Source organism: Chlorocebus sabaeus, chromosome 21 (genome assembly GCF_047675955.1).
Source record: "Chlorocebus sabaeus isolate Y175 chromosome 21, mChlSab1.0.hap1, whole genome shotgun sequence".
In the NCBI taxonomy this organism is placed as follows: Eukaryota; Metazoa; Chordata; class Mammalia; order Primates; family Cercopithecidae; genus Chlorocebus; species Chlorocebus sabaeus.
The window spans coordinates 122,174,519-122,245,172 of record NC_132924.1 but is presented as its reverse complement, the minus strand read 5'-3'; the positions used below and the strand labels follow the sequence as shown (position 1 = coordinate 122,245,172).

At 47.9% G+C, this 70,654-nt stretch overlaps 2 protein-coding genes across 3 annotated transcripts in view; both read right to left on the bottom strand.

Moving 5' to 3' along the window:
• LOC103227188 (zinc finger protein 282) overlaps positions 1 to 28,034 on the bottom strand; it is a 30,495-nt gene extending 2,461 nt beyond the window's left edge. The window contains exons 1-7 of the mRNA XM_007983358.3: positions 27,746 to 28,034; positions 24,761 to 25,180; positions 16,643 to 16,769; positions 15,980 to 16,099; positions 13,237 to 13,356; positions 11,159 to 11,272; positions 9,821 to 9,934 (exon numbers count right to left, since the gene is read on the bottom strand). Coding sequence (XP_007981549.2) covers positions 9,821 to 9,934; positions 11,159 to 11,272; positions 13,237 to 13,356; positions 15,980 to 16,099; positions 16,643 to 16,769; positions 24,761 to 25,180; positions 27,746 to 27,910 — 1,180 coding nt within the window. The 5' untranslated portion in view covers positions 27,911 to 28,034. The remainder of the gene's footprint in view (positions 1 to 9,820; positions 9,935 to 11,158; positions 11,273 to 13,236; positions 13,357 to 15,979; positions 16,100 to 16,642; positions 16,770 to 24,760; positions 25,181 to 27,745) is intronic.
• A 2,745-nt stretch (positions 28,035 to 30,779) lies between these two features.
• Positions 30,780 to 65,545, bottom strand: ZNF398 (zinc finger protein 398). Of its 2 annotated transcripts, XM_007983357.3 has the most exons (6): positions 65,212 to 65,545; positions 58,609 to 59,004; positions 50,659 to 50,785; positions 50,013 to 50,126; positions 46,187 to 46,300; positions 30,780 to 44,116 (listed from the first exon to the last, which is right to left on the bottom strand). In XM_007983357.3, exons 1-6 carry the CDS (start codon positions 65,233 to 65,235, stop codon positions 42,963 to 42,965), a joined length of 1,929 nt encoding a protein of 642 aa, XP_007981548.1. In that variant the 5' UTR covers positions 65,236 to 65,545; the 3' UTR covers positions 30,780 to 42,962. The 2 variants fall into 2 exon arrangements, with proteins under 2 accessions (XP_007981548.1, XP_072865574.1); XM_073009473.1 differs by lacking the exon at positions 58,609 to 59,004.
• Between the last annotated feature and the right edge of the window lie 5,109 nt (positions 65,546 to 70,654).

Here is a 70,654-nt window from a genome sequence, read left to right as displayed (position 1 = left end):
GTTCCACTAACTACGAGGGATTGCACAAGGTGCTGGGCCACGATCTACATGGCCCTTCGACCTTCCTGAAGCCACCCTGCTGTGGAACCCAGAAACGGGTCAAGCAGGTGGCACACGGCAAGGACAGGAAGTCCCTCCAGAACGCTGAGGACTAAGGGGTAGGGGACCTGCTGTCCAGAAATCATTTTGGAAGATAGAATTGCTCAGAAAAAACAAGACTTACCTGCAGTCTGATGGACGATGTTTTTTGTTTGTTTTTCCAGACAGGGTCTGGCTCTGTCGCCCAGGCTGTAGTGCACTGGAGAGATCATGGCTCACTGCAGTCTTGGCCTCCTGGGCTCAAGTGATCCTCCCACCTCAGCCTCCCAAGGAGCTGGGACCATAAGCATGCGCCACCAGGTCCAGCTAATTAAAAAAACAATTTTTTCCACCAGGCGCAGTGGCTCATGCCTATAATCCCAGCATTTTGGGAGACCAAGGTGGGCAGATCACCTGAGTTTGGGAGTTGGAGACCAGCCTGACCAACATGGAGAAACCTCGTCTCTACTAAAAATACGAAATTAGCTGGGAGTGGTGGCGCATGCATGTAATCCCAGCTGAGGCTGAGGCAGGAGAAACACTTGAAGCAGGGAGGCGGAGGCTGCGGTGAGCCGAGATCTTGCCATTGCACTCCAGCCTGGGCAACAAGAGCGAAACTCCATCTCTCAAAAAAGTAAATAAAATAAAATAAAATAAAATAAAATGTTAAAAGGCCAGGCACGGTGGCTCACACCTGTAATCCCAGCACTTTGGGAGGCTGAGGGGGGTGGATCACAAGGTCAAGAAATCGAGACCATCCTGGCCAATATGGTGAAATGCCGTCTCTACTAAAAATACAAAAATTAGCTGGGTGTGGTGGTACACACCTGTAGTCCCAGCTACTTGGGAGGCTGAGGCAGGAGAATCACTTGAATCCAGGAGGCAGAGGTTGCAGTGAGCTGAGATACCACCACTGCACTCCAGCCCGGCGACAGAGCGAGACTCTGTCTCAAAAAAAATAAATAAATAAAAATAAAAAATACAAATTTTTTTTTGTGTTGAGACAGGGTCTCACTGTGTTGCCCAGGCTGGTCTCCAACTCCTGGGATCAAGCAATCCTCCCACCTTGGCCTCCCAAAGTGCTGGGATTACAGATGTGAGCCAGCACAGACACTGACAATGCTCACTTTTATCTCAGGACAATCTCTCAATGGGAAGGGAAAAATTTTATCCAAGGTGAAAACCATCTAGAGCCCACAGAATGGAATGCAGGGAGCTAGAAACATAAGCATCAGACGGGCTGGCAATCATGTTTCCACTAAGCATGTGGGGCATCTGATTTGGGCAGGTGTGGGCAGCTGGGACAGGTGAGTCCCACCCTGGCACCTGACTCACCTCGACCTTGGCAGCACAGTGACAGGTCCTCCTTGCACCCATGGCAGTGGCCACCCAGCCTACCACCCCAGGAGACGCGGTTCTTACCCCCTTTCCTCCCAGTGCACAGTTCTTGTGCCTTGGGGGGCAGTGGGAGACAAAGCCCAGGCTCTGAGCATCAGAATGGTGACGTCAGGCCCAGTCCTTCCCCCTCCCACCACCCCCCACCCTCCCCACCCAGTGGTTCTTATGTCTCACACTCTATCACCTCCCTGGTCTTCAGTTTGAATTCCTTTCTCCCTAGAGGAGCCCTGCTCCCCAATTTAGGGGACAGCTGTGGAAGATCTCTGAAGAAAGGGACTGCCTCCCACCTCTTCTCAGCATCCTTTTCTCTTCGTGCTCACACCCCTCTGCCCAGGGCCCAACTGCTCCCCGGAGGCCGCTTCTCAGGCCATATCTGCCATGTTTCCATCCAGCCCTCCTGTATTCATTGGTGTTTGACTGAGATCTGTCCTTACATGATACTCTTAAATAGACTGGGCCCGCCCTCCCTCTCTGTCTCAATCAAAATTGACCTGGCAGAGAACCATCTCTGCAGGACACTGGCCAGGTGCAGAGGCCAAAAGAATTCTCTTCACCTCAGTGCAGGATGCCTGGGAGGGGTCATCCCAGCTCCAGAGCATCCCGGGAGATCGCTGTGGCCTCTGTGGCCATGGCACTGAGGGTCTTTGCTTCTCTGTCTACCCAGTCCTGCTACTCTCACTCCTTCCCAGGTGTTATTCCTAGAGGACTTGCAAAGAAACCATATGCACATAAACTCCCAGGGGCTGTCTCCCAGGAAGCCAACCTAAGACAGTCCTACTCTGACCATTCTTCCAACCCAGTGTGAGCCTCAATCCACGTTCTCACCACCCCGCCATGCCCTCCACCTCCAGCCTTTTTCTGTCTTCCTGACCCAACTTGGCTCCCCAGGCCCAGCAGCCCAGGTACTTGCTAGGGCACCATGACTGCCTTTGCTCCTCTATTGTGCTTGCCTGGAGAACTCCAGTCCTGTGACTGCACCCAGGCAGCTGAAAAACTGCACAAGCTGGTCAGGCACAGTGGCTCATGCCTGTAATCCTGACACATTGGGAGGCCAAGGCAGGAGGATTGCTTGAGCCCAGGAGTTTGAGAGATAGCCTAGGCAACCTACGGAGACCCTATCTCTATAAAAAAACACTTAAAAATTAGGCACTGTGACACACGCCTATGGTCCCAGCTACTCAGAAGACTGATGCGAAAAGATTATTTTTTATTTATTTATTTTATTTTTTTTGACACGGAGTCTGGCTCTGTCACCCAGGCTGGAGTGCAGTGGCCAGATCTCAGCTCACTGCAAGCTCTGCCTCCTGGTTTCACACCATTCTGCTGCCTCAGCCTCCGGAGTAGCTGGGACTACAGGCGCCCGCCACCTCGCCCGGCTAGTTTTTTGTACTTTTTAGTAGAGACGGGGTTTCACCGTGTTAGCCAGGATGGTCTCGATCTCCTGACCTCGTGATCCGCCCGTCTCGGCCTCCCAAAGTGCTGGGATTACAGGCTTGAGCCACCGCGCCCGGCCGCGAAAAGATTATTTAAACCTGGGAGGTTGAGGCTGCGGTGAGCCGTGATCGCGCCACTGTACTCCAGCCTGGGTGATAGAGTGAAACCCTGTCTCAAAAAAAAAAAAAACCCTTGAGGGGCCTCCACACAGCCCAGCATCCTGGCCCACATCTCTAGTGGGTTTTACTTTTCCACTCTGAAACGATTATATCATCCTTCCTCCTCTACCCCCCCCCACCCCCACTCCCTGCCCCATGCATGGCCATGAGGGTTTTCCTTTCCAGTCACTGGCTGGTAAGTGATTCACATGAAAGCACGTAACGTAGGTATGGTCAGTGGGGTATGGGAAGTTTGCTGGGAGGCTTCTGGAAGGAGTTCCTCACTCCTTAGAGTGCGCAGATGGGCTTTCCTGTGCACTCATGTCTGGATGTGACGCTTGGGACAGCGGCAGCTGCCATGCTACCAGCCTGGGGATGAAGCCACACCGAGGATGGTCAGGCAAGGAGTTGGAAAGAACCTGGGTCCTTGAAAACATGGTGAGTCTTTGAATCAACTAAGCCTGAACCTGACCTACCTTAAGACTTCTAGTTAGGTAACAGAAGACATTTCTTTATTATTTAAGGCAGTTTGAATCAGGGTTCTAAAGTAGTTGGGAGCATCTGACCTGAGACAATGGTCTAGTTATCTCCCACCTTAAAAGAACCCCCTCCCTAGACCCGCATGGCCCCTGCCCTAGCTCCTCACATGTCATTTCCGTTCCTTTTTATAGCAAGACTCATCAAGAGTCACTGTGCTTGCCCTTACCACTTCTTCACCTCCCATTCTTTTAAATGATTCCAATCAGGCACACACCCTTGCCATTCCACTGAAAAACTTTTTCGTTTTTGAGACCAAGTCTTGTTCTGTTGCCAAGGCTGGAGTGCAGTGATACAATCTCTGCTCACTGCAACCTCCGCCTCCCAGGTTCAAGCAATTCTCCTGCCTCAGCCTCCCAAGTAGCTGGGATTACAGGTGCCTGCCACCATGCCTCGTTAATTTTTGTATTTTTAGTAGAGACAGGGTCTCTCCATGTTGGCCAGGCTGGTCTCGAACTCCTGACCTCAAATGATCCACCTGCCTCTGCCTCCCAAAGTGCTGAAATTACAGGTGTGAGCCACCACACCCAAAAACTTCTGTGACAATCACCAACAATTTCCAACCTGCCAAATCCACCAGCCTCTTCCCTGTCCTGCATATGCAGCCACTCATGGGTGTCTCACGTAGTTAACCCTCCCTGAGAGATTCTCTTCTCCCAGCCTCTGTAACACCTTGCTCCTCTGGTTTTCTGCCAGGCTCAGAGCTAAGATCTCTTTAATTCTTTGCTTACACTGTCCCTAGAACTCATACAGTCCTCAACAACCTAAGTGTAATAACTTGACTGGCCTTTGTCCCCGGTTCCTGGGAAGAAGCCTCTAAATCTTTGGGTTTCCTGAGTGACAGGGGTGTCTTTGTTATTCATGGTGCTCTCTTAGAGAGTTCAAGCTAAGGAGATGACAAAGGATGGGGCTGCCATGCCAAAAAGACCAAGCACGTGATTAAAGGGTTAGGGTTTGAGGGGAGGGAAAGGGGCTGGAGACTGAGCTGAACCTCATGGCTAATGAGTCAATCAATCATGCCTATATAAAGAAGCTCCAACAGGAACTCGGAACGCCACAGTTCAGTGAACTTCCCTGGTTGGCAATGCTCTGCATATTTTCACACATTGACATGCTGGGAGGGTGACACATCCTGACTCCACAGGGAGGGAACAATGGAAACTTCATGCTTAGGACCATCCCAGACCTTGCCTTATGGGTCTCCTTTTGGCTAGTTCTGATTTGAAACCTTTTGCTGTAATAAAACTATAATGATATATATAGCACTTTCCTGAGTTCTATGAGCCATTCTAGCAAATTATGAGGGGGTGATGGGAAACCCAGAATTTATAGCCAGTTGGTCAGAAGTGAGGGTGGCCTAGAACCCCCAAATTTATGGCTGGTATGTGAAGAGAGAACAGTCTTGTGGAGGTGTGAGCCCTCAACCTGTGAGATTTGGCCAACTCCAGGTCGCTGATGTTGGAAGTCACTGCAACCTGTAACTCCCAAATCAGTCTACCCCCAAGCTCTCTCTTAAACTTCAGACTCCTATATTCACCTACTTCATCAGCTACTTGAGTGTCGCCTCAAATTTTAATAGGTCCAAACTAGAACTCTTGACTCCAAACTAGAACCAGCAACACAGGTTCTTTTCCAGGGCTTGGCACTTGAGCAAACAGCACTACCGTTCACTCACTTCTGTAGGACCCAGACAGAGGAGTCATTCTTGATTCCGCAGCCCCCACACGCAACCCATGAGTGACACTCTCAAAGTGCATCTGAATCTGTCCTTTCTCTCCCTGTGCACTGCTGCTACCTCAGCTCTGACCACCTGCATCTCCCCACCTGGTCTGCATCAAATGCATGAGCCTCAGACATGGCTCTGCACCCCACTCCAATCCATTCCTGAAACCTATAAAAATGTAAACCAGATCATGTCCGATTTCATACCCTTTATTTAGTCTTTCTTTTTTTTTTTTTTTTTTTTGAGACAGGGTCTCGCTCTGTTGCCTAGGCTGGAGTACAGTGGCATGATGATCTCTGCTCACTGAAACCTCCGTCTGCTGGGTTCAAGGGATTCTCATGCCCCAGCCTCCCGAGCAGCTGGGATTACAGGTGCCCGCCATGACACCTGGCCTAGTCTCCTTTCTTATAAGAATAAAATCCAAACTCTAACTTGGCCCATAGGTCATACATGCTCAGGTGCCTCAGTCTACGGCTCCATCCTCCTCCCCAAAGCCTCCATGGCCTCTGCCCTCACTTCCCTCTTCTTGGTCTTCTCTTCCCCCCGCAGCCCCATGGCCGGCTCCTTCCCACTGCCAAGGGCACACTCAGTCAGGCACCGCTTCCCCTTGGAGGTCTTTCCTGACCACTCTGCCCTTGCTCTGCCTCATGTCTGCACTCCTTCCTGTTCTCCCTGCCATTGTTCTCAGAGCATTGCTGCACCCTGGCTTTACCTTGCCTGCTTGCTGGCCTGCGTATTCATCCTCTTTCCACAAAAGGTCTTTCTTCACTGCCAATTTTTTTTTTCTTTTTTTTTTGAGACAGAGCCTCACGCTGCCACCCAGGCTGCAGTGCAGGGGTGCAATCTTGCTCACTGCAACCTCCGCCTCCCGGGTTCAAGCAATTCTTCTGCCTCAGCCTCCAAGTAGCTGGGGTTACAGGCGCCCACCACCACGCCTGGCTAGTTTTTTTTTTTTTTTTGTATTTTTAGTAGAGACAGAGTTTCACCATGTTGGCCAGGCTGGTCTCAAACTCCTGACCTCAGGTGATCCACCTGCCTCGGCCTCCCAAAGTGCTGGATTACAGGCCTAAGCCACCACACCTGGCCCTTCACTGCCGATTCTAAGTGCTTACAATATTGTGTAACACATGGCAGGCACTAAGTAAATACCTGCTAAAAAAAAATAGAAACTATGAAAGGTTGGAACCACTGTTTTAACCCAATGCAGTGAATAATGTGGGAATTTCAAGAGGGTGCTTTCATGTCATATTCTATGGGTGTTGGCATCTGGGAATGGTGGCCCGGCTTCCGGATCCTAACCACCTCTCACTCCAGAAGCACCTGTTAGCCACTGGACTCCAGAGTCCTAGCTACGCTTCCTGCTTCAGTGGAGGCACTGATGCACATTAACTTTGGGCAAACTGAATCTTCTTCTTGTCTTACACTAACTGGCTGAGAGCAGTCTCAGTACACACTCATTAATAAATAAATTCAGGAGTCCCTTTTACAAGAATGTAATATCCAATTGGGTTGAGGTCTGCCTTTGAGTCAGACGGATACCAGTTCTTTCCCTCTTACATATCCCACGGCTGGAGAAGGAAGTTGGCAGGGACAGGTATCCCGTGTCTGCACCATGTTCTCTACCCCGACTCTTCTCCCCTCCATCCCCTTTCCAGAAGACTCTTCCACATAATAGCATGTCTACCATCTGGCTGTCCCTGGCAACCATAGTACTAGGTTGGTTTTAAACCTCAAAGAAACCACAGATGAGATGCCAGTGTCAAATTCCAACACTGATAAATAGGAAGCAGGCTCACTTTGGGAGAAAGAACAGAGGTTCTGGTAAGAGGCTGTCGTGACTAGGAAGGCAAGAGAACCATTTCCAGATACTCCTATCTTCCAAATTCTGTGCATTTCCTCCCAAATGCTAGGGTTCAAAGGTCTCTCAAATATAAAATAACATAGGCTGGGCCTGGTGGCTCCTGCCTGTAATCCCAGAGCTTTGGGAGGCCCAGGTGGGAGGACTGCTTGGGGCCAGAAGTTCAGACCAGCGTGGGTAATACAGCAAGACCCTATCTCTACAAAACATTTTAAAAAATTAGTGAGGCACAGTGGTGCATGCCTGTAGTCCCAGCTATTTGGGAGGCTGAGGCAGGAGCATCACTTGAGCCCAGGAGATCGAGGCTGCAGTGAGCCATGATCACACCACTGCACTCCAGCCTGAGCAGCAGAGTGAGACCCTGTCTTTAAACAAACAAAAAAAAGGTAAAACAATATGAGGCAAATCATTTTATGATATCCAAACTTAAGTAGGAAAATGGATGGGTCCTTTGCAAATCCTTGCAAATTCTCCATGGGCCTTCCTAGACTGCTTTCCCCACAGTACAGGTCCCCAAGAACAGGCTCCTCGAGGCCCACACGCTCCTAGCCAACTGGGAAGAATCAGAAGATAGCATTGAGGATAAGGAAGGGTTTGGGCAGAATTTGCTGGCCCAGGTCAGATGCACTAGTTCCTATGCCTTCAGGGCCAGAGCTAGCAATGGTAGCCTACAGCTGTGGAGGAAGCGGTGGAGCTGGCTTTCTTCCGGTGCTCAGCGCCAGTGTCCTGGCTTCCCCCATCTCATCCCACCAAGCCAGCCGTTAGAAAGAGGACCACTTTCAATGCTATTTGAAATAAGGACATCTGTTGTTCCTATCTCGTTCCTGCCAATTCCTCTAGGCCCACACTGGCTCTTCTAGAACTAAGTTTGTCTTATAGAGAGTGTGATCTGCTCGCCTGAGTTTGAAATGGCTGTTCAGAACCAGAAACAACCCATGTCCTCCGCTCTTATGTGGAGTTTAAGCTCTTTCAAGATGTCAGCTCTGGGCACAGTGGCTCATGTCTGTAATCCCAGCACTTTGAGAGGCCAAGGCAGGAGGATCACCTGAGGTCAGGAGTTCGAGACCAGCCTGGCCAACATGGTGCAACCCCATCTCTACTAAAAATACAAAAATTAGGCGGGCATGGTGGCGGGCGCCTGTAATCCCAGCTACCGGGGAGGCTGAGGTAGAAGAATTGCTTGAACCTGGTAGGCGGGGGTTGCAGTGAGCCGAGATCGCACCACTGCGCTCCAGCCTGGGCAACAGAGCGAGAGACTATCTCAAATTAAAAAAAAAAAAGATGTCAGGAATATGGACAGGGAACACACATTGAGCTATTCTGTTAACACTTCGACCAGCCAAAAGACACTAGGTCAGCCATGTTGAGGGCAAGAGGATGGTACTGGGTTTTAGCGAGGAATATTAGCCTGAGCTAAGAGTGTTCAATAATCCATAAACATATGCTTAGGGTCATAGGTCAATAAGCGGAGCTTCAGAAGGACCCAAAAGACCCAAGTCTGGTGAGACATTCGGTTCCATAACTGTTGGGGAAAACAATCGTCCCTTTCTCTTTGAGCTTCAGTGTGTTCATCAGTTACTCCGGGATGGTAGCTCAGGGATGCCTGGGGTACTTCAGCTACTGTTGTTTGGCTTTTTTGAGACAGGATCTCGCTCTCGCCCAGGCTGGAGTACAGTGGTGCAAGCATAGTTCATTGCAGCCATAACCTCCCAGGATCAAGCGATCCTCTCACCTCAGCCTCCAGAGTAGCTGGGACCACAGGCATAAGTCACCACACCTGGCTAATTTATTAATTTTTTTGTAGACTCTGTGGGTCTCACTATGTTGCCCAGGCTAGTTTCAAACTCCTGAGCTCAAGAGATCCTTCTGCCTCAGCCTCCCAAAGTGCTGGGATCTTGGGTATGAGCCGCCATGAGCAGCCTGGCTAGTGTCTTCCAGCATGTGAGCCACCTGCTGCTGTCAACTGCCTCAGGCACACTGGCTCAGCTCTCTCCATTCCTCCCCTCCCTGCCATGAAGGGTTAAATTGTGCCCTCCCCCTCACCCTGCCAAGTATGTTGAAGTCCTAACCCCCAGGACTTCAGAATGCGACCTTATTTGGAAACAGGGTCACTGCAGACGTAGTTAGTTAAGATGAGGTCATACTAGAGTAGGGTGGCCCTGATCCAATATGACTGGTATCTTTATAAGATGGCATGTGAGGACAGACACAAGGGAACGCCATGTGACAAGAGAGGCTTGGAGCAACACATCTACAAGCCATGGAGCGCCAGAGGTTGCCAGCACCCACCAGAAGCTGGGAGAGGCGAGGGAGGAATTCCCTACAGACTTCAGAGGAAGCAAGACCCAGCCCACCCCTTGATTTTGGACTTTCAACCTGTGGAACTGTGAGAGAATAAATTTCTATTGTTTAAGCTGCCCAGCCTGTGGTACCCTGTTATGACAGCCCCGGGGAACTAATACAATATCACACTCCAGAAAGAATGGGGGCGCTTTGGTGCAGAACTTTGAAAGGCTGCCATCAACAGAACATCGCCCTACGAGGGGTGAGCTGAGAAGAGCAGCAGCCTTCCTCCAGGCCTCAGCTGTACAGCTCCAGAGGAGAAACCCCAGGGCCCAGGTAGGCACTACTCACTAGGGCCAGAGTCCAATCCAAGCTCGCCGTCCATTGAGTCACGTGGTCCCCATGGGTATGGCTGCTCCTCCTGCTTGATCCATGACAAAATGTCATGTGCTGAGATGAGAGACTCTGTTGTCATGGAAAGAAGGCAGTCTTAGATTTTGTTCATTTCCACTCGGCCTCCCATCAAAGGTTTGAAAACCATCCCACACGGCGGCTGCAGCCTGCAGGGCATGTTTTGGTATCGGTGTTGCATTTCCAGGCCATCCTCCTTACCCTCGTAAGCCCCTTCCTAAAGGGACTCTCTCTGCTCACTGCATTTCAAGTTGGCCAGAAAGAGGCTTAGCCCAAGGTCTGTGCAGAGGCAGGGCCAGGATTAAAACCCAGACCTCCCAGCCCTACCGCTTAGCCCCAGAGGAACTCATGGGGCCAGGACAGGCCAGAAGAAAGCCCCAGATAATGGCCCACGGGGCCATAGCTAACGGGTATGACTTAGAAACCAGCGATGGTAGAGGCTGCAACCAGAGGTCACTGATAAGAACCACAGTGAGGCAGGAAGGCCCCGCTTTCCCTCTGCCCTGGGTCCCCTCAATTTCTGTTGTGAAGGTGACAAAGCACAAGGAATCCTAGATTCAACTTCTCATCCTCTCTCCCTGGGACGGTGGGTAGGATGAGACTTGTGTCCTAACTACCAGGCGATGACACTGGACTTAGCTCTGCAAACACACGGACACACACATAGGTCGTGGGCAGGTGGGGCTTCCATTGTTCTTTTATGCCTCCCTGAATGCCTAGACCCTCCCTACAAGTTTCTTGGGAAACTTCTAACTAGTATTCACTCAAGAGAAATTCCAGAAAATGTAAACGATTTTCTGACACAGAACTATATGCAGCTTTTAGATGCTTTTTGGTTGTTTTTATTGTTCAAAAATCAGTGCTGAATAGCTGGACGCGGTGGCTCATGCCCGTAATCCCAGCACTTTGGGAGGCTGAGGCGGGCAGATCATTTGAGGCCAGGAGTTCAAGACCAGCCTGACCAACATGGTGAAACCCCATCTCTACTAAAAATACAAAAAATGAGCCGGGTGTGGTGGCACATGCCTGTAATCTCAGCTACTTAGGAGGCTGAGGCAGGAGAATTGCTTAAACCCGGGAAACAGAGGTTGCGGTGAGCTGAGATCATACCACTGTACTCCAGCCTGAATGACAGAGCAAGAGTCCATCTCAAAAAACAAAAAATCAGTGCTGAAGTAATTTTAGTATCGGTTGCATAGACACAATAAATTATTAATTTAATGATTCCTTTGGAAAAGCGCTGGTTGCCCTCAATATTCATTCTGGCCCTGTTCTCACCTGAATTGGGATCCGTGGGAATATCTCTGTCTGCCAAATCCTGCTGATCCCACACGCACTGATGCTCTTCCTGTTTAATCCGGGACAAGAGGTCCTGGGCAGAAATTGGGGAGTCTACTCTCGGGAACAAGAGCGGCAAAGGTGTTAGAAGATGAGAAATTGCCTGCAATTTGAGTAAATCTCTGATTTCATGCAATTATCTCTTTCCCCTAAACATCAGGTACAATTACATAAGTCTCATTAACTAAAGGTTGAAGTCAACTTGGCCCCAATTAACGGAGCTTTTGCTGCAAATAAGAGGATGCTCTAGGGGAGTGACATTACAGTCTCTAAGAAAGAGTCTTTCTGTGCTGTAGGAACTTAAATCTCCTTAGAATAAGGTTCCTATTGCTGGGTGCGGTGGCTCACGCCTTTAGTCCCAGCACTTTGGGAGGCCGAGGCAGGCGGATCATAGGGTCAGGAGATCAAGACCATCCTGGCTAACACAGTGAAACCCCGTCTCTACTAAAAATACAAAAAATTAGCCGGGCGTGGTGGTGGGCACCTGTAGTCCCAGCTACTCAGGAGGCTGAGGCAGGAGAATAGCGTGAACCCGGGAGGCGGAGCTTGCAGTGAGCCAAGATTGCGCCACTGCACTCCAGCCTGGGTGACAGAGCAAGACTCTCTCTCTACAACAACAACAAAAAATTAAAAAATTTTAAAAAAAGAATAAGGTTCCTATTCTGGTGCTGAGACCACCATGGAAAGCGGTATTTCCTCTGGAAAGATGACAACTTCCAGAAAGCCTTTTTTTAAAAATTATATATTGACAAATTATAGTTGTATATATTTATAGGGTATAAAGTAATGTTACGAGAAGCCTTTAAAGCTGTTGAATGGGATTTTTCTAAGATGTAAGAAAAAGACCCTATATTTTCTTTCTTCTACAGAGTCTCAAACCTAATTTACCCTTATTGCCTTCTTATCTCTTAAAGATCTCCTTAAAGATCCTAATACTGTGATGCTTTCGAGGGTCATGCCTGATGACAAGTGAACAGGCTTTCCTCTACCCAGACACTGTGAGCACTTACCTATGGGTGTGAGGCTCTGACTAAGGGGGGGATGAGATTTGTGGAGCTCTAACCTGTGAATAAGTAAAGGGCTACAGTATGTTAATATGTCTCATGATTGTTGATTTTATGTGTCAACTTGGCTTGGTCATGGTACCCAGAGATTTGGTCAAACATTATTTAGCTGTTTCTATGAAGGTATTTCTTTAGATGAGATTTGAACATGTAAGTCAGCAGACTTGAGTCGAGCAGATTGCCCTCTATGATGTGGGCGGGCCTCATCAACCAGCTGAAGGCCTAAGGAAAACACAGACCTCCCTCAAGGAAGAGGCAATTCTGCCTGCAGGCTCGAGCAGCCACATCAGTGCTTCCTTGGGTCTCTAACCTGCTGGCCTGCCCTGTAAATTTTGGACTTGCCAGCCTCCACAATCACAAGCCAATTCCTTAAAATAAATCTCTCTTTTCCACACACACCCTTACGGGTCCTGTTTCTCTGGAGAACTCTGATTGATACATACATCTGCTCTAACAGAGTTCTCACCTACGACAGAGTCCAGCTGCAATGCCAGCTAAGAGGAGGTCCCTCACAGGACCGCAGGTATGTGGGTGCCTGGCACAGAGGCAGCAGCCCATAAACACTTGTTTAAAACAATGAAAGGCCTTCCTGGTCAGGGAACAACAGGTCTTCCTGACCTGCCTGTTCCCCCACCCATGAAGCCTTACACTTAGTACTTCTGCCAGGATATTGTTTCTAAAGGGGAAGATGGAATAGTTAAAAACAGATAATATGAGGAAGAGAGGAAACAGAACACGCTGAGCCCAGGTGTACCAGCAAATTGTCAATGCTGTTTGCCACGTCTGTGTCCCCTGGAGGAATCCTGGCTCAGCCCAGCCCTGGATGCACAGCTCTTCCATTTCGAGCTCAGCCCTCTGGCCTGGCACACGCGACAGCTAACTCTGGGGGCTGGCAGACCATGCTAACCCTGTCCCCTACCCTCTCTGGTGTGGACGGCTGCTTGGCTCACTCACCAGTAATGGATTCTGTGGGGATGGCTCTTTCCTCCAGGCCCCGCTGACCCCGGACACACAGGGCGTCCTCACGCTTCACCTGGGAAGACGCATCCTGCGCAGGCACCAGGGGCTCTGCTCCTGGGGACAGAGAATGACATTGCTTTGTGTCTTTTTTTTTTCTGCGTGCTGGTCACCAGGATATTCTGGGCTCAGAAGCATGGCTGACAGCACTTGCCAGGGGAGAAGACAGGGGTCTTGGGTTCCTGTCGGAGCCATGGGGGACCCTGAGAAGCAGAAGGTCTCAGGAGCAGAGAGGGAGTCAACATTCAAGAAAAAGGGCTAGGCAAGCAGCAAAATGAGGGGTGATGAGGCTGAAGAGAGAATTCAGAAATACCCTAGAGCTACATAACTGGCTGGGTCCTAATCAGGACTGGGCCACAAGTTGGACTTCTCTGTGGGAGTCATTAGTCCTTGTTTGTCACCCCAATCAGAAAGAGCTGGCCAGGCTGAGGCCAGATGCACACACACTGTATATATATGATTTGTAAGAAGCCGGGCTGGGCAAAAAGGCACAACTAAGCTCTATTGTTGGACAGATAGTGCACAACCTCCTTATACAGTCAGTCTCACCGTCATCAACAGGTTCTTGGAAACAGTGAGTTCAAGTGAAATGACACACAGTAGATCCTCGAATAACGTCACTTCCTCCCATGGTGTTTAGTTATAACATTGATGAGAAAGAAAAATTGGTTGTGTTATATGTCATTTTAAAGCCACAGTTTCTGAGACCCTATCAGTGACATTAAGTGAGGACTCGCTGTGCATAAAAGACAATGACATAGCGTCTACATAGAAGCCCAGCATGAAACAAACAGGGCCTTTTCTTCTGATGGCGCCCGCTGTGCAAGAGGAGGCTCAGGCACCAGGAAAGAGAGAACACAAAGAATCTGAAGACTGGGATCCTGGCTTCAACTCTGCACCAACTCAGCGGATGAGTCATTTAGCCTCTCTGGGTTCCGGTCTACGTTTTTCATCTACAAAAGGGACACAGTGATCCCTGTTCTATCTCATGCTCAGTGGTGGTTTGATAACCAACTGAAACTGTTGAGATTACAGTGCTTCAAATGTAAAAAGCTACCTCATAAGACTAGGTGCTGTTACTACCACTGCTGACCTCAAACTTCTGCAGTGCTTGATGAAGACAGGGAAGGAGTCATTTACAGGAAATGTCCAGGACAGGCAAATCCATAGACATGGACAGTCGATTAGTGGTTCCCAGGGGCTGGGGGTAAAAGGGAGCAGGGAGGGACTGCTTGTGGGTGTGAGGTTTCAGTGATTCTCCTGCCTCAGCCTCCTGAGTAGCTGGAATTACAGGTGCACGCCACTGCACTCGGCTAATTTTTTGTATTTTTTAGTAGGGACGGGGTCTCTCTTTGTTGGCCAGGATGGTCTTGAACTCCTGACCTCAGCTAATCCGCCCGCCTCGGCCTCCCAAAGTGCTAGGATTACAGGCGTGAGCCACTGTGCCCTGCCAGGTGCAGGGTTTCTTATGGTAGAAATGTTCTGGAACTCGATAATGATTTTGGTTGCATGACTTTGTGAGCCACTGAATTGCAGTCTTTAAAACAGTAAATTTTATGGTCTGTAAATCACATCTTAATAAAAAGGAAAGATTGGGAATGGGAGGAGGGGAGAGAGTGGCCTTGAGAACTGCCTTCTAAGGTGAGTTTCAGGAAAACGTTCTCCACTTAAAAACAAGGGAGGACATGGCCGGGCGCAGTGGCTCACGCCTATAATCCTAGCATTTTGGGAGGCTGAGGCGGGTGGATCATTTGAGGTCAGGAGTTCAAGACCAGCCTGGCCAACATGGCGAAACCCCGTCTCTACTAAGAATACAAAAATTAGCTGGGCGTGGTGGCGTATGCCTGTAGTCCCAGCTACTCAGGAGGCTGAGGTTGCAGTGAGCTGAGATTGCGCCACTGCATTCTAGCCTGACCCACAGAGTGAGACTCCATCTCAAAGAAACAAAAAACAAAATCACAAGAGAGGACAGAGGGCCCAGACCGGCAAAAGTTCCTCCAATGAAGTAGAGAACACAGTTTGAGCACCAGATTTCACCTAGTCCAACAATGCTCAGGAAAGCTGGCCCTGAGGAAGGATTTCCAAGGCAGAGGCAGGCCTAGAACCCTAGGCCTTCCACCCCAGCAAGAGCTCATCAAGTGTGATGTGTTCAACAGGCCCGATTTCCTCAGGCTTAAGATTCCTTCTTGAGTGAGTCAAGTGCCTTGCAGGGCAAGCCTGCAGGTAAGCCGCGTGTGTTGGCCGAAGAATGAGGTAATGACGCTGCACATTAGGCTGAGCAATAAGCGACGGGACGGGCCGGGGCGAAACCCCGCATGTGCCGCAGACTGCTTTTTCCCTCCTCTGTCAGCCTCTCTGAGCCCAGGCCTGGGGCCTCTCCCTGTAGTTCCACGTCAGGCCCGGGCAGAAGCATAAGCCTAAGCCCTTCCTCATCTCTCCACCCAGCTTACCTGTGAGTCCAGAGCTATGCAGCTTTAACAAACCAAACGGCAAATATCCAGGGTGCTATTCTGAGCCCTGAGATCTCTTCCTGTAAGGGACCGCCAAATTTCAACTGTGGCCGAACTGGCCCCTGGGAGCCACCCAAGAGCCTCGCCCCATGGTGCACACACAGTGGTGCAGGCTGCCAGCTGTCCTCTCTTGCCCTTCCCTGGACCCTGCACTCTTCTGCTGCCATCACCTGCATCAGGATCCATTGAGATTTCTCTCTCTTCGGGGTGGCGCTGCTCCCACACGCAAGGCTCTTCCCTGGGCTCAGGCTGGGCCGGAGCATCTGGCTTGGGGACTGGGCCCTCAGCGTCTGGAAGTGAGGAGGAGGGAGGGAAAGACTGAGTGAAGTTGACCAACGCATCCAGCAAGGGGACAGGAGAACTCTCCGCTACCCCATCTCCCCCTCTCCACCTGGGTGTCCCTCTTTGGCAGCAGTTATGCGAGTTAGGCAGGTAATCTCTTATGAAGAACCTTGAAAACGAGTCGATAGATTCCCAAATTTCTACTGTAGGAAGAGCTGGCCTCTGAAAGCCAACATGAGACCAGCTATGGCTCACCCCGGACTGCTGGGATGTGGGGCGTGGTGAGGCGCGAATGGTGCTGTTTTACTGTAATCCAACGTGGTAGTGTTGTAACGTTGAGTTCTATGGTAATGGGCCCTGTTACTGGGTTTTAAATTTTTATCCTATTGTAAACTGTTCTATTTTACTAGCATTATAAGCAAATGGTTTTCTGAGTTTCCATTACATAAAAACATGAAACAACCTGCCTAGGCGGTGCTAATGTGGACGAATAAGCATTTCACAACCCTCTGCAGAGATGGCTCACCAAAGAGGAGAGAAGGCGTCCTTACCCAGGGACATGAGGGTTTTGTAGTTCTCCTTCACAAGGTTGTTATAAAGCTCCTTCTGCCATTCGTCCAAGTTCTTCCACTCGTCCTCGGAGAAGTACACAGCAATGTCGACAAAAGTCACTGGAACCTGAGCCAACAAGCGGTTAATCTAGCGCCTCCTGCCTGCTCCTCCCCACCACCTCCCCTTTCCTGCGGGCCACAGGACCCACTCCCCACCAAAGCCCGGCCTTTGCTCTCCGTGGTTCCCCAGTCCCCAACGTCCATCTCTGTGGAGTCAGTCCTCTCTGTCCCGGACCTTCTCATGCTTTCAATAACACAGATGGTCAACCCTGCCTTTTTAGAAATAGCATTTAGCTACATCTATTGTTATTTCACTTTTAAGTCAACTGGATACCTGAGGGTAAAGAGCAGTCAATATGCTTCTTTTGGTATTCAGGGTGACACAGGGGTGGCAGGTTCTCAGAGTGGGTATCCGTGAGCCAAGTAGAGTAAAACCTGGTTACCAAACCTGTATTTCAGGTCAGGTCACCTCTGTGTACACAGTTACCTCTTTGTCAGCAAAGCATGTAAAATCTGAGGCCTGTGCTAAGGTTCAGAACCTTGGTCCACTTCGTTCACTACTCTATCTTGATCATCAAGGAGCATACAGTAGGGAATCAATAAATACTTGAGTGTGCTGCACAGTGGGTGCCAATACGCGGAAGCTCCACTGCAGCCCGAGTCATCGCGTGGTGTCAGTCACTTGTCAGACTGATGACAAGTATGTTCGGATCTGTTACAGAAAGCTGATTTCAGTTTGCAGTCACTCACTTCGGCCACTCACCAGCACGACCTCAGCTTGGACTGATTGTCCAAAATCGTTTCACTTCCATGACTTTGATAACTGAACTTCCTTCTCTGGACACACAGCCTTCCCTCTTACCACTTTCACATTCCGACTGAACCAGCCTTTCAGTCTGAAATCTAACCCCTCGGTCCTCCCCCATCCCGTGATTACAGTCTATTCGTCTACGTATCTCATTTACCGGGCCAAAACTGGCCTGTATGGCACCTTGGGGTGAGTTAGAAAAAGACACCAAAGTCAACAGCACAGCTACCGCTACTCAGCGTGGTGAGTGGGCAGCACCTTTATGTAAGTTAGAAATGTCAGCCCTTTTACCAGGTGCTTGTAACTCTGAGAAAGCCACGTGTAGGTGTGATGTCTACACCTCAGTGTCATGCTCCATCCCTATGGACTGACAACTCACTGTCCATCTTTACAATCAGAACTAGAACCTTTAACTCCTGGACCTTCCACCAGATGCAGGAAAAGCCCCAACCTGGGAAAATTAATACAGATCCCTTTCTTCATTTTATATTTATTTATTTATTGAGAAGGAGTCTTACTGTCACGCAGACTGGAGTGCAATGACATGATATCAGCTCACTGCAACCTCTGCTTCCCGAGCTCAAGTGATTCTCCTGTCTCAGCCTCCCGAGTAGCTGGGATTATAAGCGCTTGCCACCATGCCCGGCTAATTTTTGTATTTTTAGTAGAGACGGGGTTTCACCATACTGGCCAGGCTGGTCTCGAACTCCTGAGCTTGTGATCTGTCTGCCTCAGCCTTTCAAAATGCTGGGATTACAAGCATGAGCCACTGTACCCGGCTTCTTCGCTTTATTTTTTTATTTTTACTTATTTATTTATTTATTTATTTATTTATTGAGACGGAGTCTCGCTCTATCTCCAGGCTGGAGTGCAGTGGCACGATCTCAGCTCACTGCAAACTCCACCTCCCAGTTTCAAGCGAGTCCCCTGCCTCAGCCTCCCCAGTAGCTGAGACTACAGGCACGCACCACCACACCGGGCTAATTTTTTGTGTGTGTGTGTGTGTATTTTAGTAGAGACGGGGTTTCACCATGTTAGCCAAGATGGTCTTGATCTCCTGACCTCATAATCTGCCTGCCTTGGCCTCCCGAAGTGTTGGGATTACAGGTGTGAGCCACCGCACCCAGTCCCCTTTCTTCATTTTAATTCTCTGTTACTAGAACTCCACAGAATACATCCACCACCAATTCATACTGCTGTCTCATGGCTGCTTCAGAAGCTTCTTGTTTGTCTCTTGCTGACACCTTGCTATGTTCCCCGGGAGGCTTGTTTCAAACATTTCATTCTCCTAGACCTTTAAGTGACCTCCCACATCTGTCTGTCTTTGATCTCAGGTAGGCGCCGGCAGGCTCCTTCCTTGCCCCTCTCCTTGCCAGTCCAAGGCCACCAGCATGTGCCCTTCACCTCTTCCTCCACCTCCTGCCTGTGAAGCTTAATCCAAATAATCCTTCACATCGACATCATCAGTTTCTCCCTCTCCACTGGCTCCATCCCTTCAGGGTCATTCCAACCTCAGAAAAACCTTCCCGCAAAACGCTGCTCGCTCAGGTCACTCTGCCCTCTCCGTTCACTGGGAACTTCCCAAGAGACACATTCTGTTTTTTCCTCTTTACCATCTACGCATTCTTCACCCCCTTAGACTCTGTCTGCCTCTGTACCCTCCCTTCTCTGAAACCACACTCTGGAAGATCATCAGCGACCTTCTGTTGAAATTCTCAACATTTTTGACCTCTTTGAAAGGTCAGATCGTCTTTCTAGAATTTTATCCTGCTTGGTTCCTGTAACTATGTTGCCTCCCGTCCATCTGGCACATGTCTTCTTTACTTTTTCCTTCCTCCCCCAAGACCACGTGCCTCCCCCAAACAGCTAAGTGAGTGAGCCACGCTGGAATCAGGCCCTTCAGCCCCAGTCAAACCTTCAGATAACTGCTGCCCTATTCAACAGCTTGACCGTAACCTCATGGGACTCTGAGCCAGAACCACTCACCTACGCTGCTCCCCAGTTCCTGACCCACAGAAATGGTGAGATGATAAATAATTATTTTTTTAGGCTGCGCTGCTACGTTTCCGGGTAATCTGTTATACAGCAACAGGTAACTAACACAACAATCTACATAGTGTCGTCCCACAAATAAAGTTAATTAATCCTCACAACTCCATGAAGTAAGCATATTATCATCTTCATTTTATTGACAATAACCCTGAAACTCAGAGAAAGCAGCTGGGAATTTACTGAACTGTTTATATTTCACTTCCTTCAAAAGAGGAATTGAGGAGGCCCAGAAACAACAAAAAACACTTTTGACCAATGATAGGAAAATCAGTATAAGCAGGCCTCATGCAGGCCTCAACCTATATTCCTAACATTTTGGGAAGCCGAGGCAGGAGGACAGCTTGAGCCCAGAAGTTCAAGACCAGCCTCAGCAACATAACAAGACTCTGTCACTACAAAGAATAAAAATAAATAAAAAACTTAACTGGGTGTGGTGGCATGTGCCTGTAGTCCTAATTAATTGAGAGACTGAGGTGGAAGGATTGCTTGAGCCCAGGAGTTCAAAGTTACATGAACTATGATTGTATAACTGTACTCTAGCCTGGATGACAATGTGAGACCGTACCAGAAAAACAAAAAGCAAAACCAGTATACGGCGAAGTCAGGATTTAAACGTAAGTCCTTTGATTCCAGACCCCAAAACCATTTCATTATTCTGTAAGAGCCCTTGTCAAGTCAAGTCTATTCTAATGCCTAATCCAACGCACAGAACACATCACAGTGCCACACAAGGCTATGCGCTGAGACACACAGCACAGACAAAAGAAAAGGGCAGTGTGTACGTGGATGCTGACTGTGCTAGACAAGCGACGTATGCAAAACCATACTGAAAACCAGCCTCTGTGGGTGCAGTGCCAGGAAATGTTTTGCAGAGGAACCAGAGCCACTATTACAACTCAGTTCTGTGAAGCCTCAATGAGTAACGTCAGACAACTCCTCTGGCAAAGTCATCGGGTTGGTTGCCTCAGCAGACACGGAGACATACAAGACCCGGTCCCTGCCAGGAAGCTGTTAGCTCTCCAGCTGGAGAGAGACACTCCACAAACATTTTTTGCATACCAGCCTAAGCCAGGTACCATTCCAGGCACAGGGATACAGCAGGCAACCAAGCAGAATTTACACTCTGGTTGGGGAAAACTAACCAAGAAGACAAAAAAAGGAATATTATACTTAAGAATAATATCTTAAGGTCAGGTGCAGTGGTTCACACCTGTAATCCCAGCACTTTGGGAGGCTGAGGAGGATGAATCACTTGAGGTCAGGGGTTCGAGACCAGCCTGGACAACATGGTGAAACCCTGTCTCTACTAAAAAATACAAAAATTAGCCAGGTCTGGTGGCACGTGCCTATAATCCCAGCTACTTGGGAGACTGAGGCAGGAGAATCGCTTGAACCCGGTAGGCAGAAGTTGCAGTGAGCCAAGACTGCGCCACTGCACTCTAGCCTGGGCGACAGAGCAAGACTCTGTCTCAACAAAAAAAAAAAGAAGAAGAAGAAGAAGATCTTAAATATTTAAGACGTCAATGGCAAAAGTGCTTTGGAGAAAATTCGAGTAAGGGCAGAGAGAAGAGAGTGCTGAGGGGACGTAGTTCTTTTATACAGGATGGTTGTGGAAGGGCCTGCTAATGAAGTGGCACCTGAGCAGACCCTGATGGAAGAGGAGGCGAGGACAGTCATGCAGATATTCAGGGCAGGAGCTTCTCAGCAGAGAGTCCCTGAGCTGGGGGCGCGCGTGGTGTGCTGGCAGAACAGCACAGATGGGAGCGGGCAGGAGGGAGTGGATGGAAAGGTCAGAGAGGCAGGGAAAGAGAGCGTGGGCCATAAACAGACATGCGCTTTTATTCTAATCAGATGGGAAGCCATTTGGGAGGTGATTTTTGTTTTTTTTGAGACAGATTCTTACTTTGTCACCCAGGCTGGAGTGCAGTGGTAAGATCTCAGCTCACTGCAGCCTCTGCCTCCCAGGTTCAAGCAATTCTTCTGCCTCAGCCTCCTGAGTAGCTGGAATGACAGGCGCCTGCCACCACACCCAGCAAATTTTTGTATTTTTTAGTAGAGGTGGGGTTTCATCATGTTGGCTGGGCTGGTCTTGAACTCCTGACCTCACATGAGCCACCTGCTCGGCCTTCCAAAGTGCTGGGATTACGGGCGTGAGCTAAAAACGTGCCTGGCCATCTGGGAGGTTTAAGCAGAGGTGTGATGTGACTGCTTCACATTTTCAAAGGATCGCTCTGGCTGCTGTGTTAAGATAGACTGTATGGGTTGGGGGGACAAGGATGAAGACAATGAGACCCACCAGGAGGCCATGGCAAAAATCAGATGAAAGACCATGGGGCCTGGGACCAGACGATGCCGACGGGAGTGGAGTGGTGAGGAGTGGCCAGGTTGCGGATATATTCTGAAGAAAACTCAGGGTATTTACTAATAGACTGGAAGCAGGGTGTGAGAAAGACAGGAGACAAGTATGACTCCAAGGATTTGGCCTGAGCACTTGAAAGGATGGAACCATCCATCATCAATGGAGATAAGGACAACTGCAGGTAGAACAGGTCCCAGGCAGGTGGCCCACAGTTCACTTTGGACATGTTAAATCTAAGATTTACTGACATCCAAATGAATTAATAGGTAGGAATGTGAATCTGGCATTCCAGAAAGAAAGCTGGGCAACATATAGAAAGAAAGGGGGCAGGGGAGAGAAAGCATCTGTTTGGGAGGTGACAGCATACAGATTGCTTTTAATCCTGTGAAACTAGCTGGGCGCGGTGGCTCACGCCTGTAATCTCAGCACTTTGGGAGGCCGAGGCGGGTGGATCACCTGAGGTCAGGAGTTTAAGACCTGCCTGGCCAACATGGTGAAACCCCATCTCCACTAAAAATACAAAAAATTAGCCCGGCATGGTGGCAGGTGCCTGTAATCCCACCTACTAGGGAGGCTGAGGCAGGAGAATCACTTGAACCCCGGAGGCGGAGGTTGCAGTGAGCCGAGATCATGCCACGGCACTCCAGTCTGGGTGACAGAGTAGGGCTGTGTCTCAAACATAAATAAATAAATAATAAAGACTGTGAGACGGGATGCAGTCATGAGGGAGGAGAGTGAATAAAGAGCAAAAGGCCAAGACAGAGGTCTGGCCCACTCCATGCATTAGAAAGCTGGCCAAGGGCCGGGCGCGGTGGCTCAAGCCTGTAATCCCAGCACTTTGGGAGGCCGAGACGGGCGGATCACGAGGTCAGGAGATCGAGACCAGCCTGGCTAACACGGTGAAACCCCGTCTCTACTAAAAAGTACAAAAAACTAGCCGGGCGAGGTGGCGGGCGCCTGTAGTCCCAGCTACTCGGGAGGCTGAGGCAGGAGAATGGCGTAAACCCGGGAGGAGGAGCTTGCGGTGAGCAGAGATCCGGCCACTGCACTCCAGCCTGGGTGACAGAGCCAGACTCCGTCTCAAAAAAAAAAAAAAAAAAAAAAGAAAGCTGGCCAAAGGAGGCAAAATTAGCAAACAGTGAGACAGAGCAGCTGGTGAGGTAGGAAAAGAATCAACAGAGAGAGGTGTCCCAGAAGCCACAGCAAGGGGTTTCAAGGAGAGACTGGTCACCTACACACAATGCTGCTGACGGGGCAGGGAGGATGAAGACTGAGAAGCGACCACTGGCTGTAACACCACGGACATCATTAGTGTGCAAAAGCCTGATCAGAGTGCGTTCCAGAAAGATCCAGTTACCAATCAACTGGAATACTGAGAATAGAGGAACATGTGAAACGAGACCACAGGGGACGCAATCAGTGAAATCCAGACAATGAGATGCAAAACAGGACAGATGGCCCAATTCATTCCAGATAAACTGAAAGGAAAAATAATAGATGGAAGAGATGCCTGCAGATTAAAAAAGACTTAAGAGACATCTCAAACATAATGTGTGGACATTACTTGAATCCTAATTCAAACTAAAAAAAAAATTTTTTTTAATTGAAACAACTGAAAATCTAATCACTGACTAGATAGTGATCTAGGATGAAGCTTTTACTATGGTGGTGGTGGTAATAACATTGAGGTTATCACTTAAAAAAAAAAAAAGAGTCCTTACTTTTTGAGCTAATACTGACATATTTGCAAAGGAAATGATTGATGTCTGGGGTTTGCTTCAAAACAAAATGCAAGTGGGGAAGTCGGCAGGGATTTAGAGGAAACAAGACTGGCCAAGAGTTGGCAGCTAATGAAGCTGGAAGTTGGGTACATGGGGACCCATTATACTATTCTATCTACTTTTATTTGAATATTCTATAATAAAGAGAAGTGGAAAAGGGAGGGAAGGAGAGAAAATGGGGAAGAAAGAATTGGAGATAACAAGTATAGACAACTCTTTCAAGGGATTCTGCTCTAAAGAGGAGTGGAGAAATGAGGCACCAATGCAGGTAGATGCAGGGCCCAGGGAGGTTTTCTGTAAAAGATGGATAGCAGGACAGAACAGTCACATGCTGCTGGGAACAGCCCAGCAGAGAGGGGAGAGCTGATGACTCAGAGGAGAAAGGAGAGAGACGCCGGGGTGACCTCCTGGGTGGGCAGGGGACGTCAAGCCACAGGAACAAGGGAAAGTAGAGCCTGTGGCCACCGAGCAGCAGACAGAAGAACAAGCTGGCTGCGTGTGGACGCCTCTTCTGAGTGACTCCATTCTCTTAGTGAAAGGAAAAGCAGTGTTGAGGATCCGGGAGGAAAGCAGGAGAGGGAATGGAATAAGAAACAGAGTGTGCGTTCTGAACTTTAAGAAGGGCCCCCCTGAGGTCAGTGACCATGACTTGAAAGCAATTCCAGGCAGCCTGGTTTGAGGTGCAATTCCAGCCACATTCCGGCGAGCATATACCAAGGCAGCCAATGACACATGGTCACTGGTAGGTGTCAAGCGGGAAAACCCAGGAGTGAAGAGCTGCAGGAACTCGCAATCAGACAACTCAGAGGAGTCCAGGAACAGCGAGAGCAAAGACTCCCAGACAGAAATGCAGACTGTGGGGAATGAATGGAGTGAGCCTTGCTGGGGTAGAACGTTCAAGACCAGGTTGTTTCAGTGGAAACAGGCTTTAAGAACATTGAAATTGGAAAACAGGGAGCCAGAGAAGTGTATAAGAAGGGCTGACAAAATGAAACCAAGGATTTTATTCACCTGTGCTGTTCCTCACCTCCATCCCTGCCCCGGGGACCGCCACATACCTTGGGGGCCTCCCCCTTGCTGCCTGGGGGCAGCCGCAGGACCCAGAAGTTCCTGTTGCGCAGCAGGTTCTCCAAGTTCTCCAGCCGCCTCTGCAGCAGCCCGTACTCCTGCAGCAGGGTCCCCAGCACGGCCCACTTGCTCTCCATGTGGTTCCCAAATTCCACGGCCGTCTTTTCGCAGTCGGCCAGCTTCTTCTCGGTTGTCCCCGTGCGGCCCTCCAGGTTCAGCAGCTGGCTGGCCTGGGCATCCACCTTCCTCTCCACAGCCTGAATGGCAGCCACCACAGTCCAGAGTGAGATCTCTGCTGTGGGCAACTGGGGCTCTCGCATCATGCGGTCGGGGAAGACAGGTGCCCTATCTGGAAAGGGTGGGAACTGAAAAGGCATCGGCCGCCGGGCGTCCATGTCCCATTCTTGAGCCTGTATGTGAAGGGAGAAAGCGACAACCCAGGATGAGACCTTGTGTGAGCGGGGGAAGTCAGCTGGGAACACGGGTCAACTAATCAAATGCTACATGTTGTCTTTCTTCTGCCAAGCCCCCATAATTCAGGATACACTAATGCTCCCAGCAATAGATACCCACCCACCCACCCACCCAACTCACCACTCTCCCATCTCCTGCCAAGGTGAGTCAGGCTGGTCACTAGTTCACCCACATTGACCCTTAGCAAGTTAAGGCTGTGACCCCTGCCTAAAATGTCACAGGCCACTTTATCTGAATAGACCAACGGATTTCAAGAGCTAGGCTTAATGACGAACTTCGTATTTGCCTAGTGTTTTATGTTTCCAAGAACTTTGATGTAAGTTATCTGACGCTAATCTTCCCAGCAATCTCTCAGCAGGTTAGGGCAAGAATGATGATCTCTGCCTTAAACATGATGAAACTGAAGCACAAGGAGGCAGCTGGTCACTCCGCAGCACCTCCCTGCACTGCCAGCTGGGGCAGCTCTAGGTGCTGCAGGTAACAAAAAACACATTCCTGGCCAGGCGTAGGGGCTCACACCTTCCCAGCACTTTGGGAGGCCAAGGCAGGCAGCTCACTTGAGGTCAGGAGTTCAAGACCAGCCTGGCCAACATAGCGAAACCCTGTCTCTACTAAAAACACAAAAATTAGCCGGGCGTGGTGGTGGGCTCCTGTAATCACAGCTACTCGGGAGGCTGAGGCAGGAGAATCGCTTGAACCTGGGAAGTGGAGTGAGCCAAGATGGTGCCACTGCACTGCAGCCTGGGCGACAGAGCAAGACTCCGTCTCTGAACAAACAAATGAACAACAAAAAAACCCACCAGATTCCTACCAGGGCTGCGGTCAAGGGAAAGACCGGAGAGCCTAAGCTAGGGCAGAAAAGCAGCTTCCCCCCTCCATATACAACTATTGTTTCATAAATATTTTCCAAATTGAAAATAGGTTCGCTAAAAAAGGTCACTCATTAAAGGTGAAGAGGGGATGTCCCTCACACCCAAGAGGACCAAGAGAAAGAAAAACTCCTCCGGGACCCCTCCTTACTTCCTGGGGAAGGGGTGCCCCATGGCCTGGGGACTCCCCCTTTTATCTTCCAGCACAGAGCCCTCACCCCAGAAGGGAAGACTAATTGGTGCAGTTGAGGGTTGAGACCTATGGCTAAGAGGGGATGGTTGCGGCTGGTGACAGTTCACTGGTCATCTGGGACCTGGTGTCAGACTCAGGGCTCACTGGACCGCATGGGCTGGCAGCCGACTCTCCTTCACACCTGGGACAGGAGGAGGTGTCATTTTCTGTCCTCCTGATGGCTGCTGAAGAGGCCCTCAGGCTAGGAAAAGGGGAGGCCTGCTGCTTGGGGCGATCTGGGCAGAGCAGCCCCCCTCTCTGACTCAGAGCAGCCCCAGCTTCCTGAGACCTGCTCTGGGACAGGGCAGAGTGGAGAGCAGGGCCCTAGGATTGTCAGGCCCTGCTGATTAAGAGGTGCTGGTGTTTCCATCAAAAGCACCCATTCCTCCATCACGGAGGCTCCATCCGCCCTAGCCCACAGAAGGGGACAGAGTCCACAGTAGAAGTTAAGAAAGTCCCGGGGCCCAGTTTAGTTTTCTCAGGTTTGAAGCCCTAACTCTGAAAATGATCAAACACAGCACAGCAGCTCCTGGCTCCCTCGTTAGCACCCGGCTCTGCTCACCCGGTGGTGAGCACAGGCGCCCCTGAGGAGCCCAGCCCCAGGGTCGGCCCAGAGACTCTTCCCTGGGGAAGCTCTCAGGCCTCTCTGAGATCCACCTCCCCTGGTTTTATACCCAATTCTGGAGCACTGGTTCTGCCCACGGAGATCATCGATGAAGCCTGAAGAAATGCCTGGTGCTACTCTCACCCGGCAAAGACCCTGAGCTCTGCGAAGAGGCAAGGGTTCGGGAGTCTTAAAAGCTGCCCAGGCCATTCCAACATGCAGCCAAGTTTGTCAACCGCAGGAAAGACCCCAAAGTCACCTCTCCAAGGCCCCTTCCCTGGATCACAGCTGGTGCAGGGGGAGAGTGAATTACTCATTACATTTGGTGAAAGGTGGTAATCAAACATTTTAAAAATCTCTCCGTCAGATTGGCCACCGTGTAAACAAGAACGAGGCATTCACTCCAGCGGCCGGGCGGAAGCACTGCCCTCGAAGCCCTCCGCCGGCCGGGCGCAAAGGGAGCCCCGAGCCGGGGCTCAGCCACCGGGTCAGAGCTCCGCCAGGTCCCGGAAAGGGCTGTCCCGGCCCCCGCCCCGCGGGGCCTCCGCACTCGGGCCCGGCGATCGCTGCTCCGCGCCGCGCGGGCCAGGCCTGCCGCTCCGGGCCTGCGTCGGGCCCGCTCCGCCCTGCCCGCCGCGCAGCCCGGCCGTGCCCCGCCCGCCTCGGGCCTCGTCTGGGCGCGGGAGCTGGGAGGGCGCCGCAAGGCTCCCGGAGCACGGCGCGGCCCGGTCCCGCGGCCCAGCCCGCGCCCCGCCCCCACGGCAGCGCGGCCATGGCGCCGGCGGGGCTCTCCCACCTGCATGGGCGGCATTCCCTCGGCCATTTCCCCGCGCAACGCCGGCTCCTGGTGGCAGACCTCCTCCGGGGGCAGAGCCTGGGCCCAGCTCCAGCTCCCGCTGTCCAGCCCCAGGCCCTGGATGCCCAGCTGCTGAGGCTGCGGCCGTGTTGACACAAACTGCATCCTGGGAGTGCTGTTCCCCGCTCGGGCCGGCCAGGGAGAAGAAGAACGTTTTCCAGGCGCCTTCCCCCTCTCCGGGGCCGGACAGCTCCATCTACAGCCCGTAGGAGCAAACAGTCCCCTTCGGCGGCGCTCCCCGCCCCTCCGCAGCCCGCGCGCCAGCCAATGGCCTCGGAGCTCCTGCCCGCCTGCGGGGACCGGCCGGGGCCACTCCCGGGCTGGGGCCGCCGCCGCCCCAAAGCTGAGAGGCGGCGGCCTGGTCCAGGGGTCAGGCCCCCTCAGTCTGGGATGGCCGACCTTAAAGACCCAAACTATGCGAGGACCTGGACTGTGGGCTTGATTACTGTTAATTCTGCAAATGTATTGGGCATCCCGGGAGAAAATAGTGCCTGACCCTTTTGAAAATTTTGCAAGAGTAATTCTGTCTTCAGACACTTTCTTCTGGCCGTCTGCCTTCCCTCACTCCTTTGCAGACTTTACCTCCCACTCCCCTTCTTCCCAGTCCAGATTTACCTGGTCCCATCCCAGAGCTTTTGCACTGTTATGGATGATAGAGAAGTGATTCATGCTAAGGTGTCAAAAAAGGGCTGAGCTCTTTCTTCCAGGTAAGGTGCAGTGCATTTTAACACTGGCCTCTTCAAACACCTTGAAATTGGGTTGGGCACGGTGTCTCACACCTGTAATCTCAGCACTCTGAGAGGCTGAAGCAGGAAGATGGCTTGAACCCAGGAGTTCGAGACCCGACTGAGCAACATATTGACACCCCATCCCTACAAAAAATAAAAATCAGCCGAGCGCGGTGGCTCACATCTGTAATCCCAGCACATTGGGAAGCTGAGGCAGGCGGATCACCTGAGGTCAGGAGTTCAAGACCAGCATGGCCAACATGGTGAAACCCCGTCTGTACTAAAAATACAAAAAGATTAGCCGGGTGTGGTGGCTTGGGCCTATAATCCTAGCTACTCAGGAGGCTGAGGCAGGAGAATCGCTTCAACCTGGGAAGCAGATGTTGCAGTGAGCCAAGATCGCACCAGTGCACTCAGCCTGGGCGACAGCGCAAGACTCCATCTCAAAAAATAAATAAATAAAATAAAAAATAAAAATTAGCCGGGCATGATGGCTCATGCCTGTACTCCTAGTTACTCAGGAGGCTAAGGTTGGAGGATTGCTTGAGCCCAGGAGTTGGAGGTTGCAGTGAACTGTGATCGTGCCGTTGCACTCCAGCTTGGGCAGCATAGAAAACATCCTGTGTCAAATAAATAAATAAATAAACCTTTAAATCAGGCAGGCGTGGTGGCTCACACCTGTAATCCCAACACTTTGGAGGCCAAGGCTGAGGCCAGGAGTTTAAGACCAGCCTGGGTGACACAGCAAGACCCCTCCTCTACAAATAACACACTTTAAGGGCAGGTCAGTGTCACTTTGAAACATCAGGCCAGGTCAGAGGAGGAACCAGGGAGAGACCAGTGTAAGCTGACGAAGATGGAGGAGGGGAAAATTCAGTCATTCCAAATGTATTTATTGAACACCTACTGTGTGCCAGGTACTGTTTAGGAAGAGGGTGAGCTTTGCGGATGCATACACCCGAGTTTAAATTCCGAAATCACCACTCACTAGCTATGACTTTGAGCAACTTATTTAACTTCTCTGAGCTTCACTCCCTTCATATATAAATGAAGAAAATATTGGCAACTCTATTTTAATGTCGTAAAATTAGATGAGAATCGTGCCTAGCACATAGTGAGCATTCTGCAAAGATAGTTACCCCCTAAAGGTGTTTTTGTAATTATTCTCAAAATAGTATTTACTTTGTTTTCCTAAAGGACCAGTCCCTGTCTTATTAAGGAAGAGAACTCTAAGGCTCATCACCCTGTGTGGAGGCAGACCTGCTAGTACCTTTAAGTTCCACTGCACTTCGTAAAATAAAGGACATTGGCCTACATGAGACGTGCTTAGAGGGCCATATCCAGAAGAACAGTTATCAAGTACTTTCTCTGCTAGGCACACTTCCAGGACACAGAAATGAGTACTTTACAGACTTAAGATGATCCTCAAGGAGCTTATAGGCTAGTAAAGTCCACGCTCCCAGAAGTCAGTGATTTCCTTCCCTGCTTCCTGGCCCTGACTGTAAACATCACGTCCACTTTTATTAGAGGAACCAGGCAAGTCAAGTCTGAAAAGCTCTAGGCAAATTCATTTCCACCAGCAAGCCACATTTCAGAACACATCTTCTGCACTACTGAGTATCAACTATCTTTCCTCTTTCCTAGAGGTGATAAAGGCAGGACTAGGTTAGTCCCAAACATTTATGCTATCTTTTCAGTATAAAGCCTTTAAAATGACTTGCGTTCCTAAGCACTTAACTAGTTATAACGATGTCCCTTGTTACACAATAAGACATCACCGTAGTGTGTCTACTTCACATTTCTCCTTCACGGAGGGTGGACTTTCATGCAGCCATCAACACTTTCACCCTTTAGCCCAGAGCTAGAGGTCCCATTCATTGTTAAGATAATCACAGCACTTCAGAGGCCAAGGCGGACAAATCATGAGGTCAGGAGTTCGAGACCAGCCTGGCCAATATGGCGAAACTCCATCTCTACTAAAAATACAAAAGTTAGCCGGGCAGGGTGGCGGGTGCCTATAGTCCCAGCTACTCGGGAGACTGAGGCAGAAGAATCACTTGAGCCCAGGAGGTGGAGGTTGCAGTGAGCTGAGATCCTGCCACTGCACTCCAGACTGGAGACAGAGCAAGACTCCATCTCAAAAAAAAAAAAAAAATATATATATATACACACACACACACACACACACACATATGGGCAAAGCTACTCAACTCAAATAGAATTTAAATGCACAGGCTTCATTGTACTTGCATTATTTTATTTTATTTATTTTTGAGACAAAGTTTCACTCTGTCACCCAGGCTAGAGTGCAGTTGCTAATCTCGGCTCACTGCAACCTCCATCTCCTGAGGTCAAACAATTCTCCTGCCTCAGCCTCCTGAGTAGCTGGGATTACAGGTGCTTGCCACTATGCCCAACTAATTTTTGTAGTTTTAGTAGAGGTGGGGTTTCACCATGTTGGCCAGGCTGGTCTCAAACTCTTGACCTCACGTGATCAACCCGCCTCGGCCTCCCAAAGTGTTGGGATTACAAGCATGAGCCACCGCACCTGGCCACTAACATTATTTTATAACCACCAAGCCTAGCAACCACAGGCCATAAAAGGCTGTAGTGGATACCAGCAGGAAGGTAGTGAAGGGAGTGATTAAGGAGAACTTCCCAGAAGGAAAACAAGCAGGGAATGAAGAGGAAGCTGCTGTAGCTGCACAGGCTGTGGGCCCAATTACAGGTCCTTCCATGATCAACCGGCGGATGAGACAGAGAGATCCCCAAGAGTGGGAGAGATCCTGCACTGGGAGAGGTGTCCAGGCATAAAACTGGTTTCCAGAAATCACTGGGTGACTAGGAGACAGTTATCTAACGTACTGAGGAGCAGAATGAGCAACTGGATAAAGTGGATTATAAATGCCACGTATCACGGTTAATACACGTTTCTTATTAGGGAAGGACCCAGGCCTGGCCCCTCAGTCTCTCAGGTGGGACCTGATTGCTTTTCATCTACGCCCCTAGAAATTTTATTGTTACTGCTCTGGACAGGATATCTGAAGTGATAGATGCCGAACTAAAGAATACAGGAGAGGCCAATGGAGAGGAGATGCATCAACGCCAGAACATTTATGTCTACTATTTCCTAAAGATTTCTGGTGCTCTGCGTCTTTTCAACAACTGCAATAAAGCTTTATTTGAGGAAGAAAACTGCTAGACTAACTGTTAGCTAAGTGAAGAGGGTAACCAAATTTGCACTCCTATCTTGGTTTTTCGCCCCATACCTAATTTAATGAGCAGGCTATGAAGTACCAATGTGGTCACCGGGATAGGGAAAGAAGACAGCTCAGTTTCTCAGGCTTCCTCCGCCACTGGCATGTCCCTGGTCACAGTTTTCCACCTTCATTTTAGGACACTGTGCCTAGTTATGCCAACCTCCAAGGAAGAGCAACTTTTTTTTTTTGGAGACAGAGTCTCGCTGTGTCACCCAGGTTGCAGTGCGGTGGCAGTCACTGCAACCTCCGCCTCCCGGGTTCAAGCGATTCTCCTGCCTCAGCCTCCCGAGTAGCTGGGACTACAGGCATGTGCCACCATACTCAGCTAATTTTTTTGTATTTTAGTAGAGACAGGGTTTCACCATGTTGCCCAGGCTGGTCTCGACTCCTGAACTCAGGCAATCTGCCTGCCTCGGCCTCCCAAAGTGCTAGGATGACAGGCATGAGCCACTGCATTGGGCCGAGCAACAAATTAGGTTACAATATCAGTGACAGCCTCAGTGTGATAAAAAATCAGAGACAGGGCTTTATGGAGGGGATGGGCACTAGGAGTAAGGTGACAAAGCCCCAGACCATTTAAAGGGGCAGAAAGTATTAATGTGGGGATGGGGGAGAAATACAGTCAAATATTTTGTATTATAAAGTTTTAGGGCAATCTGCTCTTGCAAAGACATTTTTTAACATTTCTGTCCTTTACAGACCCACCTTTTGGCAATATTTTATTTCAAACTTAAACACCCAAACACATACACGTTCTCTTTCTCTTATTTCTGAAAATTTTTGCTTTACACATATGCAACGTTTGGAGAAAGTACTTTTTTCCTCTTGAATTCATGCTCAGTCTCCTTCAAATAAGCATTTCATTACCTTACAAGTTTTGACTGTAGATGAGTAAAGCTGACTGGCTTCTCGTCAGTTCTTAGTGACTCCATGGTACCTCTCCATTGCTCAGGTAACTGAGCATGCTACTAACATACTAACACAACAGACACCTAGGGCTTAGAAACCCTTTATGCAGATGACAGGTTTCATGTTGGTAATTGCTATATGTTCTTCGTGAATCTCCTCAGTGGACAACCTTTAAACCTTTTTTTTTTTTTTTTGAGACGGAGTCTGGCTCTATTGCCCAGGCTGGAGCGCAGTGGCACGATCTTCTCACTGCAACTTCCGCCTCCTGGGTTCAAGTGATTCTCCTGCCCCAGCTTCCCAAGTAGCTGGGATTACAGGTGTGCACTGCCACCCCTGGCTAATTTTTTTTTTTTTTTTTTTTTTGAGACGGAGTCTTGGTCTATCGCCCAGGCTGGAATGCAGTGACCGGATCTCAGATCACTGCAAGCTCCGCCTCCCTGGTTTATGCCATTCTCCTGCCTCAGCCTCCTGAGTAGCTGGGACTACAGGCGCCCGCCACCTCGCCCGGCTAGTTTTTTGTACTTTTTAGTAGAGACGGGGTTTCACCCTGTTAGCCAGGATGGTCTCGATCTCCTGACCTCGTGATCCGCCCATCTCGGCCTCCCAAAGTGCTGGGATTACAGGCTTGAGCCACCGCGCCCGGCCTAATTTTTGTATTTTTAGTAGAGATGGGGTTTCGCCATGTTGGCCAGGCTGGTCTTGAACTCCTGACCTCAAGTGATCCACCTCAGCCTCTCAAAGTGCTAGGATTACAGGCACGAGCCACCACGCCCAGCAACCTTTCAACTTTTAAGTGCAGATTTGATTACTAAAAATGGCCGAAATTCATGTAAAATAAAGTCTAGTGCTCATAAAGAAACATCCTAGTTCTTCCAAATTCAAAAATAAGGTATTAAAACCAAGTGTTGGCCGAGCGTGGACTCACGCCTATAATCGCAACATTCTGGGAGGCCGGGTGGGCGGATCACCAGGTCAGGAGATCGAGACCATCCTGACTAACACAGTGAAACCCCGTCTCTACTAAAAATACTAAAAAAAAAAAGAAAAAAAGAAAAAAAATTGCCAGGCGCCTGTAGTCGCAGCTACTCCAGAGGCTGAGGCAGAAGAACGGCACGAATCCAGAAGGCGGAGCTTGCAGTGAGCCAAGATCACGCCACTGCACTCCAGCCTGGTCCACAGAGCAAGACTCCGTCTCAAGACAAAAAAACAAACACACAACAACAACAACAAAAGTATTATTGTTAAATCCAAGTTGGTAAGGATGTCACTAAAGTCCTTTTTTGCTCTTCACTAAACTGCTCTTATGAGGAGGTACTAGCCTCACCATTCTGGAAGTTAGTTAGGTCTACAGCATAGGCATGGGGTACCAGTCTCATCTGTGCTCACCTGGTCCTGCCAACTGTTTTCGAATCAGAGGCTCTGGACACAGCTCTGCAGTCTGAAGTGAATGCTGCTTTTCCCACTGACTCTAGAGCTCCTAACTATTGAGGTCAGAACTTTCTCAACCACCATTCCCATAGTTTTATATCCTTCTGAGTCCTGCATCTAGAATCAAATTATGACTTCCCATTGTGGATTCGAAGACCCTTTATTAATCTCCAATCCACAGCTCCCTGCTCCAATAAAGCAGGCTAAGTAGCCATTTCCAGTCCAATAATTCACTTTCTCTCTGATCTTCTATACCTTGTAGGCACATTAAAATCACTTGGGGGAACTCAAACACAAAACATCCAGGCCTCATCACACACCAATTAAATCATGCCATGGTGGGCCTTGGCATAAATATTTTTTTGAGCTCCCCAGGTTATTCTAAAGTTCAGCCAAAAACAAACTAGTGCAACAGAATCTTCCTCCTACTCCTCATCTCCTTGTCTCAGCCCCACAAGATCCATCTGGGCAAATAAACACCCTAAACGACTACTTTCTTGGCTAATAACATAAATATGATTGGTGTAATTATTCTTGCTTTTATCCTGCTCTTTACTCACTGAGGGTGGCTTGTAGGTATCGTCTTATACAATTTTTTTTAATTATAAACTCAAGGCCAAGAACTGACCTGATGTACATAGATTGATGTACATCCTTAATTTTGAATCCTGCTTGTTTAGTCAACTCTTTCCAGTAACGTGCCTGCCTTCCTGATGTTCTAATTCTTCCTATACATACAAGTGGTTATCTTACAAAAGTTGCTGCTAGAGCTAAACACACTATACATGTAAAACTAATTTTTTCGCATTAAATTTCTTCATCTCTGTCCATGCATACTTACACTTCTCCTATTGCTCCCCAAATTGCAATCTTGGGCTAGCTTCTCATCATAGGCAAAGCAAATTGGAAACAAACAACTACTGCTTTTTTTTTTTTTTTTTTTTTTTTTTTTGCTACAAGGTCTCACTCTGTCACCCAGGCTGGAGTGAAGTGGTGCAATCATGGCTCACTGCAGCCTCAACCTCCTGGGCTGAAAGGATTCTCCCACCTCAGCCTCTAAGTAGCTGAGATTACAGGAATGTGACACCACACCCAGCTTTTTAAAAATTTTTTGGTAGAGATGGGGGTCTCACTATGTTGCTCAGGCTAGTCTCAAACTCCTGGGCTCAAGTGATCCTCCTGCCTCGGCCTCCCAAAGTGGTGGGATAACATGAGTAAGCCATCACAACCGGCCTCTGCCCAGTCTTGAATGAAGAGAAGCATCAATATGACCCACGATATTGTTTAACTGGTTAACAAAGGAATTCTCCTGCAACTACTATATCAACACTGGCTTCTTTTTTTTTTTTTTTTTTTTTTTTGAGGCGGAGTGTAGCTCTGTCGCCCAGGCTGGAGTGCAGTGGCCGGATCTCAGCTCACTGCAAGCTCCGCCTCCCGGGTTCACGCCATTCTCCGGCCTCAGCCTCCCGAGTAGCTGGGACTACAGGCGCCCACCACCTCGCCCGGCTAGTTTTTTGTATTTTTTAGTAGAGACGGGGTTTCACCGTGTTAACCAGGATGGTCTCGATCTCTTGACCTCGTGATCCGCCCGTCTCGGCCTCCCAAAGTGCTGGGATTACAGGCTTGAGCCACCGCGCCCGGCCAACACTGGCTTCTTATGCCTGAAATATAGACTTCAAAGCACTTCAAAATCTTTCCTGCCAGGTGTGGTGGCTCATGCCTGTAATCCCACCACTTCGGGAGGCCGAGGAGGGCGGATCACCAGGGTCAGGAGTTCAAGACCAGCCTGACCAACATGGTGAAATCCCATCTCTACTAAAAATACAAAAATTAGCCAGGGGGTGGCGGGGCTGTGCATACCTGTAATCCCAGCTACTCAGGAGTCAGAGGCAGGAGAATCGCTTGAACCCCGGAGGCAGAGGTTGCAGTGAGCTGAGATCACACCACTGCACTCCAGCCTGGGCGACAGAACAAGACTCCATCTCAAAAAAAAAAAAACTTTCCTCATTTGATCTTCACAACACCTTTGTAAACTGGGTATTATCCTCACATTATGAATGAGAAAACTGAAAGCAAGGTTAAAACTCTGCTTTGGCAGGAGGATCACTTGGCAGGAGGATCCTGACTTGCTTTCCAGGATCTTTTTCATGACAATAATCCTTATTCTTACAAAAACATTAAAAATGCTTTACGCGCGCTGGGCGCGGTGGCTCACTCCTGCAATCCCAGCACTTTGGGAGGCCAAGGCGGGCAGATCGCCTGAGGTCAGGAATTCGAGACTAGCCTAGCCAACAAGGTGAAACCCCGTCTTTACTAAAAATAAAAAATTAGTCAGGTGTGGTGGCTCACGCCTGTAGTCCCAGCTACTCGGGAAGCTGAGGCAGGAGAATCTCTTAAACCCGGGAGGCGGAGGTAGGAGCGAGCCGAGATCACGCCACTGCACTCCAGTCTGGGCGACAGAGTGAGACTCCATCTCAAAAAAAAAAAGCTTTACACAATTGGGTGTGGTGGCTCTAATCCCAGTACTTTGGGAGGCCAAGGCAGGTGGATTATTTGAGGTCAGGAGATTGAAACCAGCCTGGCCAACATGGTGAAACTCTCATCTCTACTAAAAATACAAAAAGTAGCTGGGCATGGTGGCAGGCACCTATTATCCCAGCGACTTGAGAGGTTGAGGCAGGAGAACTGCTTAAACCTGGGAGCCAGAGGTTGCAATGAGGTAACACTGGGCCACTGCACTCTAGCATAGGCAACTCCATCTCAAATAAAAAAAAAAAAAAAGGTTTACACAAAGAGCTTTACATTACACAAAATTTATAGGGAAAAGTAATCATTGAATTACCCAGCACCCTAGCAAAAGAATTACTTTGTTTTCCCATGTTTTGAAAAAGTGAATTAAATGTATACTTTCTATTTAAAACAAAATTTTCTACTTTTGCTAGAACTTTTTCAGTTTGTGTAGCTTTGGAGTTAATATGGATAGAATGAGACTCTTTAGTCTGTAAAAACACATACCTCTCCAAGATGTTTATACTGCTGTGCAGAACAATCACTCAAAAGGGCAGAATCTAGGAAGAAACCAGACAAGGAAAGAGGACCCAAAAGTAAAATCTTAAATTCTGTAATTTTAGAATTGAAGGGTCTTTTCCCCAACTCTGACAATCCTAATCCAGAAGAAAGGACTTTATATTACCATGTTGTTCTATTTTCACATTAGAGATAGGAAAATGAGATATTTATAAATTAGGTAGTTTGCCCCATACAAGTAGAGAATGTTAAGCAAGGACCATCATCCACTTTTTAACTCCTACTTCTGGTGACCTTCCTACTATACAATTATTCATTGAGCAACCGTGTGCCTAAAAGCACGTGGCATCATGAGGAATATAAAATAATACATGGCCTCTGTTCTTGGGTAGCTTAAGTTTTAGACCAGTTCTAAGATTTTACAGTAAATACTGGTTTTGCTAATAAACATAAAGCCGCATAGCTCAATGAGGTTTTATCAAATATTTTATGGTTTTTTTTTTTTTTTTTTTTTGAGATGGAGTTTCGCTCGTCACCCTGGCTGGTATGCAGTGGCGCAACCTCGGTTCACTGCAACTTTCGCCTCCAGGGTTCAAGTGATTCTCCTGCCTCAGACTCCCGTGTAGCTGGGATTACAGGCACCCGCCACCATGCCTGGCTAATTGTATTTTTAGCAGAGATGGGGTTTTGCCAGGGTGGCCAGGCTGGTCTCAAACTCCTGACCTCAGGTGATCCGCCTACCTTGGCCTCCCAAAGTGCTGGGATTACAGGCATGAGCCACCGTGCCTGGCCTTTATCAAGTGTTTTATTTGAAATGTAACCTGGCAATTTTTTAGAACACTGCAGGACACTGCTTTCGAGGCATCTCTGGGCTATAATATCTGCCTTCTTTGACGGGAGGTTGGTCTTAAGGGAAAATTTTTTTTTTTTTTTTTTTTGAAGAGGCAATTTAACCAAGTTGAGCAAAATCATTGTGTATGTGTGTATACATATATGATTGTGCCAGTTACTCATTTAAAAAGAAACTAAAACAAGGCCAGAAGGGAGGAATAACATCCTAGAAAGTGACAAATGACTCCTGCAAGATAAGTAAACTGAACCTTCTAGATACATAAACAGAACCTTCCATATTGTTTTCTGCAAGAAACAATATGCTCTGGCCCATGATAGTTCTGCAGAGCAGCCTCTGTTCTTGGCAGCTTCACTTCAAATTCAGCCCGGCTTAATGACCCCCCATCCGGTTGGTCCTGTAAAATCTTTCCTGATAGCTGATACTGAACACCTCCTGTCAGGGTCCTGTGTTAAACACTACATAGGTTCCCTCCTCAGCCTTAACACCTCTGACACACAGGTATTGTTATCCCTGTCTTACAGATAAGGAAACTAAGGCTCAGGATGGTTAAATAACACATCAGTTATCTTACTTATGATGTCAGGACTTGAATCGAGGACTCCAGAATCCCTGCTCATAACCATTAAGCTGTACTAACATACATGATGTATTGTTGTTAAGGCTCTGCACACTCCCTGCCCCCACCAATCTGATCTATCTTGTCTGGTCATGACAAGCAGTTCTCACATATTTCTTTAACTGAAGAGTTAAATTTGCATGGTTTCTCTCAGGAGCACTTGATGGGCTAAGAGTTTCTCCTCCACACTTTCTGTTGGACACCTTATCCTTCCCACTGATCCATTTTACTTATCCACTTTTGAATCTTAAGCAAACACTCTTTGGAGCTGGCCTGCAGTTCTGATAGCAGACTGATGAAAGAAAAGAGTAACATCTTTTGCTTGTAAGAGTCTGAAACATTTTAAAACAAAGAACGGGCCAGGCACAGTAATCCCAGCACTTTGGGAGGCCAAGGTGGGCAGATCATGAGGTCAGGAGTTCGAGACCAGCCCGACCAACACGGTGAAACTCCATCTCTACTAAAAATACAAAAATCAGCCAGGTGTGGTGGTGTGTGCCTGTAATCCCAGCTACTCAGGAGCTGAGGCAGGACAATCACTTGAACCCGGGAGGCAGAGGTTGCAGTGAGCTGAGATCACACCACTGCACTCCAGCCTGGGCGAGAGGGCCAGACTCCATCTCAAAAACAAAAACCAAAAACAAAGAATGGCCTCTGTGTGTAAATCCTGTGAGAAATGACTGCTCCTTTGCTACAGATAAAGAACTGGAGCTAGGCCAGGCAAGGAGGCTCACACCTATAATCCCAGCTCTTTGGGAGGCCTTGGCAGGAGGATCACTTGAACCCAGGAGTTCAAGACCAGCCTGAGCAACATGGCAACACAGTGAGACTTCTCTGAAAAGAATTTTTCAGCAAAAACAAACAAAAAAACAAGACTAAAGAGAACAGGGTTAGAAATATCAATAAGGCCCAAAGAAAGAAAAAAAAAAGTGTTTAGTGACATCAGAGGTCCTTGTCCATAAGAAAATTGTCTGGGAAAGATGCTTTTGCTCGTGGCTACTGAGCTGCCCTCAGGCAGCCACTGAGGATGCTTTTTGTAGTTTAAGAAGCTAAGACATGGGAAGAAGGGCGGGTGTCCTGTCCCTCCTCAGAGAAAACCTGAACAGAAATTTGGGATTTCCATTCCATTTGGAATGAGGTGCTTTCTCTCTCTCTTTTTTTAATCAACGAGGCTTTTGTGGACTGTTACTACCTAGTAAGTCACAGGGTCTGGTCCTGGTTGAGACAGGCATGAACATTTTTCAGATATGCTCAAGAGAAGCCCAGCAGAGCCCGACACCTTCCCCCCAATAGGAACCTTGCACACTTTATTATTAATGAAAAGGGAAGTAGGAGTTTCCAATACTAAATGGTCAGCAGAAAAGGAGCAGGGCCATCTTCTTTCACTTTCTAGACAATCAACCAACTTCCATTTATTTTCACAACTGTGGCTAAACCAGAGGTTCATCCAATGGTGACAATGAAAAATCTGGTAAGCAAAGAGTAAATCTGGTTATAGTCAACACCTGGATCCACTCTAAGGGAATGGTGCTTATGTGTAATAGTGACAACTTCTTGGTCCAAAAGGCTGACAGATGAAGAGCACGTTTCTGGGGTTTCCCCTTTCCTATCTTGTCTGGTCATGACAAGCAGTTCTCACGTATTTCTTTAACTGAAGAGTTAAATTTGCATGGTTTCTCTCAGGAGCACTTGATGGGCTAAGAGTTTCTCTCCCACACTTTCTGTTGGACACCTTATCCTTCCCACTGATCCATTTTACTTATCCACTTTTGAATCTTAAGCACTCTTTGGAGCTGGCCTGCAGTTCTAACTGATAGGGGACTGATGAAAGAAAAGAGTAACAGTTGAACTCTCTACTTTATTCCTGGGCTGAGGATTAGTATCACGCCTGCTTCCATCTCTCTGAGATGGCCTCACACATCCTCTTTCATTCCGTTTTAGGGCTCTTGCTTCATTTGTATTTGAGTTCCTTTCACAAGGGACTGTGGGATCTATCTGCAGCACTTCAATCCACAGGTCTCTTTCATTAATAAGCTGTGCTCTTGGCAAATCTTTGAGTAAAAAAGTATTTAAAGTGTTACCTAGTCCCACATCTCACCTACTGTAGGAGTCCCTCCTCCAGCATACCCTGGCAAATGCTTGAAATCCATTCAGAAAAGGAACTCAGCACCTAGACAATACTTTGGCTCTTCTCCCTTTTCACTGGGGAAATCAAGGTGCAAACTAGAGCTGAATCTCACATTCAAGTTCATAGTGGGTTGCCAATGAAGCCAGAACCCTGGCTTAGGGATTCCCAGAACCCCTAAATCTTCCCATGGTATAGGTCCAGATTCTGGCTAGAAAGCTCTTAATCCCAATATGCTATGGTACTGCCCATCATGTCTTGTTCTGTGCTATTGGGCTTTTCCACTGTAAGTTATGACAGCAGGCACACATTTCTTGTGTCTCCCACGGTCCCTGGTATTGTCAATGTCATAGAGCAGATGTTTTGTAAATGTGATTATCCTACAGAGCAACATGTTCAGACACAGCCTTCCCAGAAGCCAAGTTAGCTGGGCTAACACCTTTTCCTAGTGTTGTTATGCATAACTAGAGAGAGTGAAGGTTGGGCTAGGTGATAAGCAAAAAATGGGTCCTTCCCTTATCACTTCATCAAGAAAATATCCTGACTAAACATTTCCAGACCTTGTTCTAGGCACCTCAGGAAGAAGCAGAGGAAACAAGAGTATAGGAATGAACATTTTCTGCCCAAGATGTAGGACTTCTGCATTCTGTCTTCTACCTCAGGCTTCCAAGTGGGAGTCAAACAACAAATCAAATAAATTTTAGTCAAGTTTCAGCAGGAATTTATCTGCTTTGATTTTGCTGTCTTATTTAGCTTTGCCTGGACAGAAGCCAAAGACAGAGACAGAATTTTGGCAGGAAAAGCAATGTATCACAAGATTTTTTTTTTAGTAACTCCTAGAGGCTCACTTTTTTTCCTTTTAACAGCCTCATTTTGCAGATGAAAATTTGAGATCCATAAAGGAAACAGAACTTAAGCCTAGCTGCAAAGCCACTTAGCAGCAGACTCGGATGCTCCCAGGTGATTAAATCACCCCAAGAAAAGAACAAATGGTAGTCAAAGCCCCTAAAAGCAATACAGGCAAGAACAAACTGTTGTTGTCTATGCATGGTGCTTAGTTCTCAGCGATCTAGGAAGTTCCTCAATCTGTCCACTGTCAATGGGATACAGCCAGATAGGGTGAACATACACTCTCTCTGATGACTCAAGAAAGCTGCATTACAACACTGTTATCATCTCACTACTGAGGATGAAGAGTTCACTTTCTGGAAGCTCCATGCTTCCGGAAAGTGCTGTGATCTTTTTGTTGTTGATGACTGTCAAGAATATCACACACCAGGAATGGAGAAGCCAACTTACTGGCTTGGAAAAGATAAGGAAGAATTGGATGTGAAGGACTCTCAGAACATGGTGTAGGCACAAATTTTAGGCCGTTCTATCATTGTTAAGCCAGCTATTTCTCTGAGGTCTCTAGCTTTTAAAGCTGGGACTGAGAAAACTGTTCCCAATTTTTTAACCAGGACTTTGCCAAAGGTTTCTAGTACTTTAAATGGCAATAAGAGCCTGTTTCAAATCAAGCCAGTATAGTTAAGGAATGTTCTCCTTAATAATCTTTTAAAGTCAGATTTCATATTCAACCAATATTAAACAAAATGTACGTGAAGAATTCATCTAAGAAACCTAGGCAGGCAGTCTTGAGTTACCATGTTTCAGGGAAAGGCAGCCACAGAGGCTTGTGAACAGATCTTGGCTGGTTTTGAGAGAGGAGGCAGCAACATCAACAGTGGCTTAAGCACTTTCTCCAACAACCATCTTAGCTATCAAGGAGCTAATAAAGGGCTTTATGGTTAAACATTCTCATGCCTCATAATGGGCTTCCAGTTTTGGAGACTCTTCCCATGTACCTGTCTCTACCTAGAGACATAATCTACTATCAACCTGCTGTTCTCTGAGAACAAGAGAACCAGAGGTTAAATCCTGCTTTCCAACCTCTCCACAATATTCTTGTAACTTCTGCTTTTGTTGTATCTTTGAAAAGATGGAGGTCCTGAGCCCCTTTCCAGGTCTTTCTGGGTTTCAAAATGTGGTATTCTTGTAAGTGTGTGAAATTCCAAACCACAACCATGTCTCTAGTCAAGTGTATAGGACCCCAAATTCAGTGATGTACCAGGTAATAATTACTGTGGGTGTTGGATGGGGCTCACAGACTTTCTCTTGGATTTTGTACCCTACTGTGAGCATATATAACCATGAAGCCACAGAGATTTGGATTTACAAAACTCCCCCTCCACTCCCTTCCCCATACCACTGGTTGGCCTCTAGACCTTCAGTGTTGACACTCAGGCCAGAAGTTTCAAGCCCAGTTATGAGGGGACCTGGTGGGTCGGGGGGCTGACCCGATGGGTCACTATCACCCCCACAGCCTCCATTGTGGCCTGAACGCAGGTGGTCCTTGAGTGTCTGCTTGTAGCGGAAGCTCCTGCCACAGTAGGAGCAGGGGTAGGGCCGCTCCCCGGTGTGGATGCGCTGGTGTTTCATGAGGTGGTGCTTGCGGATGAAGCTCTTGCCACAGTGAGGACAACTGAAGGGCCGCTCGCCCGTGTGCAGCCGCCGGTGGTTCAGCAGGTGCTCCTTGCGCATGAAGCTCTTACTGCAGTCAGTGCAGGGGTAAGGACGCTCGCCTGTGTGGATCATCTGGTGACGGATAAGGGCCGAGTGGCCGTTGAAGTCAATGCCACACTGAGGGCAGGAGAAAGGGCGCTCTTGTGCATGACCCCGCTGGTGGAGCAGGAGGCTGATTTTCAAGCTGAAGCTCCTGCCGCACTGGGCACAGCGGAAGGGCCTTTCGCTTGCATGAGCTCTCCGGTGGCTGGTGAGTCGAGCTTGGTCAGCAAAGCGCTTGGGGCAATCAGGACAGGGGAAAGGACGCTCAGTGCTGTTATGGACCCGAAGATGGTAGGTAAGTCTTGATGGGTGAGTAAAAGTCCTGGCACAGTGTGGGCAGGTGGGGGGCGTCTCACTGGCATGGTCCTGGGAGGTGCTGCTGAGGTCCACCTGTGGAGTAAAGTGCTTAGGGCACTGGGCACAGGGTAAGGGGTGCTCAGTAGCGTGGCTACATTGGTGGGTCAGCAACATGTCTTGGCTGAGACTCTTGCCACAGTGGTGGCATGAGAACACCTGCTCGCCAACTGGAGGTGGGAGGGGATAGCTACCCAACTGAGTAAAAGTCACTTGTCCCTCAGAGGCTTCAGGCAGGTCAGTGGCTGGACGTCCAAAAGGTGTCATGGATGTAGACTGCTGGCTTTTGAAAGCCACATCTGAAAAAGCATCCTTTGCTGTTGCTGGTGGAGAAGAGAAAGGGACTGGAACTTCAGGGCACAACGAGGATCTAGCAAGGCCTTCAGCTTTGATGACAAGCTCTTCATCTGAAAGAAAAGACTCCAGAGTTATACCTATCAATAACTGTCTCACTAGCAACTCTCATGCATTCCTACTCAGCTCTAACAGATCACTCCAAGCTCTCAACTAGCTCAGATCAGAAACTCAGCAGAAGGTTGCAATAATAACCAAGACAACAGTGGTCTCTGTGACAAATCATCAGAGAAATGAAATGAAATTCTAAATTTATTTTATTTTATGACAGAATCACGTTCTGTTGCCTGTGATGGAGTGCAGTGGCGTGACCTTGGCTCACTGCAGCCTCCACCTCCTGGGTTCAAGCAATTTTCCTGCCTCAGTCTCCCAAGTAGCTGGGATTACAGGTATGCACTACTGTGCTCAGGTAATTTTTTTTTTTGAGACAGAGTCTCGCTCTGTCACCCAGGCTGGAGTGTAGTGGCGCAACCTCGGCTCACTGCAAGCTCCGCCTCCCAGGTTCACACCATTCTCCTGCCTCAGCCTACTGAGTAGCTGGGACTACAGGCACCCGCCACCACGCCCAGCTAATTTTTTGTATTTTTAGTGGAGACAGGGTTTCACCGTGTTAGCCAGGATGGTCTCGATCTCCTGACCTCGTGATCCACCCGCCTCAGCCTCCCAAAGTGCTGGGATTATAGGCATGAGCCATCGTGTCCAGCCGTGCTCAGGTAATTTTTATATTTTTAGTAGAGATGGGGTTTTGACATGTTGACCAGCGGTCTTGAACTCCTGGTGTCAAGTGGTTCACCTGCCTCAGCCTCTGAAAGTGCTGGGATTACAGGCATGAGCCACCACACCCAGCCCTCATCAGAAAATTTAACATTGTACCTCTTCTATGCTATCTGTTAAGAAACAGAAAATCCTTGGCATCAATCTTCCCAATGTCACTTTCACCATATTTTACCTCTACTCAAGAACTTTCTCTATTGCCTGTTGTGACAAAGCCTAAAATCACATAATCATCTATTCCTATTTATATCAGATCAACCCATCACTGTGGTCAGCTGTCTCTTTACGTCCCCTGAGAACAGAGTACACATTTCTGCTATGCATCTTTACTTATTCTGTCCTCCCTTTTGCAGAATGCTACCCCTCTCTCCCCATCTTCCCAAATTATACCCAACCATATCATACCAATCTTCTAAGGTACAATTGTGGCTTTATGCCCTTCCTTAGGTCTTATCTAAATACCTAAACTAAAACTGATGCATGTTCTCCTTTTTTTTTTTAGAGACAGGATCCCCCTATGTTACCCAGGCTGGTCTTGAACTCCTGAGTTCGAGTGATCCACCTACCTCAACTTCCTCCCAAAATGCTGGGCTTACAGGAATGAGTCACCCAACCTGATGCATGTTCCTGAAACTTCTCATTCGTTTATGTAAGTCATCCACCCCACTCATCCTTGATACTTAACAGGCTTGCCTAGTACTGGTATGTATGTCCCTAGTATAAGTTTCTTCAAGAGCTAAAACTGTCTTATTTTTCATTTGTGTTTCCCAGTCTAAAAGAACACACAGCACAGAAAATACTAAAAAAAGAGACTGCATTAAGCTGTATAAATGACTGGGACCCTTCTGATCTTGAGATTCTCTTCTACAATACAAATGGCAAAAGTATCTTAGAAGGAAGATACTTCTATTTATTCTCCCATCATTGATTTTTCCTTTCACTGAGGGAGGGCCCTTACTTAACATTCCCATTTACACTTCTCCACTGCCATTTCTGTCTCCAGAGCTTGTCTCCCCACCCCACTCCCACTTTTTCTACCCTTTCTACATGATTTTCACATGTTCTTCTGTCTTTCCCCATCCCCATAATTTTGGTTCGTCTGTATGCACTTATTTTTCTTGTTCTGACAATTCTCATTTGTCTTTGCACATAGGAGTATATTTTCTCACTCACTTAAAAATTTATTTTAGTGACTGTTTGGTTTCATTCATAATGTTGAGCATGGCTTTGTTTCTTTCCCTCATTCTTTTCCTACACATCTGCCTCTACAAATTTCACCTGCTGTTTCTTCAGTCAGTCCTGGCACGAGCTAGATATGGACATGAACACCTCTTTAATTTCTTACTCACCAGCATAAGTGCTTTTGTACACGTCACTTTCCTTGGACTCCGGTGGGGCCCCAACCTGAGGCTCTTCTTCTTGTTTAATCCAAGACAGAATATCTGATGTTGAAATACCAGGCTCTAATTTATGGGAGGGAAAAAAAAATGGCCTTCATGAACTTGAATAAGAAGGTGAGATAATCATGTTGGTTTGTCGAATACTGTATTTTGCTCAAATATTTTTCTTTTTTTTTTTTGACACAGAGTCTGGCTCTGTCGCCCAGGCTGGAGTGCAGTGGCGCAATCTCCTCTCACTGCAAGCTCTGCCTCCCAGGTTCATGCCATTCTCCTGCCTCCGCTTCCTGAGTAGCTGGGACTACAGGTGCCCACCACCACGCCCGGCTAAGTTTTTTTTTTTTTTTTTTTTAGTAGAGACGGGGTTTCACTGTGTTAGCCAGGATAGTCTCGATCTCCTGACCTCATGATCCACCCACTTTGGCCTCGCAAAGTGCTGGAATTACAGGCTTGAGCCACCGCGCCCGGCCCCAAATATTTATTTCCAAATAACTATAACAATAACACATAACCAGCCTTTTAAAAAATGCATACAGGCTGGGTGTGGTAGCTCACGCATATAATCCCAGAACTTTGGGAGGCCGAGGCAAGTGGATCACCTGAGGTCAAGAGTTCAAGACCAGCTGGCCAACATGGCAAAACTCTGTCTCTACTAAAAATACAAAAAATTAGTCAGGCGTGGTGACAGGCGCTGGTAATCCCAGTTACTCAGGAGGCTGCGACAGAAAAATCGCTTGAACCTAGGAGGCAGCGGTTGCAGTGAGCCAAGATCGCACCATTGCACTCCAGCCTGGGCAACAAGAGCAAAAAAACTCTATCTCAAAACAAACAAACAAACAAACAAAAAACCAAATCAATTTCCAGCAAAGTTAGGTCAGTACAGACACAGAATCCAACTCCTTAGAAACACTCTTTTCAGATTCCCAATTCTGGGCTCTTTCTAAGAGATATGTTACCTTTGTCTATTAAATGATACAAGTCATTGCTTCCTAAATGCTGGGAGGGGGAAGAATATAGTATTGGCAAGTCCTTCAGGTCTTGGGGGTTCTTTCTGAAAGAAAAAGTACACAGCCTATAGAGGCTTTGCACACAACATGCCTCATCTGATCAGTACCAAAACAGCCATGCTAGCTATTACAACCTAGGCCTATATTGCCTTTTTTTTTTTTTGGACTAAATGGACAAGCTGGCAAGCTGACAAGAGAGCTTGTCAAGCTCCAGAGAGTACCCTGAAGCTCTCTGTGGTTACTTCTCAAACACAGCCTTGTGAGCAGAATATGGTTAAATTCACAGCAAATTAACAGAACTCACTACTTTACCCCAATGTCTTTTAAATCAGTTAGATGCCACTGAAATCTAAAGGTGTTCTCAAAGCAGAAATAAGAGGCTGGGATAAGACTACAGCCCAAAAGACCATCAGGTTATGGGGAGAGATTTGGAAAACAGATTTTAGCACATGCAACAGCTGCCTTCCAACCTAAAAGCAAAGCTGAAATGTATTAAACATAGTCTAATCTTATCTTCGTTCTCTTCCAGATGTTATACACATACATACCTATAAGGGAAAAGGCAGAGGGGGAAAGACTGGATATAAGGAAGAAGACCTCTTAACCGATATCCAGAGGATTAACTTTCCATTCAAAACATCTAACTTTTGTTTGTTTGTTTGTTTCTGAGACAGGGTCTCACTCTGTCACCCAGGCTGGACTACAGCGGCGTAATCTCGGCTTACTGCAACCTCTGCCTCCCAGGGTCAAGCGATTATCCCACCTCAGTCTCCCTAGTAGCTGGGACCACAGCTAATTTTTTGTATTTTTGGTAAAGATGGGGTCTCACTCTGTTCCCCAGGCTGTTCTTGAACTCCTGAGCTCAGGTGACCCACCTGCCTCAACCTCCCAAAGTGCTGAGATTATAGGCATGACCCACCATACCTAGCCAAAAAACCTGACTTTTAAAACACTTACCTGCTTGTTTTTAAAAATTTTGTGAATGGGCTGGGTGCAGTGGCTCATGCCTGTAATCCCAGCACTTTGGGAGGCTGAGGTGGGCAGGTCATGAGGTCAGGAGTTCGAGACCACCCTGACCCAACATGGTAAAACCCCGTCTCTACTAAAAGTACAAAAATCAGCTGGCTGTGGTGCTGGGCGCCTATAATCCCAGCTACTTAGGAGGCTGAGGCAGGAGAATCGCTTGAACCCCGGAGGTGGAGGTTGCAGTGAGCTAAGATGGCACCACTGCACTCTAGCCTGGGCAACACAGCGAGACTCCATCTTAAAAAAAAAAAAAAAAAAAATTCTGAATGATGAGTTAGTGCTCTAAAAACCACCAAATGTTTGGGAGGCCGAGATGGGCGGATCACGAGGTCAGGAGATCGAGACCATCCTGGCGAACACGGTGAAACCTCGTCTCTACTAAAAAATACAAAAAACTAGCCAGGCAAGGTGGCAGGTGCCTGTAGTCCCAGCTACTCGGGAGGCTGAGGCAGGAGAATGGCGTAAACCCGGGAGGCGGAGCTTGCAGTGAGCTGAGATCTGGCCACTGCACTCCAGCCTGGGCAATAGAGCAAGACTCCCTCTCAAATAAATAAATAAATAAATAAATTTGGCCAGGCGCGGTGGCTCACGCCTGTAATCCCAGCACTTTGGGAGGCCGAGGTGGGCAGATCACAAGGTCAGGAGATTGAGACCACGGTGAAACCCTGTCTCTACTGAAAAAATACAAAAAATTAGCTGGGTGTGGTGGCGGGCGCCTGTATTCCCAGCTACTCAGGAGGCGGAGGCAGGAGAATGGCATGAACCCGGGAGGCGGAGCTTGCAGTGAGCCGAGATTGCGCCACTGCACTCCAGCCTGGGCGACAGTAAGACTCCATTTCTAACAACAACAACAAAAATATATATACACACACACACACATATTAGCTGGGTGTGGTGGTGCATGCCTGTAATCTGAGCTACTTGGGAGGCTGAGGCAGGAGAATCGCTTGAACCCAGGAGGCAGAGGTTGCAGTGAGTCAAGATCACGCCACTGCACTCTAGTCTTGGCGACAGAGCAAGACTCTGTCTCAAAAAAAGAAAAAGAAAGAAAAAGAAAAAAATAACTGTATGGGACAGGTGGGTTGTAAGAGAAGTTCATGTAACAGAGATGCCTGGAGGATGAACTGTGTGCTTCTATACAACAAAGAAAAAAAAAAGTGTATGAGAATTTTCTGACAGCAAAGGTGAGGCATGAGAGAAACAATACAACTGGACTTTGGTTGGCAGTCTTTCCCACACGATATTAAGCAGCTGCCAACCAAAAAGTTAGGAAGAGTTCATGATAGCCAGCTTTCCAGACCTGAGAAAATCCATGTTGCCCAGGTGGATGTCATCAGTGTCTACTGATTCCATGCATCTTGGAGGGACCATGCACACTCTTAGTCCCTTCGGCACTTATGAAGGGCCACGCTTATATTTGCTCAAGCCACTTTAGTCCAGATGAGCATGACTGCCTCCTTCATCATGCAAGGACATGTTTATTTTACTAAACAGCTAGGTGTCAGTACTTCTGTCAGGGAATGCAACTAGTACCTGTTAGATGTGTAGTACTGGTAAGTGAAGATACTGGACAAGGTGACCTCTAAGCTCCCTTTTATATTTAAATGCCTGATGACACATTCAAAATCTAGTTGCTTTAGCAATGAATGGCTCTAGAAGCCCCTAAGCCCTGCTTAGTTCTGAGCCACCATCTCTGACCAGGAAAGGAAGGGAGACAAGAAATAGGAATCTCTTCTCCCACTTACCTTCACTGGGGTCTGCGGGAATCTCACTTTCCTCTGGCCCTGCCTGGTCCTCTGTATTATGTTCCCCTTCTGGTTGAATCTGAGATAAGACATCAGGTTGATTTATAGCATAATCTAGGAGAGGAAAAAGGAAGAGAGGGTATGACAAAAAGATAAATGAGGAAGACAACTAATTGCCATCAAGGCTGAGCTGAAGCTTTGTGGTCACAGTCCCAGGCAATTTCTTTTAGACTTCATATCACTTCTTCCCATCTATCCACCTTCAACTGTGGATATCTATTCAGGAAAGCAGGCAGTGGAGATGTAATGTGTGGGGAAAGCACATGTGCTAGGTTAGCACTGCTTTCAGAGTGACAGTGTGCCTCAAGGGGGAGAAGTCAAGCTCCTTTCAAAGTGAAGGATACCCATGGAAACCACCAGCTGTCACACTCATAACCCTGAACTTCATTCTCTGCCCTAAAATTTGGTAAAAGGAGAGATTATGATTCCTATTTAGCAAGAATGAATTGGTCATCTTTTGGCTTGAAACCAGAATTCGAAGTGTGTGAAGACAGAGTGAGAATGAGGTCACTGGAGGAAAAGGGACTGTTTTGAGCCCTCTTGGAGCTGCTGTCACTTCATTCAAAAGATGTCAACTCAGCCTCACCCATGGAGATGAGAGACTCATAGTTGCCTTTCATGATATTCTTGTAAAGTTCCTTTTGCCATTCTTCTAATTTTTCCCACTCTGGAGTGGAAAAGTAGATGGAGACATCATCAAATGCCACAGGCACCTAAAATTACAATCACATGGGTTAGTTCCTCCCATTATAATTCAGTCATTCAATAAATCTCTTTCCCCCAATTAGTTCCTTTTATTTCATTTTACATTTTCAAAGGGTGGTCAATAAATATTCTAAATTTATTTATCTAAAATATTTAGAATATTTATTGTTTCTTTTAATGCTTCACTTGTCATTAGTAAATCCTAAAACCCCAGTACTCATGCAATACAGCATGAGTACCCTAAATAAAGCTGGGACCTTTTCTTGAGGCACATTCCAGTATTCTGGTAAGCGGTAATAAAATATCTAAATACCATGTATGTTAAAACTTCAGGCTTTATTGAGTCTTTGATTTCACCTCTTTTAAAATGCCTTTTCTCTAAGAAAATCACTCTCCAGGAGATTCAAAATTCCTCTATTTGTTTTCTTTGTGTTGTTTCTATTTCCTCCAGTCTTTTGCCAAGTACAGAGTTCCCTTTGATGCTGTTCATCCTGCACATGAGGAGGAAAGGATAATACCATGGCTGATGACTGAGAGCAAACAGGATTGACTTTGGAGGCATGTTAGGAACCAAAATTAAACTTCAAAATTCATTATGTCTTCTGTGTGTATCCTTTAGTCTTTTCTGAAACTTTGTATATTCTTCAAATGGTACATTTTGTCTATTTAAAACCCAATTTTGTTTCCATTTCTTCTCTACCTGCCTCCAAGATTTACACCTTGTCCTGCCATCTCCTCAATTGTTTTCAGGGGAAGATTTCCTCTTTTTCTGGGCAACTGCAGCTTACCGCAATTTCTCTTTAGCTTGACTACACATTTCTCTGAGATACTTTTCTTCTAACTGCTGTGTCTGTTCTTTTTCCAATGTCTTTTTGACTTCTAGTTAGACTTTTTCAGCTTGATTTCTTATATTTCAGCATTCCTATTTTAATGTCTCCATCGTTTCCTTCAGCATTTGGTTTGAACTCTGAAAGTGAGGTAGCTTGGATCTGAAAACTACTGATTTACTATTCCAGGTCAAAATTTTCATTTTTTTTCTTCCTCTGCATTTTTTCTTTTTTTTTTTTTTCAGAGACAGAGTGTCACTGTACACCCAGGCTGGAGTGCAGTGGCGCGATCTCATCTCACTGCAACCTCTGCCTCCAGGGTTCGGGTTCAAGCCTCTTGAGTAGCTGGGATTACAGGCGCCTGCCACCACACACCACTAATTCTTGTATTTTTAGTAGAGATGGAGTTTCACCATGTTGGTCAGGCTGGTCTCAAGCTCCTGACCCGTGATCCACCGCACCCGGCCTCCCACAGTTTCTTTTCACACTGATGCTTTTCAGATTGCTTCCAGACATCGTGCTCCACTTTCATTTTCTATCTGCTAACTTGTTCTCAAATTCTTCTAGCTTTTCTTCCTGTAATACCACAAATCTTTTACAACCTTCTTCCTTGGCATCTGGTGCCTTACATATTAACACATGATCTTTTTTTACTAACGGCACTTTGTGGTGTTCAATAGCTGGTCTGAGAATTTCATTGTCTAACTGTAAACCATCCAGTTCACTTTGAATCTTTTTCCTTTCCCTTTCTAGCTGACTCTTGTGGCCTCTAGTTTCATGGCTGTTATTTCTAGTATGTTTGAAAGTTTCATTTTTTGACTTTAGTGGTCAGTGTATTTCTTTCTTTAAGATTGAGTCTTGCTTGGTCACCCAGGCTGGAATGCAGTGACGCTATCTCAGCGTACTGCAACCTCTGTCTCCTGGATTCAAGCAATCCTCCTGCCTCAGTCTCCCGAGTAGCTGGGATTACAGGTCCACACCACCACGCCTGGCTAATTTTTGTATTTTTAGTAGACACGGGGTTTCACCATGTTGGTCAGGCTGGTCTTGAATTCCTGACCTCAAATGATTCACCTTGCAGGGCGTGGTGGCTCACGCCTGTAATCCCAGCACTTTGGGAGGCCGAGGCAGGCAGATCACGAGGTCAGGAGATTTAGACCATCCTGGCTAACACGGTGAAACCCCATCTCTACTAAAAATACAAAAAATTAGCCAGGCGTGGTGGCAGGCGCCTGTAGTCCCAGCGACTCAGGAGGCTGAGGCAGGAGAATGGTGTGAACCTGGGAGGCGGAGCTTGCAGTGAGCTGAGACTGCGCCACTGCACTCCAGCCTAGGCAACAGAACAAGACTCCATCTCAAAAAAAAAAACAAAAAACAAAACAAAGTAAAAACCAAAAATTCACCTACTTCAGCCTCCCAAACTGCTGGGATTACAGGCGTGAGCCACTGTCACCATGCCCAGCCTGGTCAGGGTATTTCTTTCTTGTTCAGTTTTATGTAATCTTTAATGATTAAAAAGGTATTTTGGCCAGGCGTGGTGGCTCCTAGCACTTTGGAAGGCCAAGGCAGGTGGATCACCTGAGGTCAGGAGTTTGAGACCAGCCTAGCCAACATGGCGAAACCCCGTCTCTACTAAAAATACAAACATTAGCTGGGCGTGGCCATGTGCAGTGGCTCACACCTGTAACCCCAGCACTTTGGGAGGCCGAGGCAGGTGGATCACCTGAGGTTGGGAGTTCAAGACCAGCCTGACCAACATGGAGAAACCCCGTCTCTACTAAAAATACAAAATTAGCTGGCGGTGTGGTGGCACATGCCTGTAATCCCAGCTACTCGGGAGGCTGAAGCAGGAGAACTGATTGAACCCAGAAGGTGGAGGGTGCAGTGAGCCGAGATCACACCATTGCACTCCAGCCTGGGCAACAAGAACGAAACTCTGTTTAAAAAAAAAAAAAATTAGCTGGGCGTGATGGTGCATGCCTGTAATCCCAGCTACTCAGGAGGCTGAGGCAGGAGAATCGCTTAAACCTGGGAGGCGGAGGTTGCAGTGAGCTGAGATCACCCCACTGCATTCCAGCCTGGGCGACAGGAGCAAAACTCCATCTTAAAAACAAACAAACAAACAAAAAAACCAGGTATTTTGTTCATTGTTTGATTGTGGCTCTTTTTCCGAGCATTTAACTTATAGTTTAGGTGACGTTTTTGGCCTCCTGGGACCTGACTGTAACCGCATCTCAGCCAACTGCCACACCTGTGTTCTTAGGACATTTTCTAACTGAGCACCAGAATTCTCTTTTTCAGCCTCTAAATCTGCTACTTTAGCTTGTGTGTGTGTGTGTGTGTGTGTGTGTGTGTGTGTGTGTGTGTGTGTGTATATATAGTAGCGCCTGTAGTCCCATGTACTTGAGAGGCTGAGGCAGGAGAATGGCGTGAACCTGGGAGGTGGAGCTTGTAGTGAGCTGAGATCGCGCTACTGCACTCCAGCCTGGGCGATGAAGCGAGACTCCATCCCAAAAGAAAAAAAAAAATTAGCCAGCTGTGGTATTGCACACCTGTAGTCCCAGCCACTTGGGAAGCTGAGGCAAGAGGCTCACTTAAGCCTTAAGGCTGCAGTTAGCCAAGATAGCACCACTACACTCCAGCTTGGCCAAAAGCAAGACCCTGTCTTGAAGAGAATATAAATAAATAAAAATAAAAATAAATCTCTAATTCAAATTTTAGGGTTTTTTTCTAAACTACATGCAAATTCTTCTTCCTAGTGTTTCAGATTCTGATTGAAGAAATTTATGTTTATAGCAAAGCTTTCATCTCTATACTTTTCCACTTCTTCATCCCAATTGCAAAAACACTGGAGTTTCTAATTCTTGTTTTATTTGGGCTTTTAACAATTCCCCTTTTTTTAATACCTGAAGCTTAACGAAGTCCTTAGCTTTTCTACTAATTCCCCTCTTAGTTCTTCAAGCAAGTGCTGAAGTTTTTCCTGGTATATTTGCTTTTCATTTAATAGGTGCTTGAGTAGTTTTTGCATCTTTATGTACTCATCCTGCCACCTTGTATGCCTGTATGTTAGGCATTCAGAATCTGTTAACTAGTTGTTTTTGTGTTTTGTTTTGTTTTTAAGACAGGGTCTCACTCTGTCACCCAAATTGGGGTGCAGTGATGTGATCATGGCTCCCTATAGCCTCAACCTCCTGAGCTCAGGTGATCCTTCCATTTCAGCTTCCCAAGTAGCTGGGACGATAGGCACACGCCACTATGGCAAGTCAATCTTTAGAAACAATTTTTGTGGGCATGGGTCTGGCTATGCTGCCCGGACTGGTATCCTACACCTGGCCTCAAGCAATCCTCTGAGCTCAGCCTCCCAAAGCCCTGGAATTACAGGCTTGAGTCACCACACCTGGCCTAAAAACTAGTTTTTACCTTTCCTCAGTTAATATTTTTTGGAAGTCAGGTTGTCAGCCCACTGTCTCTAGTAGGAAAAAAAAAGTTGGGAAAAGATCCTGGTGGCAAGGAGACAGAGCAAAGAGGAGAAGGGAGAGACAGGGTGAGGAGGTCGTGGTGGGACAGGGAGGAGGCAGGGCAAAGAGGAGAAGACACAGTGCCAAAGGGGTGCTGGGGAAATCTGAGGAATCCTGGGAAAGCTCCAAGTTGAAGAGGGCAGCGTTGGAGAAAGCCCCCTCCTCCTGACAGGCTTCCTTGGGGTGCGGAGCAGACACCATCTCAGCCAGCAGCCCGCCCCCACTCCAGCCCCCTCAGTCTAAAAATCTTTACTATTTACTAAGTGTTTTCTGACTGCAAAAAACTATATGGGGTACTGAAAGGATACAGGAAAAATAAGACACAGACCAATCTCTAGGAGTTCACAGTGTTTTCAAGAAGAAAGGTGATAATCTAAAGCTATGAGCTTCAGGAGGGTGGAGGACATTACTTCTAAACAGTTACTCAGAGTTAGATACAAACACAAAGTGTACTTAATTCACACGAGAAATCATTCTGAGTATCCACTACATACAAGGTTTTCCCTAAGCACTGAGATAATTAAAATATGGTTTCTGCCCCAAAGGGGAATTTGACTATCTGCAAATTAATGACATGGACAAGACACAGGGCTGACATGACTCTAAAAGAGATGTGACTTTGGCTAGTCCTAATGGGGATGGAGAAAACATTCAAGTGAGGGAAACTGAAGAGTGCATTCAGAGGAGGACTGTGAATTCTGCCTCGTTGGGGTTAAGACTGCATGTAGGGAATGACCATATGCAGAAGAGAATCCCACTTCCTAGTATAGACTGGTCTAAAGCTAGGCACTTATCCCTAGGCAAAAACTGGAAAGTTATTCTGTGAAGAAATCCCAGAGTTTTCTAGGAAAATTAAGGTACTCGGCCAGGTGCAATGGCTCATGCCTGTAATCCCAGCACTTTGGGAAGCCGAGGCAGGTGGATCACCTGAGGTCAGGAGTTCAAGACCAGCCTGGTCAACATGGTGAAATCCTGTCTCTACTGAAAACACAAAAATTAAAAAAGCAAAACAAACCAAAAAAAAACCACAATGAGGCCGGGCGCGGTGGCTCAAGCCTGTAATCCCAGCACTTTGGGAGGCCGAGACGGGCGAATCACTAGGTCAGGAGATCGAGACCATCATGGCTAACATGGTGAAACCCCGTCTCTACTAAAAAATACAAAAAACTAGCCAGGTGAGGTGGCGGGCGCCTGTAGTCCCAGCTACTCGGGAGGCTGAGGCAGGAGAATGGCGTAAACCCGGGAGGCAGAGCTTGCAGTGAGCTGAGATCTGGCCACTGCACTCCAGCCTGGACGACAGAGCCAGACTCCATCTCAAAAAAAAAAAAAAAAAAAACCACAATGAGGCCAGGCGCAGGGGTTCACACTGTAATCCCAGCACTTGGGAGGCCAAGGCAGGCTAATCACTTGAGGTCAGGAGTTCGAGACCAGCCTGGTCAACATGGTGAAAGCCTGTCTCTAATAAAAATACAAAAAAAAAAAAAAAAAAAAAAAATTAGCTGGGCGTGGTGGCATACACCTATAATCCCAGGTACTTGGGAGGCTCAGGCACAAGAAATGCTTGAACCTAGGAGGCAGATATTACACTGAGCTGAGATTGTGCCAGTGCACCCCAGCCTGGGTGACAGAGCAAGACTCTGTTGAAAAAAAAAAACAAAAAAACCCACAATTAGGTATTATCTCACCCCACTTAGAATGGTCAATTATCTAAAAGACAAAGAATAATGAATGCTGTTGAAGATGCACAGAAAGGGGAACTCTGATACACCATTGGTGGGAATGTAAATTATTACAGCCGCCGCGCGTGGTGGCTCACGCCTGTAATCCCAGCACTTTGGGAGGCCGAGGCGGGCGGATCACAAGGTCAGGAGATCGAGACCACAGTGAAACCCCGTCTCTACTAAAAATACAAAAAATTAGCCGGGCGCTGTGGCGGGCGCCTGTAGTCCCAGATACTCGGGAGGCTGAGGCAGGAGAATGGCGGGAACCCGGGAGGCGGAGCTTGCAGTGAGCCAAGATCGCGCCACTGCACTCCAGCCTGGGAGGCAGAGCAAGACTCCGTCTCAAACAAACAAACAAAAAAAAATTATTACAGCCATTATGTGAAACAGTATGGAGGTTCAAAAAACTAAAAACACAATTACCCTAGGTTCCAACAGTCCCACTGCTGGGTATATATCCAAAGGAAAGGAAATCAGTAACTGATGAGATATTTGCACTTCGATGTTTATAGCAGCACTACTCACAACAGCCAGGCGATGGAATCATCCTAAGTGCCCATCAATGGATGGACTTGAAAAAGGTGATATATATATATATATGTATACACACACACACACACACGCACACACACACACACAATGGTATACTATGAAGCCATAATAAAAAATGAAATCCTGTCATTCGCAGCAACATGGATGAATCTGGAAGACATTATGTTAAATGAAATAAGCCTAGCACAGAAAGTTAAACACCATGGCCAGGAACAGCGGCTCACGCCTGCAGTCCCAGCACTTTGGGAGGCCAAGGTGGGCAGACTGCTTGAGCCCAGAAGTTCGAGACCAGTCGGGGCAAAAGCTGATCTCAGTAGGAGAGAGTAGAATGGTGGTTACTAGAGGCTGGGAAGGGTAGTGGGTGGAGGAGATAGGAAAAGGTCAGTTAACAGACAAAAAAGTACAGCTAGATTAAGGGAGTAAGTTCTAGCGTTATATAGTATTGTACGGTTACTATAGTTAACAATAATTTATAGCTAAAAGATAGGATTTTTTTTTTTCTTAGATGGAGTCTCACTCTGTCGCCCAGGCTAGAGTGTGGGGGCGCAATCTCGGCTCACGGCAAGTTCCGCCTCCCAGGTTTACTCCATTCTCCTGCCTCAGCCTCCCAAGTAGCTGGGACTACAGGTGCCCACCACCACACCCAGCTAATTTTTTGTATTTTTAGTAGAGACCCCCGTGTCAGCCAGGATGGTCTCGATCTCCTGACCTCATGATCCGCCCGCTTTGGCCTCCCAAAGTGCTGGGATTACAGGTGTGAGCCACCGTGCCCGGTCTAGAAGAGAAGATTTTTTGGTGTTCCAAACACAAAGAAATGATAAATGCTTCAGGTGATGGATATGCTAATTACCCTCATTTTATCATTACAGTTTATACAAATGTATCAAAGTATCACACTGGCTGGGCCTGGTGGCTCACACCTGTAGTCCCAGAACTTTGGGTGGCTGAGGCAGGCGGATCATCTGAGGTCAGGAGTTCGAGACCAGCCTGACCAACATGGTGAAACCCTGTCTCTACTGAAAATACAAAATTAGCTGGGCATGGTGGCACATTCCTCTAATCTAAGTGCTGGGATTAACAGGTGTGAGCCACCGCGCCCGGCCTTGAAGAAACTTTAAAAGGAAATAAAAATATCTAAGTAACTGAATGACCAAGACTACTACTAGTATAAGTTTTAGTGGTACCACTTTACATCTGGAAATGAAGGTATTACCTTTGGGATATCTCCCTTAATACCTGGAGGGAGCCGCAGGATCCAGAAGTTCCTGTTGCGCAGCAGGTTCTCCAAGTTCTCCAGCCGCCTCTGCAGCAGCCCGTACTCCTGCAGCAGGGTTCCCAGCACAGCCCACTTGCCCTCCAACTGGTTCCCAAGCTCGGTAACTGTCTTTTCACAGCTGGCTAGTTTCTTCTCTGCTGTCCCTGTCCGACCTTCTAGGTGTAGGAGTCGCCGGCTGTGGACCTCCACCTTCCTCTCTATAGCCTGCACGGCGGCCACCACCGTCCACAGAGAGATAGCTGCTGTCTGCAGGTGTGCCTCATTTGCTGCTGGGGGTGTAGGAAGAGGAAGGGACTGCAGGGATGTAAGGCACTCGGAGTCCCATTCAGATGTCTGCATGCAGTGGAAAGATGGAACAAGACACTGAGCGTTAGAAGGAACCCTAACTCCAAACTAAAATCAGATAAGGACTGCTTAACTGTCCAGCAGAGATTAATTTGAATATAGTTTTAGTACTGTCTCATCTTTCTGAAGCTCACTGGCAACAACAGCCAAGAGACCTGATGTGGTGGTTCTGGGATAGATTGGGTAAGACAGTGAATTAATGAAATTGGCTCTTGAACTAGTCTGGTATATTTCTTCCAATATAAGGCCCAGCTTAGGTTGCTGCAGCATCCTCTGTCTCTGGAAAAGGCAAATGTGTACAGGGATCCTTTCCAGGCCTCACTGAACCTAGTGCCCTCTAATAAATCCATTATAGACTTATGCTCTAGACCTGTCAATCACCCTGTTTACAAACTACAACCACACCATTCAGTAATGGCTGAATAAGCTAAGAATCTTGAATCTGAAGAAAACATGAGAGCTGTTTTCAAATAATGAGGGTTACAAAACAGAAGGCAGAATAGACTTATTTCATCTTACACTATGTTACTCCAGAGGGCAGAACTAAAACCAACATAACGAAATTTTCAGACAGGCGAACTTTGGCCTACAATAAATACATTTTTTGTTTCTTTTTAGAGACAAGGTCTTGGGGTCTCATTATGTTGCCCAGGCTGGCTCACTCAAGCAACCCTCCTGCCTCAACCTCCCAAGTAGCTGGGGCTACAGGTGTGTGCCTTTGTGACCCACTAATAAATAATTATTGAACTATTCAAAAAAAGAAATTCTGGCTGGCGTGGTGGCTCATGTCTGTAATCCCAGCACTTTGGGAGGCCGAGGTGGGCAGATCACCTGAGTTTGGGAGTGCGAGACCAGCCTGGCCAACATGGTGAAACCCCATCTTTACTAAAAATACAAAAATCAGCCAGGTGATGGTGCACGTCTGTAACACCAGCTACTCGGGGAGCCCAGGCAGGAGAATCACTTTAAACTGAGAACTGGAGGTTGCAGTGAGCCAAGATTATGCCACTGCACTATAGCATGGGCAACAGAGGGAGACTCTGTCTCTTAAAAAAAAAAAAAAAAAAAAAAGAGGCCAGGCATGGTGGGTGGCTCACACCTGTAATCCCAGTACTTTGAGAGGCCGATCACCTGAGGTCGGGAGTTCAAGACCCACCTGACCAACATGGAGAAATCCTCTCTCTACTAAAAATACAAAATTAGCCAGCCATGTTGGCGCATGCCTGTAATCCTAGCTATACGGGAGGCTGAGGCAGGAGAATCGCTTGAACCCAGGAGGCAGAGGTTTCAGTGAGCTGAGATCGCACCATTGCATTCCAGCCCGGGCAACAACACCAAAACTCAAAAAAAAAAAAAAAAAAAAAAAAAAAAATCTAGGCCAGGCGCAGTGGCTCATGCCTGTAATCGCAGCACTTTGGGAGGCAGAGGCAGGTGGATCACAAGGTCAGGAGATCAAGACCATCCTGGCTAACATGGTGAAACCCTGTCTCTACTAAAACTACAAAAAATTAGCCAGGCATGGTGGCAGGCGCCTGTAGTCCGAGCTACTTGGGAGGCTGAGGCAGCAGAACGGCGTGAACCCAGGAGGTGGAGCTTGCAGTGAGTGACATTGTACGAGTCTGGGCGACACAGAGAGACTCTGTCTCACCAAAAAAAAAAAAAAAAAAAAAAAAAAGCCTTTAAGGGAAATCACGTTATTTATTTATTATTTATTTATTTATTTACTTACTTACTTCTTGAGACAGAGTCTCACACTGTCACCCAGGCTGGAGTGCAGTGGTGCCATCTCTGCTCACTGCAACCTCTACTGCCCGGGTTCAAGGGATTCTCCTGCCTCAGCCTCCCAAGTAGCTGGAATTACAGGAGGGTGCCACCAGGCCCAGCTAATTTTTTGTATTTTCAGCAGAGACGGGGTTTCATTGTGTTCGCCAGGATGGTCTTGATCTCCTGACCCTGTGATCCACCCTCCTCGGCCTCCCAAAGTGCTGGGATTACGGGCGTGAGCCACCGAGTCGGGCCACGTTATTTTATATGATTTTAAAATCTAAGATGGATAGTTTAAATGTTATCCACTTATCGCTTGAACCCAGGAGGTGGAGGTTACAGTTAGCCAAGACTGTGCCACTGTACTCCAGCCTACACGACAGAATGAGACTCAGTCTCAAAAATAAAAAAAATTAAAAAAATTTTTGTTGAATGAGCGAATAAATAAATAGGCTAGCATGCAAACCAGCCGTTTCAGAGTGTCTTCTATAGCTCAATTTTATTTTATTACTTTTTATTTTTAGAGACAGGGTCACCCAGGTTGGAGTACAGTGGCATGACAATAGCTCATTGTATCCTATAACTCCTGGGTTATTGATCTTTCCAAGAAAATAAAAGGCTGCTCCGAAATAATTTGCTTTGAAACAAAGAGTAGTATAAAAGGAAAAAATTTCCACAACAAATAAGTTGGACTAGGATGATGTATACAAAGCCTTCTAACTCTATGAAACTGATAAGCCACTCTCTTCATCTTTCCAGCCATCTTTCCAGCTTGCCCATTACCTTATTCTCATTTCACCTAGCTCTTTGACCATTCCATTTGCTCCTAGTTTATCTGCCCATTCCTGGCTTTGTTTTTTTCTCCAGTTGATCATGTCAGTCACTTCCAAACCCCCTTCTCTCATGTCTTTCTGCCTCACCTGCTCAGCTAACCTCCAGCCTTGAATCAGTCCAATCATTCTTTCTCCCATTCCTGTAAGCACGCCTAGAGGAAACCACCAGGTAAACTGCTGTCACCACACACCAATGGTTTCTAAGCTTAGTGGGGACCTCAACATTGACTCATGCCCTCCATGCTGCTTGTCCCATTCCATAAAGTGGCTACTATAAAGCCTCAGCACAGTCCTTCAGCTTTTAGTACAGTTGTCCTCAAACTAACATGAATAAGAATCACCTGGAGGGGCCGGCTGGGCGTGGTGGCTCACGCCTGTAATCCCAGCACTTTGGGAGGCCGAGGCAGGTGGATCACCTGAGGTCAGGAGTTTGAGACGAGCCTGACCAGCATGGTGAAACCCCATCTCTACTTAAAAACACAAAAATTAGCTGGGTGTGGTGGCAAGCGATGTAATTCCAGCTACTCGGGAGGCTGAGGCTAGAGAATCACTTGAACCCGGGAGGCAGAAGTTGCAGTGAGCTGAGATTGTGCCACTGTACTCCAGCCTGGGACAGAGTGAGACAGTGTGGGCGGGGTGGGGGGGCCTGGGGAGAATCACCTGGAGATCTTGTCAAAGCACAGATTTTGATTCAGTAGGTCTGTGAGGAAAACTGAGATTCTGTTGGGTTTTGTTTTCGTTTTTTTGGGATGGGGTCTCACTGTCACCCAGGCTGGAGTGCAGTGGTGCAATCTCAGCTCACTGCAACCTCCATCTCATGGGCTCAAGCGATTCTCCCACCTCAGCCTCCCATGTAGCTGGAACCACAGGCACACACCACCATGCCCCGCTAATTTTTGTATTTTCGGTAGAGACAGGGTTTCACCATGTTGCCTAGGCTGGTCTCAAACTCCTCAGCTCGAGTGATTCGCCTGCCTCAGCCTCCCAAAGCGCTGGAATTACAGGCATGGGCCATGGTACACGGCCTGAGATTCTGTATTTTTAACAAACTCCCAGGTAATGCTGACACTGAGTAGTAAGACTTGTCTGCTGCAGTCCCCCACTCTCAGAAGATGACATGTCCTCTTACTTTGAGACAAAAATCATTCAGACCTAAATTCATTCAACTCTCTTTATACTCCTCGCTTCAAACTTATCAGTAACTGAATCTAAGTTTTCTTCTTTACTTAGTAAGGAAGTTGCATCCTATTTAAATCTTAACTCTCCACATTAGCTTCACTTATGCCAACCCCTTCCACTTTTTTGGGTAGGTTGTTCCTTTCTTAGTGTCAATCTGTCTCCTGATTCTTCTCCATAAGGTAGACTGGCACTGTTCAATACAGTAGCCACTACCCGCATGTGGCCACTGAGCACCTGAAATGTGGTTAGTTAAATTGAGATGTGCTATGAGTATAAAATACACAAGATTTTGAAGACTTAGGATGAAAAAAATATTTGTTTGTTTGCTTGAGACAGGGTTTCGCTTTGTTGCCAGGTTGGAGGGCAGTGGCAGGATCACAGCTCACTGCAGCCTCCACCTCCCTGGCTCAAACACCTCCCACCTAAGCCTCCTGGGTAGCTGGGAGTACAGGTGCATGCCACCACGCCTGGCTAATTAAAAAAAAACACACACAACTTTTTTTTTGTTTTGTAGAGATGGGGTCTCCCTGTGTTGCCCAGGCTGGTCTTCAACTCCTGGGCTGAAGCCATCTTCCCACAACAGCCTCCTGAAGTGCTGGGGATAACAGGCTTGAGTCACCACACCCGGCCATTAATGTCTTAAATTGATTACATGAGGCCGGGTGCGGAGGCTCACGCTTGTAATCACAGTACTTTGGGAGGCCAAGGCGGGCGGATCACAAAGTCAGGAGATTGAGACCATCCTGGCAAACACGGTGAAACCCCGTCTCTACTAAAAATACAAAAGGAGCCGGGCGTGGTGCCACGCACCTGTAGTTCCAGCTACTCGGGAGGCTAAGGCAGGAGAATCGCCTGAACTGGGAAGGCAGAGGTTGCAGTGAGCCGAGATGGCGCCCTGCACTCCAGCCTGGGTGACAGAGTGAGACTCCACCTCAAAAAAATAAAAAAGTAAATTGATTACATGTTGAAATAATATCTTGCATATATTGAGTTAAATAAATATATCATTAAAATTAATTTCATATATGTATCCTTGTTTTTTTTCAAAAAATTTTTTTTATTTTAGAAACACGGTGTGGACTGCCTCGAACTACTGGCCTCAAGTGATTCTTCCGTCTCAACCCCCAGCCTACCTGGGACTACAGGCGCGCACAACACAGCGCCTGGCTTTTTACTTTTTAAACGTGACGCCTAGAGAATTTAAGCAGGGGTGTCCAATCTTTTGGCTTCCCTGGGCCACATTGGAAGAACTGTCTTGGGTCACACATAAAATATTGATGATGATAGCTGATGAGCTTTGGGAAAAAAAAAAAAAAAAAGACAAAGAAAAAGGTCCGTGCATCAATCTCATAATGTTCTAAGAAAGTTGACGAATTTGTGTTGGGCCGCATTTAAAGTAGTCCTAGTCCGCACGCGGCCTGGGGGCTGCGGGTTGGACAAGTTTGATTTAGAGTTTTGTATGTGGCTTCCCTTATATTTCTATTAGCCAGGGCTGGCACAGACACAGGATCATCTCTACCATCCCACCTATACACACACACACAAAAAAGGTTGGAAAAAAGAAAAATAGGTCCAAGAGTGGAGGTAGCACTTCCCTCTGCTCTATCCCCCATCCATCGCTGCTCTTCCTCCTTTTCCCAGTCACCCCTCAAGTGCCAGTGTGGCTCCTAACCCAGTACAATGGCTATCCTAGAGGTGACCAAAGGCCTCTTGGGTGGCAAATGCGATCAGTGCTTTCCCCGCGGCCTGACCGTCCCCTTCTCATTCTACGGGGCTGCGTGCAGGCGCGGCCAGGTCTCCTCGGTCGCCCTGGCAACTGGCCGCTGCCGGCCCCCGCAGGCCTTGGCAAACACCCGCGAATGAACCGCCACGCACGCAAGGCCGGCCACTCCAGCCTCCGGGTCGGCACCATTCATTCGGCAGATATTTCGGGAGGGCCTCCCCCGTGTCCCGTGTCCGGTGCCGGGCGCCACGCAGCGCGGCAGGAAGGCGCCTCCGCACACTAAATGCCTCCCGTGCCACCGCTCAGATTGCCGGTGACGACCGCTCCCGTGGCCGCGAGAATGGCTGACGGCTCCCCAGCCCAACTCCGCTGCCAGCGTCTGGCGGGTAGGAGTGGGGCTGACACGCAGCCGGCAACCCCTCGGCTTCAACCCAACTGCAGGGCCCCGGGTCTCACAGCTGCCTGCGAGTTCCCCTCAGACCCGCGCCCCAGCCTGGTGTCCCCGGGTGGGCGGTTTCACACCCACCCGCTAAGTCCCTTCACGCGAGGTTGCAGCCGCCAAGCCCCGGCGACGGGCGACGTGGCCCGTGGGACCTGAGAACGGCGCCTGTGCCTGCTAGCTCCCTGCCCGCCCGCCTTCCTCCGTCGGGGTCTGGGTCTCGGGGGCTCACAACACTCGCGCGCGGCCTCACTTACCGGGGCCGGGGCCGCCTCAGCCATGGCCCTGCGATGTCTGGCCCGGGCCTCGGAAGTCTCCGCCGCCGCCACTGCCGCCGCGCTCGGCCCCACGCAGGCCCGGCCGCCGGGTCCTCTTCACAGGCGGCGCCGACCCGGCCCTGCCTTCCCCGCACGGACGGGACTCACGCGGCCGTCGGGGCTCGGGACGCGCAGGAACGCGGCGGAGACGCTGGGCGGCAGGCGGCGGATCAAGCTGCGGTCGCGAGGCAGGCTCCGCCGCACTCCTCCCGCAGCGGCCCCTCAGCTGGCGCTTTGTGGGCAGCGAGTGCACCGGGAACCGCGCGGGCCTAGACGCGCCGCAGGCTCGCGTTGCCCGCCAGCCGCGGCCAGCGCGCCCCCTGCCGGCCCCCGCGGCCAGCGCCGCCCGCGTCGCCTCCACCCCCACCTCCTCCGGCTCGTGGGCTTCGGTGTGGGGAGGATTGTTATTTGGGGCCCACGAGTGTTCCGCTTTCTCATATTCCCACGAGAAGGTTCAGCTGACCGCAGTTTAGGACCCAGCCGCAAAGCCGGGTTCATTCTAGGGAGTGATTTTCTTCACCGAGGCTCGATACGCAGGCGCCCTGTGCAGGGAACGGCTTCTGCTGAAGTGCAGCCGTATTTAAAACAGCGGAAATGTGCAGGGTGAGAGTAAGGGGGACAGGGCTGAAGGGAGCCTGTGGGTGGAATGAGTGACGGGGAGGCACAATTTTGGAATGAAGAAGATATAGATCATTTGCGGAAATTACAAACGTGGTTGCCGAGGTGAGGCGGTTCACGTCCCATGCGGCCCGTGTTGGGATCAAATAATATTCTAAGGCTTCTTTCACATCTCGGATTATTGACTCTCCGGGGCCTGGTCTGGAAATGGGATTCTTAATTTTTGTTTATGTATTTATTTAGAGAAGGAGTCTCACTCTGTCGCCCAGGCTGGAGTGCAGTGGCGGGACCTCGGCTCACTGCAACTGCCTTCCGGGTTCAAGAGATTCGCCTGCCTTTGCCTCCCAAGTAGCTGGGATTACAGGCATGTACCACCATGCCTAGCTAATTTATTTATTTATTTATTTTATTTTTTGGATTTTTAGTGGAGACGGGGTTTCACCATGCTGGCCAGGCTGGTCTGGAGCTCCTGACGTCAAATGATCCACCCGCCTTGGCCTCCCAAAGTGCTGGGATTACAAGCGTGAGCCATCGCGCGCGGCCTTATTTATTGATTTATTTATTTAGAGACAGTCTCCCTCTGTCGTCCAGGCTGGGAGTGCATGTGGCACAAAGAAGGCTCACTGCAGCCTTAAACTCCTCGGCTCAAACGATCCTTCCCCTCACCCTTCCCGAGCAGCTTGGACTACAGGCGCAGCTACCAAGCCCGGCTCATGTTTAATTTATTTGTATTTATTTATTTATTTTTCTGTAGAGACAGGGTCTCGCTATGTTGCCCAAGCTGGAGGAAGTGGAATTCCTGAGAGCAGCAGAGATCGAGCTTGGGGTTACGGTTTGTTGCGTCTGAGCTAAAGGACCTGCGAGAACAGGCCGGGCGCGGTGGCTCACGCCTGTAATTCCAGCACTTTGGGAGGCCGAGGCGGGCAGATTACCTGAGTTCCAGACCAGCCTGGCCAACATGGTGAAACCCCGTCTCTACTAAAAAATACAAAAATTAGCCGGGCGTGGTGGCGTGCACCTGTAAACCCAGCTACTCCGGAGGCTGAGGCAAGAGAATTGCTGGAACCCAGGAGGCGGAGGTTGCAGTGAGCAGAGATCGCAGCGCTGCACTCCAGCCTAGGTGACAGAGCTAGACTCTATCTCAAAAAAAAAAAAAAAAAAAAAAGACCTGCGAGAACAAAGTGTTACCTGGGGAGGTTGTGTTTTAAGTCAACAGAGTGTGTGTAACTGCAATAGGTTCCTTGCCCAATGCACATAGCAAGTCTATATGCTGAGACACCAGGTTGCAGCAGAGAAAGAGGTCTAATCTTAGGGCTACCTAAGGAGGAGACAGGAAGAAGCCTCACATCTGTCTCCCCTAGGAATTTGGGATTGGGGTTTGTAAGGGTAATGGAGATGACTGATTGGTGGGAGAGTGCTGGGTGAAATCATGGTACAAGAACATGAGGAAACTACATTCTCATGCTCTTGCCATTCCTCTGTGGGGGGTCTTCAAACTGCTTGAAATCAACTGTTTCACTGGAATTCATGGTCTGAAAAACATCTTAAGCGATCCTTAAACAAAAGCCTTATGATTCTAATGTCAGAGATCCTGTCTACAGGAACAACAGGGATGCAAATCAGTGCTTAGTCTGAAGTCTGAAATCCTATCTATAGGAACAATAGATATGCAAATGTCAGTATCTAGTGCCTTGTGACTATTAGCAACAAGGAAGTAGGCCAAAGTGCAGCCTGATTAATGCTTAATTTTAACTATATTTCTGTTCAGAACCTGCATGCAGTTTTTGTCAACCCTGTAGGGGCGGTTTCACGTGTGTCTTGATAGGATAAGCGCAGGACCCTGGGTTTCCAGTAAGTCTTCGTTTCAAACATGGATGAATCAAACCCTGCCAAACCTGTATTTCAACACATGAATGAGTCAATGCCCGTAACAGTATAACTATCTGTAAATCACAAAAGTATGAGAACTATCCTGTTGGGACAACTACTCTTGAGCAGACTAAGTTACTTTTAGCCTGGGGCTACATATGCAGTCTGTAATTTGGGATTTACCTGAATATACATATTGGTCAGATAGTGAATGTTTAATAACGAAAATTACCATTCTTTGAATCACAATATGACCAGGTTACAAAAAAATAATAATCTGAATTTTCTTGGAAGGAAAATTCTGTTGTGTAATTTTATTATTTAAAATGTAGTAGTCGAGACGCTGGGCACGGCGGCTCCCGCCTATAATCCCAGCACTTTGGGAGGCTGAGGTGGGTGGGTCACCTAAGGTCAGGAGTTTGAGACCAGCCTGACCAACATGGTGAAACCCTGTCTCTACTAAAAATAGAAAAACTAGCTGGGCATGGTGGCGGGTGCCTGTAATCCTAGCTACTCAGGAGGCTGAGGCAGGAGAATCACTTGAACCCAGGAGGAAGAGGTTGCAGTGAGCCAAGATTGCACCATTGCACTCCACCGTGGGCAATAAGAATGAAACTCCATCTCAAAAAAAAAAGTAGTAGCCGAGCACAGTGGGAGGCCGAGGCAGGTAGATTGTTGGAACCCAAGAATTTGAGACCAGTCAGGGAAACCTGGTGGGACCCTGTCTCTACAAAAAACACAAAAATTAGCCAGGAATGGTAATGCACACCTGTCGACCCAGTTACTCGCGAAGCTGAGGTAGGATCACTTGAGGCAGGGAGGTTGAAGCTGCAGTGAGCTGTAATCACACCCGTGCACTCCAGTCTGGGCGACAGACTGACATCCCATCTCCAAAAAAAAAAAAAGTAGTAAAGTTTTCAAGTTTGATGTTATAACACAAGAACAATTTCTGTCAGATGCTCCTATGGCCATTTCACAGGGACATTTGTATTACTAAATAAGACACCTTCAACTGAGCTCCATGGAAAGCAAGGCTACCTCTCTGCTTTAATATGGTAATAATACCACCAATTTATTCAATGTTCCTTCCTTGAATAGGAATTTACTAACACAAGAAATTCTTCCTATTTAATTCTTGGCCTTAAAAGTTCTTTGGAGGGTACTGGCATTTCATTAAGCAATTTCACTGACTGAAGCTTCTTGTGTACTATTTAAAGAAGATGCACAGTATTTTCAGAAGCAGATTTAAGGTTGTTGTACTAACTTATTTTTAATTTATAATATTTTTGTCTGCTCTTGCTGCTATACATAATCACTAGAGAAAAAATTGTCCTAAAAGTTTGGATCTAGAAATGTGACTATGAAACAATTTAATTGGCTTTTTTAGGGGTTGTTTGTTTCTTTGTTTTTTGAGATGGAGTTTCACTCTTGTTGCCCGGACTGGAGTGCAATGGCGCAATCTCTGCTCACTGGAACCTCCGCCTCCCAGGTTCAAGTGATTCTCCTGCCTCAGCCTCCCAAGTAGCTGGGATTACAGGCATGCGCCACCATGGAGGCTAATTTTGTATTTTAAGTAGAGACGAGGTACCACCATGTTGGCCAGGCTGGGCTCGAACTACTGACCTCAGGTGATCTGCCCACCTTGGCCTCCCAGAGTGCTGGGATTACAGGCATGAGTCACCATACCCAGCCTTAATTGGTTTGTTTTGGGGTTGGTTTTTGTTTTTTGTTTTTTGTTTTTTTGAGACAGAGTCTGTCTCTGACACCTAGGCTAGAGTGTAATAGCATGATCTCTTCTCACTGCAACCTCCACCTACCAGGTTCATGCAAGTCTCCTGCCTCAGCCTCCCAAGTAGCTGGGACCACAGATGTGCGCCACCATGCCCAAATAAGTTTTGTATTTTTAGTAGAGACAGGGTTTCTCCATGTTGGTCAGGCTGGTCTCCAACTCCTGATCTCAGGTGATCCGCCCACTTTGGCCTCCCAAAGTGCTGGGATTACAGGCATGAGCCACCACGCCCTGCCAATTGGTTTTTGAGTTAACAAAATAATCACAGTTTCCATCTGCATCTTGACTTTCCCTGTATATGCACACCAATTTCAGCATCTTCCCTTGCATAGAATCAAGGACAGATTTTTTTCAGCGTATATCATGTAAAATGTACCCTCATGGCACATAAATTTATTCAGCAAGTTCCAACAAACTCTTTTGTCTGCAAGCAACCATTGGTTATTGGTAAATCTTGCTACATTGGTAATATTCTCTGAAAATTACAAAATTAAAGCCTTTATCCGATCAGCTTTAGAAAGACATAATAACTGCTCCACCTTGCTTAAGTATCTTGTAAAACAAGACAATTTCAAAATCTACAACGTTTCGCCGGGCGCGGTGGCTCAAGCCTGTAATCCCAGCACTTTGGGAGGCCGAGATGGGCGGATCATGAGGTCAGGAGATCGAGACCATCCTGGCGAACACGGTGAAACCCCATCTCTACTAAAAAATACAAAAAACTAGCCGGGCGAGGTGGCAGGCGTCTGTGGTCTCAGCTACTCGGGAGGCTGAGGCAGGAGAATGGCGTAAACCCGGGAGGAGGAGGTTGCAGTGAGCTGAGATTGCGCCACTGTACTCCAGCCTGGGCGACAGAGGGAGACTCTATCTCAAAAAAAAAAAAATCTACAATGTTTCTGCTTGCTGCCAGTAATTTTCTTTTCTTTTGTTTTTTGAGATGGAGTCTCACTCTGGCCACCGCACCTGGCCAGTAATTTTGTATTACATCATTAATACATTAAGGTAGAGGTGGGAGAATCACCTGAGCCTGGGAGGTTGAGTCTGCAGGGAGCCGAGATCATGCCACTACACCAATCAATCAATCAATAAAATAACATACATTAAGCT

What these genes read in the sequence shown, in the direction of transcription:
- ZNF398 (XM_007983357.3), bottom strand. Translation starts at nt 65,235, where the DNA reads ATGGCTGAGGCGGCCCCGGCCCCG. An exon ending in TTAAGGGAGATATCCCAAAG is followed by an intron (nt 50,786 to 58,608) that starts GTAATACCTTCA and finishes TTGTAATTTTAG; the next exon opens with GTGCCTGTGGCATTTGATGA. An exon ending in GTACAAAAGCACTTATGCTG is followed by an intron (nt 44,117 to 46,186) that starts GTGAGTAAGAAA and finishes CTTTTCTTTCAG; the next exon opens with ATGAAGAGCTTGTCATCAAA.